Here is a 70,165-nt window from a genome sequence, read left to right on the forward strand (position 1 = left end):
TTCATGTGTTTGGTAAGCACAAGGAGAGTAATAAGTTTCCCAAAGAAAAGGATAAAACGAATCCTCCAATTCCCAAAGATTCAATTACTCACATTTTATTTTATTTTATTTTATTGTATTAATTATGATTTTGACAAAAAAAAAATCAAATTTTTCTTTAAAAAAAAAAAAGAGAAATGTAAACCATGGTGGGATAAGTGGTCCACTAGATAAAACATTGGTTATGGGCGAAGGAGCTAACAGGGAAAAAGCCGGTAATTTAGTTTCCTTGTTGGGGTTGAGCTGTTTTTTAATACTTGGCGCTAACACAGGGAGAGAGAAACAAAGCTCCGAAATTGGAGGGGGCGGGTGGAATTCGTGAGAGAGATCTGTTGTCCGACCTCACCTGGGTACGTTTTCTTTCTTCTTCTTCATCAAACCCTAATTTCTTGCCGTTTTGGTTAGTGATTGATTTTCCAATTAGCTTAATCAATAGACCTCTCTTGTTTTGAGATCCTTGGGGGGGTTCGATTTCGATACTAACACCTTTGTCTTTATGCGGACAAATCATGGACCTTCAACCTGATACAGTCTTGACTTCAATAAAACTCGACGACCACCACCAATTCGTCGGCGCCTCTCTCTTTAATCATTTTCAAGCTACTTAGTATGAGAATTCTTTCTAATTCTTAGTAAAATATAACATCATTTCTTCTTAATTTTTGTGGCCATGGAGTGCCATAATTGGTTTTCATCACTTTGATAACTTAAAGGGATGAGAGTCTGATGTATGGTCAGAATCTGTATTCCTAACTGTGGGGTTTCTGGTATGGTAAACATTTGCCTCTGATATGCTTCCGGAGAGACTAGGAACTGAAGGAACTTGAGCTCGAGAATTGCATGTATGCCCTTTAAAATATCCCACTTTGAGTTGGGAATTTTATTTTTTCCATCTTATTGATGTATTATGGTAATCTAGATTGTATTTTAGTAGTAAGTACAGCTTTATGAGTCTTGAAGTTTTGTTTTTGTTTGTTAATGCAGCACCCACATCCTGCATCATTTCTATTACTCATAACGCCTTTCTTGTTTTCTGTTTATAGATAAATGACAAATGTATCAACCAAACGGTGCTCCTAGTTCAGGCTTAATCCAGAATAATTTGTTAGTCCATGGTCAATATTTAGACTGTGGCACCAATACAATGGACAATGTCAATGGAGCGAAAAGTCCCAGCAACTCTAATCTTGCCTCAAAGCAGCGACTGCGTTGGACACATGAGCTTCATGACCGCTTTGTTGATGCCGTGGCACAACTCGGTGGGCCAGATCGTGAGTCACCTGAACTTTTTATCTGGTTAACAGGGTTTTTATTTTTTTGTTAGTTAAGTTGTGTCTTCATCAAAATTGGGGGTAATATGGTGCAGTTATAGTAACTGAGTGGAAGGTTGTATTTGCAAATGAAACTTTTGTCTCTTATTTTCATACTGGAGTGTATGAATTTGGACTTGACCATATGTGTGTTTCCATAGATTCTTACACTAGGGTGGAATCAAATAATATGTTTGAGAACTTTATTGAGAACAGAAGATATGTTGCAACTTGCAAGATTAAAGATCTACATTTTTGTGCGTTATGTTTCCATGCACAAGAATTCTAAATTTCAATTTGAGATATATTTCGACTTTTGACGTGTGATATGATATGTACTCACCCCAGAGGCGTTTTGTTTTTAATATTTTTCTAGGTGCAACACCCAAAGGTGTTTTGAGAGTGATGGGTGTACAAGGTTTAACCATATACCATGTAAAGAGCCATTTACAGGTATACAAAATTGTTCCTGTCCAAAAATTTTCTTTCCTTTTAATCTGTTTTATTTTTATTTTAGTTTTCCTTTTCGCTTTCCACTTTTGGTGTGAGATGGGGTGATGCAAGATTTCTTCTCTCATTGGTTTTTCCATTAATGTAACTTGTGTGTTGCATTCAGAAATATCGACTTGCAAAGTACGTACCCGACTCCTCATCTGATGGTAGGTGTATGCTTCCACTTTTCTATTTATTCAATTATTGATAAACATCGGCAGGTTGTCTATTGTGATGCATATAAAAGATGTATCGTTATAGGACCCTTCATTATGGTGTATTGATTCTCTTCAAATCTTAATTCAAGGGGGAAAAGCTGACAAGAAAGAACCAGGGGACGTGCTTTCCAATGTGGATGGTTCATCGTAAGTAGAGTTGCCTATTATGCACTAACTATTTCATTTTATTATCAGTAGAAAAACCATGTCAATTCAGATTAGCTCCAAAAGCTATAAGCATGCTTGCAGCACATAACTAAATAGGCATCTGGATTCTTGAATAAATTTCTATATCTTAATTTGTTTCGTTCTGTCTGATAGTCGCAAAGTAAGCATGAGAGTATGTAAATTATATACTAAAGAATTATGATTGTATGAGAAACCTATCACTTTGTTTACTATTTGACGTATCAGTTGACTGATTGATGTATCTACTAAGGAAGTATGCACTCTTTCTTTTTGCAGTGGAATGCAAATTACGGAAGCATTAAAGCTGCAAATGGAGGTGCAGAAGCGACTGCATGAACAATTAGAGGCATGCTTTCTCTACAAATTTAGCTTTCAGTTAATTAGTTAGTTACAATTTACTGCCCTGTGTTCATACTTGTATTTTCGATTTTGACAAACGACCAATGGACTTACCAATTTCATGCAATCCAAATATGTCATTGGCAAACCCATAGCAATCCTGTTAGTTATGGGTCCAGAGAACTGCATTTGGAAGCTTGTAAATGCATTATTTACCCCTTTTGTGGGATGGGTAGTGAGGTTAAAAGACATGTTCCCCCTTTCTGTGTGGCCCACATGATTGAGAAACCCTATATTCATTTTCCTCGTCAGCAAATGACAAAATTACTGTTGTGTGGATTGCATGAACTTGGTAAGTTCAATGGGCAGATTATCGAAATTGGAAACACATGTATGTAATTGTAATATGGTAATTACAGGGTAGTATTGCAATCAACTTATTGGCAAAATTCTTTTGTCAATAAATACCATATTATCGCCCCTTCTTTGGGATGATAAAAATCTCCATGAAGAGCGGGAAATGGGGAAAAAAAATTTGAGATTTTGCATATTCTTGCCTTATTCTTTGTGTGCTACAAAGCCTCATATTACTTTGAATCTTCAGCTTCATGTCTGTCATTGTTTAAGTTTCCAAATTAGCTATTATTAATCTATATGATTCACCTGTCAAGATGTTCTATGACATATCAAATAATTGGCAAGCAAAATAGTGTCAGATCAGAACCTCCCCCACCGACTAACTTTCAGCTCATAGTCAATGCAAAGAGTGGGGGGTGAGGGGAGGGGAGGGGAGGAGAGCCTTGTTGGGTCAGCATTAATGAGCTGTAACTCATGAAGCTGATTGTTTCATAATGCACAACAGGTACAGAGACAGCTACAGTTACGGATAGAAGCACAAGGTAAATACTTGAAGAAAATTATCGAAGAGCAACAACGACTTAGTGGAGTTCTTTCAGAAGCACCTGGCCCTGGGAACTCCACCCGTGCATCAGATGATAATTGCCCAGAATCTGACAAGGTTGACCCAGCAACCCCTGCCCCGACCTCTGAGTGCCCCATCCAAGACAAGGCTATCAAGGAACGCGCACCAGCCAAGAGCCTTTCCGTCGATGAATCTTGCTCATCTCGTCATGATGAACCCTCGACTCCAGATTCTGGTTGTCATGTTATTTCTCCAGCTGAGAGCCCAAAAGCAGAGAGGTCGACGAAGAAGCAAAGGTTTAGCATGGGTGAAGCATTTTCTAATCCAGAAGTGGTGCTTACACATCAAATATTGGAGTCCAGCTTAAACTCTTACCAGCAAGCACACACCATTTTCATGCCCAGGGAGCATTCTAATCCCACATCTGGGATTTCTGTCAGGAATGTTGATTTGGAACAAGTTGCTGGGAGTGATATGTAGTTGGTATATAAAGGACTCCAGGATTTTCTCATGTCTTTAGTCAAGTGAAAGAATGTTGCCAAGGACGGGTGTTATTTAAATAGAGGTTCCTGCTTCAAACAGGCCAATGGAGAACTGTCTTATTCAAATTGAGTTGTGAACATGGGTGGAAATTAATACTCTCCTGCAATATCATTAACCTAGGGCTTGTTCATCACTGTCCCTCATTGCCTGTTCACATCCAGGTTGTCAGTTGGATATTTTCCATTATGGCCAAAATTCTTAAATATGTTCTTTTTATGGCACAATTTCTTTTGGTATTTTCTGTTTCCGTGTATTTCCTGATTGCAGTGAGTCAATGAGTCATGCACCATTAGCTGCCGCTTGTCAGAACAAAAAGTACCGTTAGTTGTTATTCAATATTGCAGCCTGAATCTAAATGTACCGGGCAGCCTGTGCTGGATTGTAAGCTTCAAGGTGGTATTGCAGGACATTTTGATTTCTATGTTTATGTTTTGCTCTTTGGGCATTGAGTTTCCAATTCACCAAAATACACACTTCAAAGCCAAAGAGCCGATGAGTTTTGGAGTTGTACTTGGGGCACCATAAATGCCAAACGTAAATTTAAAATCCCAAAGTTTTTCTAAGAAAATCCATTTTGAGGCAGCTCCACATGATCCCTGGCACAGGGACTATCATTCTGAACACGGTTTACATAAGCACATTATAGTCCGGAAAAACCATTTTAACCATGTTCAGATGTTCTCCTGATGAATCCTGAGAAGAACAAGAGCAAAACAATACCAAATATAATGAACAAAATGAGGACCCAGCTCCCTAAACAAAGAAAGCCTATTAAAGTCGTGCCCATTCTAGACCCACAACTTCACCTGAACTGTGGTTTTCACTTGGCGACTTTTAAAATGCACAAATGTGAGTTTCTCATGAACAATGTAGATCACGAAACCTCATTTGATGCCAAAGTGACACCGTAATTAGAATAAGACTAATCATTTTAAATAAGGAAAGGGAAAACGAACTGCTGATGCAGAAAGTAATATTTGAAGATGGAACAATCATACATCCTAGTTACAAACACCTTGTATGGGGAAGTCATCATGTGTGGTGCCTCCTATGGTTTACTCGCTTCAGGATGCAAAGACGCAATCTTTTGCCAAGGGCCTCTAACTTTTCAAATTTCTCACTTTTGGGCTTTGGAGCAATTGGAACTTTCTCCTTTTTCTTCACCTCTTTCTTCAGGTCCGGTGATTTTTGTCGCTCACATTGAAGGGATGCTGCATACACCTTCTACAATCAAAAGGGCCAACATAAAATCAAGAAAAGCAAAATCAAAATGATGTTGTCAAATCCATTTTGAAGCATCATGCATCCAAATCAGTGAAGGGTTTTTTTTTTTTTTTGGTCAAAGAATCAGTGAAGGGTTAAGGCAGAAAACACCACCAAAAGAGGAAAAAGAAAGGTATCTAAGAGCAATATGAATCTAGCTTCCTGTTTACGCATAACTGTGTGTAATTTCCTGTGTACCCATAAATCGTTACCAAATGGAATAAGATAACAAAAACGATAAAGTTCAAATCAACAAAAAGACTAGTAAAGATAATATTCTTCATGGCATTTTAGTGAGTAGGATCTCTCATCAATATGCAGTACATGTTCAGCAAGATCTTGCATCAGTATGCCCAAGATTGGCATAGAAGAAAAGCAGGGTTTATAGCAATATAGAATACATTGATTGCCAAAACAGGGGCCAAGATTTTAAACCTAAGCAAAAAATGTATCTCTTATATTCGAACTTTTTTTAATAAGTTTGCAGAAGTCAGGTGACTGAAACATGGGTAAAGCTATCGTACGTTAACATTTCTCATACATGTCATATTTCATGTAATATTTACCACTTTGAGGACTCATGTGGTAACTAGAAAAAGTCCTCATCAAGGTAAATAAGGTCCTCGTTAGAGTTCAGTAGGATTCTCATTAGAGTAATTAAGTCATAAAAGCGCTAATTGTAGTATGTTCTCATTTGAGTAATCAAATCCTAAAAGTAGTAATTGTATGTATGTCATATGTTAAAATATTAAAAAAAAAAAAATCTATTAAAAAAAAAATTTGAAGATGAGAGTATATGCACAACATTTTAAATGTATCCAACATATTCAAATAGATTATTATCCAGATCAGCTAGCTATCGGTCTAGTGGTATTTCTCTCACCAACGTTGGATGAGTCCCGAGTTCAAATCACCCCCAAACCCCCAAGGTAAAATATAATAATAAAAATAAATAATTTAATAAAAGAATTATATGTATATATATAGAAGAGAGGGAGATACCTGATGACTATTGTCAACAGCTGTGCAATCAGAAGATTCTTCATCACTGCCTTCTAGTGAAGAGCATCTTCCCCAACTCTCTCTATTTGAGCTTGTATATGAACAGCATTCTTCATTCTGACCATTTGGCCGATCCTGTAAAAAATAAAATAGCAAAATTTCAGAACTGTGCAACATGATAGCCTTTATTGCAAAATTTCAGAACACCTTTGAAACAGGATAACCCTTATGCCTTCTCATAACGGTCATATATCAACAAAAAGACGGTTTAGTGGAATCGCCAACTCCATGGTTTGCTCCGTTATGGTCTGGGGTTTGAACCCATCAAGGCACCTAACTACATTTGCTAGAGTTTCCTGCCTCCTAAAGCCCCTAGTTTTGAGCCCGGGTTTGGGGGATTTCTGGGTATAGAAAAAAATTAGAAAAGATATAATGGTCAAATTTCAGGTCTATTGCCAATACCTGGGACATAGATAGGCATAGGATAGGTAACAGAAATATATATACATAAACTAGGTGGAACTATAATCTAATTTGCCTTCTCTTAAAGACATTACACCATGCAAAATCCTGTAATTTCAAACAGTCTGGATGATAAACAGACAACAGTCCTCAAGAACAAACTAAATCTGCACAAAGAACTATCCTGCCAAATCAAGTCAACCAAAAAAATTGCCCATTCCCGACTTCCTTTTGTGATACTGACCTTAGTTCAAAAGACAAAATGAAAGAAAGAAAAATTAAACTCCCAAATTTTAAGGATGGTACACATTTAAATAACCTGTACATTTGATGTATCGTGACAATTAAGTGTGCCATCTTCATCATGCGCAGAGTCCTGCATTACCAATAAAAAGCAAGTTGCACGATGGTTCAACAAAATGGGTACATGGAGGATAAATAAACCTAGGATAAAGACGCATACAACTATAGTAGCCATTGGTGCGATTTCAGAGAGAAGGTCTCCCACAGATTTTTCGGTTGCAATGGCTGCAGGAGCATAAGAAGAACTTGCAGCATCAGTACCAGCAGAATGAACACCACTGATTATCTTACGTAACAGGCCCTGAAAAATCAAAAGATGGGAGAAAATATTAATTTTTATCCAGGGAAATAATAGCTTAATTACGTCAATCACTATCAAAAAACAAAGCTAAGGTGAACCTGACTTAAAACTTATGACATCATCAAAATATAATTTGAAAGCCAGCCATTTTGGTTAGTAAAATTTTCATTAATCTCATCACTAATGAACAAATGATGATGAGAATGCTAATTGTGCATATGTGTATGGTATCTATGTGTCTATGTTTGTTTTCGGTTGACAATGAAACATCGTACCATCATGAACTAAATGCATGACCCAAATCATCATCATCATCTTCATGGTATGTATGTGGTGCACCTCTCAATTTGAGTTTTAGTGAAAAACTCTTTAGCTACAACGTATCGACTGTGGTACTCATTATTTCAAGGATTCTTTAATAGGATAAGCCCAAGGATCAGAATTCTTAATATCTTTTATGAAAGAGAAATCACCTCATCCAAACCAGCGCCAACCTTCAAATCCTCTAGATCATAATATTTCTCAGGCTTACATGAATGAGAAGAAGATATTTGCGGGGGATGAAGAACATTGTAAAAGAAAATTGAAACTGAATCATAATAAAACTGTGGCCGAGAGGAATTGTGATCACCATCAAAAAATATAATATTTTTGTCCCCCTGCAAAGAATTAGAGATATAGTTATTTCTCAAAACTCCAACTGCAATGTATCATGTTCCAGGAAACTATAAGATCCTTAATTAAGACAATACTGCATAGGACTTGTAGATGAGATCAGAATGGCTGGTTTGGATGAACTTGTCGTCCTTGGCATGTCCAAATAAAGCAGGAATGAATGTTTTGGATGCAACCTGCCAGCATAACACGAATTCTCATATTCAGTTATAGATATGTTCTATATGTATAATGTTACCTATAAACATAGGATGGGTGTTGTTCTTTATATTATTAAGATTAATCTAACAATCAAGATTTATGAATCAAAAGAGAGAGAAGGGATGAGGCTGAAGCTGAGGGTAAACAAAGTCATGAGCACAGAATAACCTGTAAGCAATTAAGATCCATGATATCAAACTTTGCCTTCTTCTCAATTATCCGACGCATGTATTGTACTGCCATCTTAACCTAGTTAAAGAGGACATAGGTCAAGGAACAAATAAAAAATGGAGCGGATATATTAAATGCTTCATCCATGGAAATACTAACAACTTCCAGAGAATTAAAGAAACAACTATGGCATTGATATAAGCATATATAGGGTACGTATATACCAAAAAAAAAAAATCTGTATAAATACAGGAAGGGCTACAAGAGAGGACATCCTCCCATGAAGAAACCTACAAATAATAAACAGTACAACTTTCAGGATCCTTTACAAGAATTGTCCCTGCAAAAACCAGTCCAGCAAACTATTTGGTCTTGAATCTTTGTCGAGTCTGGACTCTGTATCACAAATACAGACTCTGCACACAATAGGCTATGGGATAAACCTACAAATGATGATGAAATTAAATGGCTAAACAATTTCCGACTTGATTAGTATTTGTAATGATCCTTGGAGGACCTAGAATGTAGAAGGTTCTGAACATTCGTTTGCAGGGTGAGGACACTGTCATTTTTCTTAAAAAGATGATGTCCTCCCTTGAATAAAGTTAATATAATTTATTTATTTATTTATTTTTTTGAGAAAGAGATAATTTAGTTGCTAGAAACGTTAAACACTACAAGAGGACAAAAGGGTTACAACAAAAAAATCCAAACAGGAAGAAACAAGAAGGTAAACCAACACCAACTATGTAACAGCAGCATGCGAATCAACCAGATATCTGACAGAAAAATACCCCTAAACTTCTGTGGAGACACATGGCCACAGAGCAAATCCAAACTAAGCTATTTGCCATAAATCCTGAGTCCCTACACCAACAAAATCACATTCTCACACGACCTTGGCCTTCTTTGACTGTTTTTTTATGAATCTCAGAGAAAGGAAAAACCAGCCTTTGGATTTACCCAAATTAGTTTAATCTACCCACATACAACTTAAGCCAAAGATACAAAATGTAGAAAAAGAAGGTCAACCATGTTAAATTTTCCTTGTACAAAATGCACCAATGAGGGGATAAGCAAGATGCCATTATACAGGACTAAAAGAAATCTGATAATCCCCAATTAAGTATGATGCTTGTCTACATGTATATCAATGTGCATGGAGAGAGATAAAGAGAGATAGTACAGTGAATTTAGGAAGCCGGATCTTGTACACATCCACTAGCTCCATCATTAGAACATACAAGTTTGAAAAGGCACTATCCAACACCATTCCAGCAATGGAAGGGTCTTCTGCTCCATAAAGAAGGCTGCATTACAAATATGATATTTAATTATGTCAGGAGTTTCAGGAACATTCTTATGCACAAGCAAGCATAGAAGCCGGTATTTTCTTTTCTGAGAATTAAAAAAGAAAAAATCATGATCATTGGATCACCAATCCAATACTGATTTTTAACACAAAATGAGTGAGTAAACCATTGGAACGTTGAAATTTAACCAGCTGAAGAAGTCCTCAAAAGGAATCTAACGTAGTTATGAGTCAATTTGGTTAGGATTAGGAGTTGCCATCTCATTGATGCAGAATAGCCTAGAGATTATTTTATATCTTTTAAGTATTTAAATTTTAAGTCTGAGGGGCATGCTTAGGCTTGTGACCCAATCTATCTTAGGGTTTCTATGTTGGGGTTAGAACTGGTATTCTATTCTATTGTAGGGTTCTAGAACTATCTTTAGCTTCACTAAATAGATGCATCGTAACTGTCTCCCTGGTCTGTATTTCCCTCATCCCTAGTTTCTTCTATTTCTCCTCCTCAAAAGCCTGTCCTCGGAGAGATATTTTTCAACCATTCCTTCATTTGCCTCTTATTATATGTATGGGATGGGAAATGGAGAGACAGTGCAGGCAAAAGTACCTCCCGAGGTACGAGTAGCTTGGTTTATTTAATACTTGTGATATAATTCAGAGGAGATGGCCTTCTTGGTGTCTCTACCCCAATTGGTGGGTGATGTGCAAAAGGGATGCTGAAAGTTCGGATCACCCACTGCTCTGTTATCCATTTGTTTTATCCTTGTGGAGAATATTGCTTAACAAAACCCAAATGAGCTGGGGCAATCCAACTTCTTCTATTGCCTTCTCATGTGAAAGGTATAAGTTAGTTGATAGAAAAGGAGGGTGTGGTGCTACAGAGATCTGCTACGTTTGCAATTCTTTGGGTGGTGTGGATGGAGAGGAATAGGAGGTTATTTGGGGGAGCAAAGGATGAAGAGATGTATATCTTGTCGGATGAAGTATCTTCAGAAAATCTAAGGATTATTCTTTCCAAGTTTTTTCGTATGATTGGAGTCCTGTTGCGTTTATTTACTCTTTTTAATTATTTGTTTGTTTTAGGTAGTTGTTAGTGACTTAGTGTAGCTTGCAATGTGGATTGCTCTACTTCTTCTGGGGTACAACTTGACCCTTGTATTGTTTAGTTTTGTCATTAGAGTTAGAAATTGATTTTCTGTTCCTTTTAGTGAAAGTATGTCTCCTATCAAAGAAACAAAGTAGTGTCAACAAATATAAAAGATAAAGTACCAAGTGACTGCTCCCATAGATCGCCCCCATAGACCTATACGCGAGATTTGTTTGTTGCTTCTTAGATATGAAACCACGATCTTGAGGTCATCTCTCTAACACAGATGAAAGCAAATTTACAAACTTCACAAAGCAAGAGCAAGTAAAATAATAAAGGCTAATTACAGTTTGCACTCTCCAAGTATATAAGTTGTTCAAAAAGTCCCAAAATCCTCATACTATTTATTCTTTTACTCCATTTGAGGATCTGGAATGTGGCTTTAGAATGTTTTTGGTTAACGTGTCAACTAGAGGGGGCAAACTTTGATGGAATAAACAACAAGGATATTTTGGTATTTGTAACAATAAATCCCTCCGAAACACTAATGGGGTAAAACACTACTTTTCGTTACATTGAGGATAAGAATGGAACTCTTTGAACAACTGGTGCCAATTGTAATCCCAACTAATAATAAATGACGCAATATACCTCATGCCAACCAAGGCTGACATAGTCACCATCAGATAAGCCTGAACCCGAAAAATCAAGAGTGAAAACAGTGATATTTGATGGAAGAAGAATTACAGCGGCTTCATTTGCATCTGCCCTACATCCACTGCATCACAGTTGAGAGTAAGTTGTAAGCTCTTTGTCTAAAAAGGCCCGTCAACATATTTAAACTTTAGGAAAGAAATTCATCTATGAAGCAGTAATGGAAAAGTAATCAACACATATGGAAGTGACGTAGACATTTTTCTTTCTTAAAATAGAACTCTCTGGTCTCTACAATAACCGTTACGTACCTGTTTCCATGGCAGTATACAACACAAGGTAGAGAAGAATCCTCTGGGAAAGGTGAAGGAAGATAATGACTACACTGCAAGGTATGGCCTCTAGCATTCCTAAGCTGCAAGTATAGAGGAACACGTTAACCAAGCAAGCTGAGAAACCAAAATGCATTTGCAGCAAATAAAAACTACAATGTCCTGGTAACTGGTGTCCATACTTGCCTCCAAGTCTTGTCGTCTGTATGCTCTGCCTGCAAGAGTGAAATCCCTTTCCCATAGGTACTGATCTGGGTTATAGTCTGCCCTGTAGCAGATGCACATAAAATCATTGACAGAGGGACAGGAATCATGGTAGCACTGAGGATAAGGGTGGAGATTGTATTGTGCTAGATGACTTAAAGTTTCAAAACTAAATTGGAAATAATCCGGATGAGATAGTATTTGTCTGATTCTGAGCTGGAAATTAAGCTGAGATGCATTAGCATACCTGGGAGGGCGAATCACAAAATTTATGAATTGATCAATCATCTTGCTTTCAGACGTCCCTCAAAGCCACTCCGCCCCATAATAAGACAATACGGGATTTCACTGAAAAAGGCTGAATCTCATGGTGAGCTAAAAGTATGAATAAAAGGCACTATTTAACTTTTCCCCAAAATGAAATCAGACCCAGAAATCAAGATAGTAATAAATTAAGAATATAATTGGCATTCCCATTCCAGATCTTCAATCATCCAACTCTTATGAAATGCTGCTATTCTGATTGTACAATGGCCAGAGAGAAAAGCAAAAAAAAAAAAGAGCCAAAGCTTTTTACCTGGATTGTATGTAGATTTCCCCCGTGGGCAAACCACAACGACCTTCAACTTGACAACTAAATGCAGCTTTCCTTCCACTTTGCACTCTGCACTTTGCAGTGAGACAGAGAGCCAACGACAGAAATCAGAAAATCAAAACTTAAACAAGTATAGCATATTTTGAACTAACGAGATGTTTGTTTTCTTTTACCTGAAATGGAGAATCGGTGGGAATTGAAAATGAAGTTTCTGAAGGTGAGGATGAGATTATTACCTAAATTTTTTTTTTTTTTTTTAGAGAATGCTGACCCATTATAAAATTTAATTATGAGAAAATGCAAAACTCGCTTGTTTGTCATTTAAATTTTAATTCTCAAACATTATGCATCGGAATAGTTCTAATTACGAGAAATGATAAATAACTCGTAATATTAAAAAAAAAAAAATTAGAGCTACCCCTTTACACCTCTAACTTATCTTTTTTTCCCATTTAGTCATTGTAACTCTTATAAGTTGTTATTTAAATTTTTTTTTTTTTTGAAGAATATCATGTCGATATATAATTATATATTAATACTCAGGCCAGAAATGGTCCCCGACCAAAACAACTCAAAATTAAAAACCAGGTTATACTTTTTTGATGCCTAGAGGGTTTGCTCTGCTAGGGTTGGGAGAGTGCCGCCTCCGGCCTCTCTGTACCTTCCTCCATTATCGATGAGTGCTGTTCCGGTACCGCTCTCGGTGTCAGTAATCTCGCTCACGGCTCCTGTCGTGCCCATTGTCAGGTCGTGGTTCGCATCTCGTCCTGTGACAGTTTCTTCTTCTCATATCCTCTCTAACCGGGCCGCCGATCGAAGGGGAAAAGCTATGGCTGCGCTGCTTTCGTGGATCGGGGCTGCTCCGAGAGTAGGCCGTCTTCGGCCAACTCAGGCACGACTCAAGTCGCCGGCGTGCGGCCTTGGTTTGGCGGCGGTGTGGTTGAGTGAGGGGATCTGCCGGGTTTCGACCCAGTTTCCGGGTGCGCTGGATCTGCAATTGGAGAGGAACAGAGATTGGACTCTGAGAGGGATCCGCGCTCCGACTGGTGGTATTGGTGGCGGAGATCGGCGTCGGTGTCTGTTATCTCGCGCACGGCTCCTATCGTGCCCATTGTCAGGTCGTGGTTTGCATCTCGTCCTGTGACAGTTTTTTCTTCTCATATCCTCTCTGACCGGGTCGCCGATCGAAGGGGAAAAGCCATGGCTGCGTTGCTTTCGTGGATCGGGGCTGCTCTGAGAGTCGGCCGTCTTCGGCCAACTCAGGCACGACTCAAGTCGCCGGCGTGCGGCCTTGGTTTGGCGGCGGTGTGGTTGAGTAAGGGGATCTGTCGGGTTTCGACCCAGTTTCCGGGTGCGCTGGATCTGCAATTGGAGAGGAACAGAGATTGGACTCTGAGAGGGATTCGTGCTCCGACTAGTGGTATTGGTGGTGGAGATCGGCGTCGAGTTGGTGGGGCTGGGACGTTCCTTCTCCGACAAAGGGCGGTGGAGCAGAGATCGAGGCCGTGGTCAAGGAAGGGATGGGTGCCAAGAAAGATTTTGGGTGCCCAAAGGAGGTTGCGGGCTTGGGCCTTTGCTCTGTTGGACTGCCCAAGTAGGGCTTTGGGTTGGGTCTTCATTCTTGGGGTTTTGCAACTGGTGTATGAGCCCATTGCTGTTCGGGTTCGCATTTGGGATCCATGAGACTTTTTATGGACCCTAAAGTGTTATGAATTTTGGATATGCTTCTTTTGTTACTTAGGTAGGAGATTGCTCTATATTCGGTGTATTTTTTTGCATGGAGTAGGCAAGGTCGGTCACACTACCGTCGGTTACCTTGATACAAAGTTACCCTCTATTCGACGTATATCTTTGCGTGGAAGTATGGTTAGCCATACTATTGGTACCGTTTTACATAGCCCGGATTATGTCCGGTGCTTCATCAAATGCTTAATTGCATCCCTTAATACCCTTATTAGGTTTTATTTCCGATGCCTTGTTGCATCTAGTATTGTTCTTGTTATTTTATATTTTGATGTAGTTCCTACATCTATAAGTTGTAATTTTTCTTATGATTATTATTTATAAAGTGGTTGACTATTTCTCTCAAAAAAAAAAAAATACTCAGGCAAGAAATGACCATTACATATCCTCCCTCTACCATTTATGGGTAGATAAAGAGTTTGTAGAAAACCACAGTGATACATAGATTAGGTCCGATCATTTGACTGTACCCATGCTCACTTATTTAAGTAAGCCTACAGACTATGAAATAACATAGTAAATAAGTAAGCCTAAAAATAAAACTTATAGTTACTCTAAAAACAAAGGAAATAGAGTTCCCTAAAACAAAGGGAATGAGTGTAACTAGACTAACTAAAGCATAAAAAGGACTAGGGCGGAAACTCCAGCCCAAATTACTTAGCCCAAGAGGGCAGCCCCAAGAAAAGAGGCCCAGCAAAGATTAGCTTGACCCAGCCCAAACTTGATCTTCCACTCCACTAGCCGGATGTACAATTCCGGTGCAGTTCCATCAGTCCCTCCGCCGCGACCCAAAACCATCCCGCCCATGCCGCCGCGACCCTCATCGCCTCGGCTCAAGCCGCCACGGACCCAGCTGCCCCGCCTCAAGCCGCCAACGCCTCAAGCCGCAACGCCGTCCCGATCCCCATGTCGAGTCGCGCCTTCACGAGCCAGTTTCACCACGCCGTCGTGCCCTCCGATCCAACATCTTTCAGCCCCGCCCAGATCTAGAAGACGCGCTTGTACACACAACCACTGCATGGAAGATGGTGTTCGGGACTTGTTACCAAACCCCTCCAGCCCAAAACCCGAGTCAAACCCTCTCCAAGGAGCCCCCAGGCATGTAGAATTCAAATTCCAGTCCGGCAACAGCCCCTAACCGGCGAGGCAGACCAAACACCGCCCATGAGTGCCACCGGACAAGAAGAAAGTTGCAACCTTTAGACGCCGATCGATCCGAGTTTCGCCGAGCAAAACCCTTACTTGAATTTTTTAGTTGTTATTTAATACTCAATTAAGTTTATTGCTAATTTAATGAACTTTTTTTGTTAAATTTATTTATGGATTAAATTTAGTTTACCCCCCTGAGGTTTGGGGGTAATTTCATGTTAGTCCCTGTCCTCTCAATTTAATCAGTTTACCCCTCGAGCTTTTCAATTTCCCTCAACCGTATCCATTCTGTCCAATTTGGAAGTTAAGTTTGACAAAAAAGCCCATTTTAAGGGCTAAAATTGTCATTTCAAGGAAAAAAAACACCATGCCAAAAAAAGAACCATGAATTTTTTTTTTTTTTAATTCTCTCTCATTGAAGAAGAAGAAGAAGAAGAATAAATTTTTTTTTAGATTGTCATTTCAAGGAAAAAAAAACACCATGACAAAATTTTTTTTTTTTTTTTTTTTTGTCATGGTTTTTTTTAATTTTTTTATTTCTCTCTCATTGAAGAAGAAGAATTTTTTTTTTGGTCACGGTTTTTTTTTTTTTAATTCTCTTCTTCTTCTTCTTCAATGAGAGAGAATTAAAAAAAAAAACCATGACTAAAAAAAAAAATTCTTCTTCTTCAATGAGAGAGAAATAAAAAATAAAAAAACCATGACAAAAAAAAAAGAAGAAGAATTTTTTTTTGTCATGGTGTCTTTTTTCATTGAATGACAATTTAAAAAAAAATTATTCTTCTTCTTCTTCTTCAATGAGAGAGAAATAAAAAAAGAAAAAACCATGACAAAAAAAAAAAGAATTTTTTTTTGTCATAGTGTTTTTTTTCCTTGAAATGACAATTTTAGCCCTTAAAGTGGCTTTTTTTTTCAGACTTAACGTCCAAATTGGACGGAATGGACACGGTTGAGGAGAATTGAAAAGCTCGAGGGGTAAACTGATTAAATTGAGAGGACAAGGACTAACATGAAATTACCCCCAAACCTCAGGGGGGTAAACTAAATTTAATCCTTTATTTATTTTTAATTATTTTTGAGACTACTTTGCCCTCATTCTTTTGTAGAGAGAGAAAATGGAAGACAGAGGAGACATAGGAGACTTCGATGGAGGTAGTCGGACTCGGGTCGCTGATCGCTGGATTCTGGTCACCGGTTGCCCGAAACCTCACCGAAGGTCTCCAAAGAAGTCATTGGAGACTTTTATTACTCTCCAATAGAACTCAATAAACTTTTATTGCCCCTCAATAAAATAAACTTTTATTGCCCCTCAAAATTGGGAGAAGGGAGACTAATCTCTCTAAAATTAAATAAATAAAACTTTGATTGAAGAAAGAAATTAGGAGATTACATCAATGCAAAACATTTTATTGGGGCAATAAAACCCAACAATTATCTTCAAAGGCCAAAACCCTGCATTATATTTGCACAGACTTTGCCAAAAAAAAAAATCCAAAAGAAGAGGTAAAAAAAAAAAATGAAGAAACATAGTCTGATCTAGTCCACCAAAAGCCACAGCGCCATCCTCACCACTACAAGCAACTAAACCATGAAACTTGCTGAAATTTTAAAACAAAAGCTAATTGCTCTTAGACAAATCACCAACACCAACCATATATATGTAAAGAAAGCACATACTTGATAATTGAAGAAGAGAAAGAAAAATCTAGCTAGCAAAAAAGGTTGATGTAAAAAGACACAGTTTCCTACACTAAAGCTTTTGTAGGGATTTGTGGCAGTAAAATTGGACTGGATTTATATGTAGAAACATTCCCAATGCAGTAATCCACTAACCCCTAGTCCATTACAAACGGCAATGCATTACAAATTAACCCAAAGTTCATCAGATGAAGAGGTCGAAAACAAGCCAAAAAAAGGGGTTAATTTGTAACAAAACACCCATCTCCGTCTCCCTCTCTATCAATAACCCTTTTTAGGCTTTTTTCTCTATCTCTCTCACTGGGATTCATAAAAAAGATGTATGATAATAAGAGAGAGATGAGATCTGACCTCCATTCTCTTGGAGAAGGGTAAAGGGGAAGGGCAAAATGTAAGGAAGAGCAAATTAAAAAGAGTAGAAGTGGGTAGCTGATGATTCGATTCTCCTTGCCCAGATCCGAGATCGGCAAGAACTTCGGCTCCGGTGACGGGTTTGAGTCTGCGGTGGAGACGAAGCAAAGTAGCCACGTCATGCAGAGAGTGGCGGTGAGAGGGTTTCTGAGGAAGTCGATTGAGGCGGTGGCAAGGATTCAAATTTCGGTTCCGGTACTTCAAATTTAAGGAAATTTCGGAGAAAATTTTAATTTCGGTGAAAATTTCAGTTAAAAATAAAGAAATTACATTAATTGCATTTATAAAATAATATTTTTGAATGAAACTTTTACATCTGATTGGCAGAGGCGGAGCTCACCCATGCCGTGTCGGGGATGGCGTGTTGATGGCAGAGGTCTGTCGACTTTGGCAAGGCGGCGCAGCTGGTGGTCCCGCAGCGGTGGATGTAGCGGGTTTTGGCTAGCCAAGCCTAGCGGTTCGTGTTCTTCCTGTGTCCTGTGATGAGGCTTGGGCTTGGGCCTGGCATGGGCTGTCTTTTTTTATTTTTTCTGTCTTTAGTTTTATTTATCTAAGCTTGTTAGTTTTGTCGCGTCATTGGCGTGTAATAAGTCCCTGCATGTTTTTTGTAGCGCTAGTCGGGCTAAATGCCTGTGTATGCACTCTAAGTGTCTTGTCTGGCCTAGTGAGGTGGCGATCTATGATTAAATGGTCGCAACCTCCTAGTGGCAGAATGAAACTAAGTGTCGCCGGATCTATTTTCTGGCGGCAACATAGTAGGAAAGCTGTGAGTTTGGTAATTATGCTTCGTTGTAATCGAGTTATCTTTCTGATATGTCACCGCTATGTCAAAACAAATGAAGTAGCCAATAGAGTTCTATTTGCTAATTGGTGCTTGTTAGAATACATGTACTTTATAGAGACTCCCGATATCATTTCCGGATGTGTTCTAGATGCTTATTGTAATCAGGGGTTTATGCTCAATGTCCCCCATTGTATTCGGCCGTTTCGTTAATCAGGGCTTGAAGGCAGCAACACCAGCCCTTCTTTCAAAAAAAAAAAAAAAAAACCAAACCTATAATAAACCTATTTACAATGTAATCTCTCTACAATTATACATTTATAATAGAAATTGTGATATTTAATATGGACACTAATAAACTAGACCTAGCCGTCTCTGCTAGGGTTTCTCGGTGTATTCCTACATCGACAAAATCTCAAAAATCTCATCTTTCTCGATCATGTTTCACTCTCCATCCTATGGCAGATGTGATGGAAGGTCTTGCTATGGCGTTGACGTGCTCGGATTCAACCCTGGTTTCGTTGAGGGCGGCAGGGGCTGCCGCTTTTCAGGATGGTAATTGGTATATGGTAGGGCGGTTGTTGGCACCAAAAGCAACGTTGCCGGGATTCAAAGGCACCATATCCACCATCTGGCGTATCAGGGCTGGGCTCACTATTCAGGATGCAGGAGATCGCTTTGTCTTCCAGTTCGAGAGTGAGGTTATACGCAATCGAATTTTGCATGGGGGACCCTGGTTCTATCGAAACACCATGTTGGTGGTGGGAGAGTATGACGACCTCAGTCCGGTGGAGGAGGTGCCTTTGAACATGATGGAAACCTGAGTTGCGGTCAAGGGACTACCTTTCACTCTGAGAAACAAGACGGCGTTGTCCATGGTGGGATCGTCGCTCGGAAGGGTGCTCCGGTTGGATTCGAACGCTCTAAAAAGAAAAGAAGAAGAACAGAGAATCTAGATAGCCTTCAATGTCCGTCGCCGGATTCGTGTCTAGAAGGTCTTTGAATTCTCTCTAGTTGTGAAACCGAAGCTCACTTTTATCTATGAGAAGGTCAAGGGCTTTTTTCGTGACTGCGGGTTATTTGTTCATGATGCCCTAGGTTGTGATAAGCTGCTGATTAAGGAGAAGGAGGAAATTCAGGCTAAGCCACCGATGGCGGCTCTGGCTGGCTTGTCCTTGACGTCGGGGGTAGATGTTAGCCCTAATCCCTTAGATGTTTCTGGTATGGGGTTGGGGATGAAGACTGTGGTTGATCGGAATTGTAACGCTCTGGTTACACTTGAGCAGGCGTCGGGTTTCTCTGATAATACTGCTGGTAGCCATGTCCTGGCGTCAACTCAAGGGGTGTTGAGCTCCAAGATGTTTGGAACTCCCATATTGCTGGACCAGGTTTTGAAAACTGCTGTTCCACTTCCCATCATCCCGACTGAGGTTTACTCGAAGTCATTGGATATGTTTCCTGCCTCGGTAGGGACTGGAAAGGAGGCTGCTGGGGTGGAGTTCTCTTCCCTTCAAGTGGTGCCAGTTGGAAGGAAAAGAAAAGCTGCGATCAGTTTGGATCGCTTTGGTAAGAAGTATTTGGCTTTTCCTGACTCTACGCTTGAAGTGGAGGAGAATGTTTCGTTGGTCCTGCAGCAAAAAAATGGCAAGTTGATGGTTTCGCCAAAGAAGAAGAAGATTGGTCCCAAGGGCAGTAAAAACAGAATTAAGAATGTAGATGAGCAAGAAGTGAAAAAGCTTCGAAGCTATAAGCGTCGTGGAAAATCCTTGATGAATGGTTCAGACCTGCAATCATCTGATGCTACAACTGGTAGTAAGCTTGATGCTGTGCAGATGGAAGAAGGTGAGGCTGTTCAGATGGTGATGCCTTCTGATGCAGAGGGCCAGGTGGAAGGTGATGCATCACCTTCCATAGCTAGTTTAGTTTAATTTATTTTTGGGTCGCAAAAACCAGTGCCTTAGTTGAATCTATTTTATGTCTGCTTCGAGGTTTTCTTGGTTTTTGTTAGAATAATGGTGCGTGAACTTCCTAAAATGTGGGTGTACTGGGGACTTTTCGGGATTTTATTCTTCTAGAATAGGGTTTAGGGAGGTTCTGAGGAACGATTCTTTCTGTCGACCCCAAAGGGGTGTTTCGTTTTTGTACTGCTTGCTGAATTTAATGAAAGGGCTGACCTATTTCGATAAAAAAAAAAACTAATACTTTAGTAGGTTACTAAACTAGTGTTTTAATTATAAATGTGCGATATATTGATAATGTGAATGTTGTTCAAGTAAATCTCTATTTTGTGTCTGGCCCAAACTCAAGTAAATCTCTACCCACCTGTTTGGACGCTGTAGCTTGAAGGTGACTACAAAATATTCTAGGGTTTTAGATCTTGGGCTGTGCCTAGGGGGTTGGGCTTGCAATTTTCTTTTTTAATTTTAATTTTTTCAAATTGGTTCGAGAGACTAAAATGTTTGTGACTCGTCTCCTTATAGAAAAAGACTTAGAAGTTTCTCTTTACTAAGAGTACCTGCACCTCTTGTGCTATTTTGATTTCCCATGGGTGAGGTGTTTGATTTCCCATGGGTGAGGTATCAATAAATGAGTAGACAAGTTTCTTAAAAAAAAAAAAAAGTGAGATTTTTTTCAAAACAAAATAACTCAAATTTGAACAAATTTCTGTTTAAATTTTTCTATCAATCCAAATATCATTCTTTTTTTTTTTTGTTTGGAATAGATCATGATTCTTTGGTCCGAGATAAACATTACATGTGACATGAGCGAGCTTAAAGATTATTATTATTATTTATTTTAATTAATTATTTTTTTTATATGGGAGGGGAATTGATGGGGAATGACCGGAATGTAAAGCCGAAAAGGTTGTTTCTCGTTCAGAAAAAGTCAAACATTTCGTTGACTAAGTTTCACGAAATGATATTTATATAAAAAGAAAAAGAAAAGAAAAAGAAAACGAAGAAAAGGAAGGAGAGCATTGCGGTGAAAATTAAGAAATAGAGTCCGGAGTGGAACTGGCAAGTCTGGTTGCGTGATTGAGCAGAATAGGGAGAGTGGATAAATTGAGCATGGACGACCAACACCAGCTGATGGCGATGCAGATATCACCGGCCGATTCCAATGGTACCACTCCGGCCAAGGAGCAGCAGGCCGCCGGAGTTGGCATTCTTCTCCAGATCATGATGCTCGTCCTCTCTTTTGTCCTAGGTCATGTCCTCCGCCGCCACAAATTCTATTATCTCCCCGAGGCCAGCGCTTCGCTTTTGATAGGTAACTTTCTTCTTCTTCGACGATCCTTCCTTATTCTTTTTTCATCATTTCGTTAACAAAATTATTATCGGCAGGTTTAATTGTTGGTGGACTTGCTAACATCTCTGATACCGAAACTAGCATCAGGTCTTCTTCCATACCCTAAACCAATATACAAACAAGAATTTTACCCCATTTGCTAACATCTCTACTTTGTTTCTCAGGGCCTGGTTCAATTTTCACGAGGAGTTCTTCTTTCTCTTCCTTCTACCTCCCATCATATTATATCCAAAACTTACCTTGTTTTTTCTTGCAACATTTTCGTTTTTTTTTTTTTTTTGTTATATCGGCTGCTGTATGGTTTTCCTTGACACTTTTTGTTCTCACTCAGTCTGGCTTCAGTCTTTCACCTGTAAGTTTCCTACTGCTACATGGTAGCTCTGACATAATTGTTTGCTTTCCTATTGCATTGCAACCCATGTCCTATTAATCTGCTACACTATTTTTGCTTACAGAAACCTTTCTTCTCTAACTTTGGAGCCATTGTCACTTTCGCTATCCTTGGAACCTTTATAGCTTCTGTTGTCACTGGTGTTCTAGTGTAAGTCTTCTGTTTTATCATTCACATCATTCACAGTATAGTATTACGGCATTCCTCACCTCACTATGGTAGACTCATTTGTCCCTCTTCCTTTTCCCGTTGTAGCTACCTTGGCGGTCTGATATACCTCACCTACAGGCTTCCATTTGTGGAGTGCTTGATGTTTGGTGCTCTTATATCAGCGACCGATCCAGTCACTGTCTTGTCCATCTTTCAGGTGATTTTTTGCTCTACCTCATGCTACAATCAGTTCATCACCACATGCTTAATATTTTATGATGTGGATTTCCAATTCAGAGCACCCAACAGGAAACATGAAATATATGGAATCCTTTCTAGAAATAAAAATTGATCAATTCCTACTCTATTAGTATATTGTGTTTATGAGCTCCTTGACAGATCCTAGAGTGTAAATTCATATGTGCCAGGGTACCTTAACATGGCTAAGGGAACACATGTCTTATCGATGTGGTGTTTGGAATTTCTGAATTTCAACTGTTTGTACCTTCTGAATCTGGTCAATGCTTGGCTTTTCTCAAGTATTGAGGCCTCATAATTTAGTGTGCATTGAACATATCAGAGTGTAGGTTTCTTCCCATTCTGATTTTCCACAAGTAAAATGAGTTCTAAAATTTGTGTTGGGAGTGATTGCAGGAACTTGGCACAGATATGAACTTGTATGCTCTGGTGTTTGGGGAATCTGTTTTGAATGATGCGGTCAGTTTCCGTTGCTGTGTATTTATAGCCCATTTTGTTATGACATCATTTGGCTAAAGGTTGACCATTTTTACTGGATGAAATTGATTTCTTATGTCCTGCCAATCAACAGATGGCAATTTCCTTGTACAGGTATGTAGAGGAAATTATTCTTGTACCAACAGTTTATATTTGTTTGAAGTTCAGTTCTAATTCAGTCAGTGTTCTTCTATGTAGGACGATGTCCCTGGTCAGGAGTCATGCATCATCTGGAGAAAACTTCTTCATGGTTATCGTCAGGTTTCTTGAGACCTTTGTCGGTTCAATGTCTGCAGGTCAATGTTTAATATCCTTTTGTATAGTCTAGTATTGTTGTTTCCGAGTCCTAATATTTTTTTGTTACTTTTCATAAAAGAAGCTCATTTTTCTGTTCAATTCAATTGTCAAATTTTGTGATTTCACATGCTGTGATACCTAGACCTTTTACTCCTGTTACACCAGTTCAATGTGAAAGGACATAATACAGGTATGGCTGCTATGGCTATAACACTAGGTTTAATACCTGTAGCCAACACCCTATCTGAGTCCATGTAACATGGATTCTACATGCCTCCAGGAAATACTTTTTGGTGGTCTCCTTGATGCAGAACCAATAGAACAAGAACTGTAGATCTAGGGTTTTAACTCAAGTCAGAACATAAAAGACTACAAAGTGGTTAAGATAGAATAACTAGGATTAAGTAATCCTAATATCCCTAGGCTTAAAAATGATCAGTAATAATATATGGAAATGATCTTTCCAGTACTTGCTGAAACTGAATCAAGCAATGCCAGATCAATGCTTGGGCCTTAACCTTGTTTATCACGTCTCCTAATTGTTTCTGCCATGTAGGTACTCCCTCACTCCTACTTAAACTAGTAAACTGCGACTGCTTTATCAGAGTTGATGCCAGACTAATCTTAATTTAGCATTGTATCTCTTTGGTAATCTGAATGAATTTATCATTTTGAAAATTCATGTTTAGAAACAAAAAGGAAAAGTTATAGAATATAGATGAAAATTAAGCTTCAAGGTGGATACTCATTTGTTTGTGATGGTTGATGGAATCATATATGCTCAGTAGATACTTTTGTGGAAATAGTCTGTAGGTTTGTCATAATTTAGAGAGCAATGCTTGCTTACTCATACGAGAAAGAGTGAAGGTGGTAGAAAGATATTATCAAAATACAATTTACGGATAGTATGGACTATTCAGGTTTAGATATTGGGGTTCATGGGACTAATATATGTAATATGATTTACAAAAGATGGTACACGAGACATTGTGAAGGTTGCAATACCTACTGAAACTGCTAATAAACTTTCATCTAGAATAGTCAAGTCCAAAGGAAATTTGATTGGTGTTGTATTGCCAGATTATATTCAGTGAACAAACAGCCTTCAGTCTGTAATGGTCACCGAGATGTATTGCTCAAACAACATTGACAATTTTTTCCCCCTCCTTTTGCTTTGAAGTTGCCTATGCTCTATTATATAAATGTCTCCTTGAGTCTGTATTTTGTTTCTTAGTTACTAATGCATTGATATTGCTGTGCAGGCATCGGAGTTGGCTTTACTTCTGCTTTGATATCCTTTTGTTTCATTACTTTTATATTATCTTTGTCAATCTCTATCAATCGACTTTTGATAAGCTACTGTGGGTAGATTGTATTTGGGAAACCTTAATTGTGAAAACCTTTTCAAGTATGCAGGGTTGGATATTGACAAGTGAGTGCTACTTTTATACTATTCTTTGCCAACTTTGGTTAATTACTACATATTGTGGCAATAACATTGTTGTTTCGTTATCTTTCCAGTCTTCAGAACTTGGAGTGCTGTCTTTTTGTCCTTTTCCCATATTTCTCGTAAGTGCTCTTCTTGACTTTTTATTTATTTATCTGTGTAGTAGTTTTAATCTATGCTCTTTTATGCAAATTGATGTCAAACTATTGTCTGCCTAGGTACATGCTTGCAGAAGGTCTTGGGCTCTCTGGTATTGTGTCAATATTGTTCACAGGAATGGTAAACTGAAGTATAAATTTTCCTGTTTAGTTACATATCCCGAGTTGAAAGCTCTGTTATGAAAATGCTTCTCATCTTTCAGGTCATGAAGCATTACACGTATTCAAATTTGTCAGAGAACTCTCAACGATTTGTTTCAGCCTTTTTCCATTTGATCTCATCACTAGCAGAGACATTTGTGTAAGGGAGTTCTTTGTTGTCCTCATTACGTGTAAACTAATTAATCTATTCTTGCACATAACACCTCCTGCTTTGTATTGATTGAGATATCTTTTTTTTTTTTTTTTTCTTTGGCAGATTTATATACATGGGCTTTGATATCGCCATGGAAAAGCATAGCTGGTCACATGTTGGATTCATTTTTTTCTCAATTGTATCCTTTCATGAGTTGTCAATGGTTAAAGTTCAGTTATACTCTACCAACTGAAACTTCCTCTTGTTCCTTAACTTAGTGTGTGATTGCTTCAGATATTTATTGGAGTAGCAAGGTATGCCTCAGTAAACCAACCTTTGGTTACAAATTTGTTTAATTACCATCTTTAACTTCCTGGGGTATCTTTTAGTGGCCAGTATAACTATTCCATTTTATATCAACCTTAATATAAGTCAACCATAATATAAGTCGCTTTATATCTTTTAGCGGCTGGTATAACTATTTCCACTTTATATCAACCTTAGTATAAGTCACTGTATTGTTTTGAAATTACTGACGATTGTTTCTCATCATTTTGTGCAGGGCAGTTAATGTTTTTTCTTGTGCATATTTGGTCAACTTATCTCGACCTTCACATAGACAGATACCAGTAAAACATCAAAAAGCACTTTGGTACAGTGGTACGATTACCAGAAATTTGTTGTGGTTTATTTATTTTTATTTTTATACTCTTATAATGAATTACTGGATTGAGTAGGACTTCGAGGGGCCATGGCTTTTGCCCTCGCTCTGCAATCAGTTCATGATCTTCCAGAAGGACATGGTCAGACTATATTCACTGCAACTACTGCGATAGTTGTTCTGACGGTACACAAATTTATTATTTTTCTTAACATATAATGTTCTAAATGTAGGGTGAATTGAATACCTGGTTTCCCGGATACATATACGATCTCTTTCTTATAATCATGATTTCTGAACTGAATCTGTATTCAACACTATGTCAATAATCTCAAACCGTTGAACTTATTTAATGGTAACAAGGATAAGTTGTTTGCTTGATTGTGGAAAAATTGAAACCATTTTAGTCAATTTATTTTCTCTTGTTTGTATGCTATTGTATCCAGACTATTGCACTTCTAGTCATGTGTCTTAAAATGTCTGTTTTTCAAAAGGTAGATAAATATTGTTTGAAACACTAATTGCTCCAAAGTTTTGTTTCTGTATAAAACAGAAAGTCATGTTTTTGAAGAAAAAATGCAAACAATCCTAGCCTCCTTCAGAAATGGAATGCCATTATTTACTTATTTGACACCTGGAATGGAATGAGGAATTACCAATATGATCTATATTTGTAGTGTAATTGTTACATGAATGTGACCTTTTCTGACTAATTCCTTAGGTATTATTAATTGGAGGTTCAACGGGTACAATGCTGGAAGCTTTACAAGTTGTAGGTGATGAGAGTACATTGGGTGAAGTAAGTTCTCGAAATCCGCCAAACAAATGTGTTTATTTACTTGTTCTTTGCTAATCTTCCGGCGATTGAGTGTACTATTGTAATGTTATAAGATCTTATGTGGATCATTCTTATCATCCAAGGATACTGTTCATATGAATACCCCACGCTAGAGTAGGGAGTTAGGACTATGAAGACTGTTTACTACCACTTTGCTTCTCTAATGTCATAAAAGTGCCAAGGGTTTTGGGTCCTTTACTGTCCTGCTGTTCTTTGTCTGTCAAAGGCTCAGTTATGTGCTCAAGACTATCTACATGCACCCAGCTACCACGCTGATGCCGTAGGGCTCTGCCATACAAGGCTGTCCATGAGTTTTGTTCATTTTGCCACTCACGATGGCTTTCTTATTTCATGAACTTTTCCTGTATAGGATTGATTGGTCTCTGGTTCGGTGGTTCCTGATATTTTTTTTTCCTTCTTTTTTTCTACTCATTTCAAAAGATACATACAAACATGTATTGAGCTTCTTGTTCATGCGATAGACATTTTTGGTGAGAATACCACAAATGGTGGTATTCTCTGTTTAGCTATTTGTTGGCTGAGTTTTTAAAAGATGATGCCAGCCCGCCTGACGGAGATGGCAGGTTTGGATATTATTCCGTACAAGTATACTAGTTTCTTAACCTCATGGACACATGTCTATGCTTTACAAGTTCCTCTGAAAATAAGGATAGGACAACCTTGAGGTTCTGTTAAGCTTGTGTTTGTGAAAGTGGGATGCAGAAATAATATTATCTCTAATACCACGTTTAGTTGTGAGATCAGCACATATGTGGTCTCGATTGCTAAGGAGAAGTTTGAAGTGGCTTGTAACATGGATAGCAGTACATGGTTGAATTATGATGCTAATCTGCTTTCATGATTACTGGTGATCTTGCAACTCAACAAAACTGACTATTTTGGATGCGTATATATATTTTCAGAGCTTTGATGGTAACAATGGCTACGTGGCTCCTTCTTATGACGATGACGAGGAAGGATCATCAGGAAACAGGATCAAGATGAAACTGAAGGAATTCCACAAGAGGTAACATTTGGTTGTTAAATTTCTTCATGAATGAACCTGTTTTTCATCTTGATTTACATTCTAAGCAGTAAGTTTTTCATCCTGCAGTGCAGCTTCATTCACAGCTTTGGATCGAAACTATCTCACCCCGTTCTTTACAAGTCAGAATGGCGATGAAGCAGAAGAGTTTGGTAAGATAGACTTGATGTGGATTTCTTATTAACTTTAAGGGTCTGCTGTAAAGTGATCTAACATCGTCCATGACCTGCATTCATTTTTTATTTTAATTTTTTCTTTTCACTGTTTTATGAATCCAGTCTATTTACACTTTTTTTTTTCCCTCAACAGATGAGCCTATGTCTAGCTCTACAAGACCAGTTGGTGGTTTCCACGGTCATGGCTAATATTCACGGTGAAGCAAAATGTTGGAAAATGGACTCAACTTTGTATATAGACTAGCATTATTAAAAAAGGCTTCCCAGGAACGGCACAAATGAGGGAATTGGTTCGCCACTTCGAAAATATAGTTGTGCAACTGTGCGTAACCTCTAGCACAGTGTACTACAGCCAGGCTTCTAATATTATTTTTTTTGCTAGTTTTTGATAATCTTACGTCCATAGAATACTAACTAGCATCTGTACCTAAATTTGCTCACTTAATGCTTATACAAATCTGATCGACCTTTGAAAATTGGGTAAAAATTCTTTCTGCAATAACTGAGGTATTGCTACTTGGACAATTTGATTCCTAACTGAAAAATAGGACCTTAACTTGCAGTTATTCTCTGATGATTCAAGATTTGAAGGAGACGACCAATATCACCTGAAATAAGAAAAGCAAACTACATTACTTTAAGATTGGGTAAAATATGTGCATGGTGTCGTGAGAAATTGGGTGTTGATTCCTTCATGTGCATGTTATTATTATTGTTTTAATTACATCGGAGGGATTGAATTCTTGATTTTTCTGACTCAATTTTTAACACCCTCTGATCGCAAACATTTTTTGAGCAAATTCTTTGGTTAGCTATCTGACTCTTAAATATATAGACACAAATTATGTTCTTTATTATTTTTATTAATTTAAAATGTTTTTTTAAATTATTTTGTGTAATTTATAAATATATTAAAAATATTTTTATTCATTTTAAAATATTTTTATTCATTTAAAAATAATATAACTTGAGAGCTACTTAATATAGAGAGAATTTATGTAGACGTATTTTAAAAATTGGCTTAGCCAAAATGACATTTTAGCTACTTTGGCTAAAATTTGACTTAAAAATGGTTAGCTTAGATAACATGTTTAGAGTATATTTTGTATAATTTTTTTATCTTGGCTCCTTAACTATTTTAGAGAGCATGGTTTAGGGTTTACGGTTTAGGCTCCTTCTGGGCCTTGTGCTAGGGTTTCCCATTCTGTTGGGCTTCTGATTGGTATGTGGGACAGCTGGGCTGTTTAGCTGAATTTTTTTACTTTTAGTTATTTTTATGTAAGAATTTATTCTCCTATGGGGAATGAATTCGTAGGTTCTCTCTGAGATTTGTCGCCAAAATACTCGGAATGTCTTGGCCCTTTGATTTTCTAGGACATTTTAGGGTAGATTTTGGCTGAGCTTCATGGTCTTTAAAAAAGTTGAATTACTTAGGTAGTGACTCTTTTGACAGTCCTACCGGGATGGGTCATTATGTGTAATTTCGCTGATCAATGTAATGAGTTGACAATTCTCTAAAAAAAAAAAAAAAAGCATGGTTGGCTTTTAAATATTGTGGCAACTCCACCAATCTCTTAAATGACTCTCTATTATAGCTTTTGACTATTTAACTCTTAAATATAGAGAACGAGATAAACTTGTCTATGTTTTTTATTAATTTAAAACATTCCCTCTAAGTTATTTTGTGTAATTTTTAAAATACGATTAAACTATTTTTTTTTCTTATTTAAAAAAAAAAAAGCTAGGTGAACTACTTTTTTGGATACCACATGCATCTCACCTTATGTGACAGCTGATGTTTTAGGAAGCGTACCTCGTTCGGGGGTTTGTCGTTCCCTATATCTACTCCGATCAATGGAGTTACTTGCAGGTTTCAGCCTACCTCTTGCAATCATTCAATTCTCCAGTTGCAATGACTTCTTTTGTTTGGTATTCGGTAGTATTGAGTTTGGGACCCTGGCTTAAGGTATATATTTGACATAGATTGTCTACCAATATGGCATGTTCTGACATGCTTGGTTGGCTTCGATTTTTTGGCGGAAGATTGCCCTCTACTTTGTGGATTGGATTTGTATGGGCAGTCATATAACTAACTACAAAATTCACTATGGTTGCAATTTGTAGTGTAAAAACTGATGCGTAAAATCCACGTATTTCAAAAGTCACTAGTCAAAATAACTATTTAACTAAAATTTAATTAAAGGATAACTAACCTTACTAAAAGTTCTCTTACAATGTTTTTAAAAGATAAACTCTTGGAGAATCTTTCAAATATTAGTAACTAGCCTCTCCTCTGCTGTTTTGAGAGTCGGTAACTCCTCTCCAATTTCTCCACCCTCTAGACGGTGCGTTTCCACCCTTCTGTGGTGAGGTTTCTTGAGCCTTGGCCTAAGTTTTAATTCTTTTAATGTCTCTTTTTCATCCTATCTCTCCTTGTGCTTGCCCAATTTCTCATCAGATTTCCAAGTCTGCTATCAAACCTCCCATCCTCCTCCATATCAGACACCTCACCTCACCTCTCATCTTCATTCAATTTTTCTCTTTTTCCACAACCTCATCTTCACATTCAACTCTTGGAGTATTGACATGAATTTGTTCACTTAACTTCACACCTAAAGATTGCAGCAGTACTGGCAAGCCACCGAAACTTGTGGATATCGCTGGACCAGTGGTGTTGTGATGCTTGGTGGTCCCCACCTCCACCACTACCTTTACTAAGTTCTTTGTTTGTTCTTCCAGTGCATGCAATTTCGGTGTGGAGAATGATGGTGGAGAGTTATTTAGCCTTTGGAAGTCAAGCTTCTGTCAGAGCTCATCTGGTCATGGTGGTACTCACGGCGGCCAGCTTCGGTACAACACCGAAGATTTTGGTTTTAGATCTAGGATTTTCTGGTATTTTGGGCCTTTGGCCTCCGGAATTGATGTTTAGTTATAAGTTTGTCTATTGGCTCTTTGGGCCTAGGACTCCTATTTTCTCTGTATTACCTTTGTAATATGTGTTTCATCTAATGAATGAGTTATTTGACAAAAAAAAAAAAAAAAATCTTGAGAGGAGTGACTATTTCTCCTATTTTCTCTTTTCGATAAAAATCATTTTAATTCATATTGAACTGTTACGGGGGCCTATTTTTTGAAAAATTGAACCGTTACGACTTACCCAAAACAGCCAACGGCTAGTTATTCCCAAATTCGCACCTGATAGCCTTGGGGAAAGTTTCCATCCCTTCCAAAATTCGCACCTGGTAGCCTGGCGCTCTGTCTGCCTCTGATTCTCTCTTAACCAATAACCAGGATTTGAGAGGAGCCCATTAGAAGGTGTCAGGGTAGACCCTAATTGCTCGACCACATGCAGTATTCAAATTAGGATCGACCTGAGGTACGTAGGTGTGGAAATTAGGATCGACCTGACCTGAGGTAGGTGTGGATTCTGAGATTCTTATATATGTAATTTCAAATAACTGTGCATCTATCGCGGAATATGGATCAATTGATGGTGGAAAAGTTGGCATCGGGCACGGGTGAGGGCGCAGCAGCCCCTCATCCTCAGCGGCGGCCAAGGGTGAGGGAGGTGAGCTCTAGGTTCATGTCTCCTGTGGCCGGTGATCCCTTTCCTACCAGATCACCTCTTCCTAAACATCAACAGGGACAGGGTGTCTCAACTCCAAGCCCGTACCTTGCAGAAAGACAGAGGTCATCCTCCGTGAATAGGCCACGGAGGCACTTGGACTTGGAGCCATTCCGCTGCTCTGACGAGAACAGGCCCGCCCGCCCCGAGTCTCCTCTGCCACCAGATCAGGCAAGGAAACAGCGTCCTGTCCCTGTCCCTGTCCCTTTTAAAGAGAACGGAGGAGGAGGAGGCAAACCCCAACAGCATCATCTTCCTAAAACTTGCCCTGGGAGAGTAAGCAATAATGCTTTTACTACACCCTCACGACCTGACACACCCATGGTGACTGCTAGTCTCGATAGGACAAGAATCAGACAGCGGTCTTCCAATTCCAATGTCAGTAGTGCCACAGCAGCTACTAAGCTCTTGCAATCTACCACTGAGGCCACCTCCAGTGACACTAATCACACTCAAATCACCAGAAGGTGTCTTCCTGATGTTCGCTCCTCCATGCCCGAGGCCGATATGTTGTTGCCGACTGTTTCCAGTAGACAGACGACCGAAAAAAGTTGTAACAGGCCTAATGCAACTGTCAATGGCAGCGATTTTTCAAAATTTTCTGCTTCCCCTTGCTCCCGTTCTCTCAACTTGCCACCGTCAAGCTCCGAGCACTTACTCTTCCAGTCAATCAAAGGCAGTGACAAATTAGAATCTGCTTTCTCCAAGCCATATGCAAATGCAGTGAAGATTGGCGGCCTCTGTCTGCCCCCAGTCCCACCATGTGCTAGTGCAAAGCCAGGTTCAGAAATAAGGAAAGGAAAGAAAGTTTCTAGTCTCCGAGAAGATGCTCATTCCTTGAGATTGCTGCAAAACCGCTATTTGCAGTGGAGATATGCCAATGCAACAGCACAGGCTTCCATGCTAGCTCAGCAGAGAGAGTCTGAGGTAAGTAGCTGATCGCCTCTTTTCTTTTGAGCGATCAAGATTGAGATATCTTCGTGTTTATTTTGTTTCTGATAGTGGTGCTCAGTTGTTCTAGTAGAATCTGATTCTATGTGAGATTGCCAATTGGATCCAATATGGATACAACAAAATAGCTTAGATACCCCTTCTCATGCATTTCTCTCATCACTATTTCCTTTACAACTTCGTTACATTCCAAGAGATTTTATCCATTGCATATGAATGTTCCTTATGTGAATATATATTTACTTTATTACACTTCTAATACAACTAGTTAGGCTAATTTTTTTTTTTTTTTTTTTGCTTCACTACCTTGCAGAGAACACATTATTCTCTTGCATTAAAGATAACAGAACTATATGATTCTGTGAAGAGAAAACGGATAGACCTTGGTGTTTTGCAAAGAACAAAGACTTTATCGACAATTCTTGAAGCTCAAGTAAGGCTATTGGCTTTAGATGGTTTTGATTGTTTTGATGACTTTACGCAGCATGTTATCTTGCCTATGCTTGATCAAATAATTTGTTCTTGTATAAGCATATTGTTATCTGCATCATTCATGACAATTTTGCCTTTTATTTTGATATAAAATCAGTATCTGCTAAGCAACTTAAGTAACTTCAGGTCTTATCTCAACTAACATTGCTGTAAAGTTTGGGTTGAGCAGCAGATCATAAAAACCAGTTTGGACGATAGTAGTTCCAAAAGCACAATAGTTCCACAAAGTAAAGGGTTTAAAAAACATTTGAGCAGTATAAAACTTATTTTTTTTGTGTGGGAAGGTTTCTATGACTGAAAGGTAGATTCTTAATTCAAAGGATAAGCACCCCCAATAGTTGAACTTGTTTATCTTTTTTAATGTTAAGAAACATATCCTAATTGAGATTAGAAGCTCATCTATAATGTAATGTTATGGGGTTTCTACCATTCCCGGTTACCCTGCAACTTTAGTTGTGAAAAATATAGTACATGTGATATCAGATTGCTAATGCCAGATAATGCAGTCCACTGGCAGTAGCAGTAATACAGCTATTACATAGAGATGCTCAAAATATTTATCATAAACTTTCTTTGGCTCATTCCCTACAACCTTGATCTCCTTTTTCATTTGGGTGGTGTGTGTGTCTCTCTGCTTCTTTGTCAAGTCGCATGGTAGGGCTAAGATAGTGAGATGTTTCTTTCTATTTGCATGTTTCTTCCTGTGCAACATGGGACTGCAAGAGAGGGCAGTATTATCTTGGTATGCATTGAGGGCAGTGCCCTTTTCTCTTCTTTTTTCCCCAACAAAACTCACTTCCACTGTAGTGTTGAGATACCATTTCCTGTTCTAGTTTACCACACAAGGTACCTGAAGCATGCTGTTCAGTATTAAGAAATAGAAGTAGCCTACATTTTAATGTACATATTCTAGTGCACTTAATGATGTTTGTAACTTATATATTGTACTGGACATTATTATAGATTCCATATTTGGATCAGTGGTTTTCTCTTCAAGAGGATTATTCAATTTCTCTGGCAGAAGCAACTCAAGCTTTGTTGAATGCATCACTCCGGCTTCCAATCAGCTCCAATGTTAAGGTATAATTTCCTTGTTTAGTTATAGCTGTTCAACTTATGTTTCTTATATTTTGTTCTCTCACACCAATGATTGCACTGACACAATAGATACTTTGTAGGCTAATAAACAAGAGGTAGAAGAGGCACTGAACTCAGCAATGGAAGTGATGGAGAAAATAGTTTTCCATGTTCAGCAATCTATGCCGAAGGTAAAACAACTCCCACATTATTTTCCTACACACAGAAAAAGTGCAGGACTGTATATTGACACTGTGGAAGTGTTCATAACAACTCCCATTCTAACTTAATTTTAATTAAGTAATTTTTTTGAACTGCACTGAGTTGGGTACTTGATAACATATATGTAGTATGTTGATTTAGAGTAAATTCACTAAATTAATTTATGATAAGAGAACAAGTTTTTCAAAGATAGTTGATTAAATGAAATGAGAATAAGGTTCGGTTCATAAAGTGCAGAATCAAGTTCTCTTCAGTACAATGTTCGTGGATAAATACTAAAGCTCATTGTTTATGTGGTTTTCCATATCACTTTTTCAGACATAAATTTATGACAAAAACTTTTCTCATTCAGGCAGAGGAAACAGACCATTTGATTTCGGATCTAGCAAGAGTGATTGGTGGAGAAAGAGCTTTCGTTGAAGAATGTGGAAATCTGTTGTCCAAGACATATACAACACAGGTTTGCCACACCTCATTACTGCTTATTATGTCAGCCTTGTATATTTATTAGGCTATGATTTTGTGAAGTTTCACCACTGGTTATGCTAATGTCTATGAGTTTCTGTTTAACTGCGACTGCATCATTGCCAGTTTACCTCATTACTGCTTATTATGTCAGCCTTGTATATTTATTAGGCCATGATTTTGTGAAGTTTATGCTAATGCTAGTCTATGAGTTTCTGTTTAACTGCGACTGCATCATTGCCAGTTTACCTCATTATGAGAATATAGTACTTATAAAATATGCTTGGCTTTCAGGTGGAAGAGTGTAGCTTAAGGGGCCATATTATCCAGTTGAAACAACACTATTGAGTTGCTGTCAGAGTGAGAAATGAATCCAGAGTGTAACAACATTGCAACTGGGTGAGCAATGAATAAGTTGTTGCTTAAGGGGCCATATAATTCAGTTGAAACAACACTGTTGAGTTGCTGACAGAGTGAGCAATGAATCCAGAGTGTAACAGGTGGAAGAGTGTAGCTTAAGGGGCCATATTATCCAGTTGAAACAACACTATTGAGTTGCTGTCAGAGTGAGAAATGAATCCAGAGTGTAACAACATTGCAACTGGGTGAGCAATGAATAAGTTGTTGCTTAAGGGGCCATATAATTCAGTTGAAACAACACTGTTGAGTTGCTGTCAGAGTGAGCAATGAATCCAGAGTGTAACAAGTAACAACATTGCAACTGGGTGAGCAATGAATAAGTTGTTGCAGCATGTCATTTGTGCTAGCTAGGTGAATAGTGTGATTTAGCAATATACATACGTGATTTTTCAACAAAACCAGTGAAGTCCTTAATTCTACTTCTCTTTGCAAGGAGAGTAATTCTATTTCTTTTATTCTTTTATTTTTTTTATTACTGTACTTTGTAAGGGCTACATTAGGGTTTTTACTTTTTAGCCACTGTTTCTATGAAATGCAAGGCATAAAAAGCAAAGATTCTTTTTTTTTTTTGTTGGTCAAGAAAACGCAAAGATACTAGTTCTAATCCCTTTAGACTCTAGAGAATTTGAGAAATAAGGATTTTATTATTATTGTCACTTTACATAAAAAATGTTTAGCGAAGTTATCAAATTCAGCACGAACAAGAGCAATAGGCTCTCCCAAAAAAAAGAGAAAAAAGTAATGAGCCTAAAAAGGTAAAACTAAAGAAACCAAAACTAAACTAATAAAAAAAAAAATTTGATTATGAATAGGGTGCGGCTATTGCCACCCTACTAATTACTTTGTTCACCCTACATTCTCTTCTCACTCTACACATATATTTTTTTTAATTTCATGTTTACTTGTTCACCCATTTGTAGTACCCAAAATACCATTTTCCAATGTAGGGTTTAACTCGAATTTTTTTTCTATTTGGCTTCCCCCGCGTCTCTCTCAATTGTTTTTGGCTTCCTCCTCGTCTCTCTCAGTCAATCAATCTCATGAAGTCTTAATCAATCAGTCTCACTAGGTTTAACGATGAATGAAGTTTAAGTACGTATTATCTATTATGTAAGGGTATTTGAAAAACTAATTGTAATTTTCAATAAGACATTGTCCCTTGTTGTAATTTCATATAAGGATATATTAGTATTTTAATAAGAGAGTTTCTACTGGGACCTCCAAATCTGCTCACTTGACCTCACTCTATTATGAATTATTAAATGACATATATAACCTACTATAAAATGACTATTAAGGACAATAATTATATCAAAAAATATTATATTTGTTCAAGTAAAACCCTAATTTGTGTTTGGCCCAAACTCTAGGTTACTTGACCTAGTGGTAATAGGGTTTAATTAGAAGAATCTAGAGATTATCTTTCCTTGTATGATTCAGACTCTATGCTTTGTAATCCTCTATATAAAGAGACCCCTATTATCAATGAGAATACACAGCGATTTTCTCTTAATTTCTTATTCCCTAAAACACATTATCAGCACGAGTCCTAACCCTAGCCCTAGCCCCGCAGCTCCTATGCGCCCCTGCGCTCGCTGCTCCCCGCGTGCGCGCCCTGCATCTGCTGCCCCCGCAGCCCTACGCTCGCTCGCTGCCTCTGCAGCGCCCACAAGCCCTGCTTGCCTTCTGCCCCCCTAAACACTTGCGACCCTGCGACCCCCGCGACCTCGCGACCCCGTGACCCCCGCGACCTCCCGACCCCGCGACCCCCGCGAACTCTACGACCCCCGCGACCCTCACGACCCCGCGAACCCTGCGACCCCCTGCGACCTCACGACCCCGCTGAAAGTCTGCTTGCTTGCACTAAGACTGAAGCTCGTCTCCAATCCTACGACAAGGACCAATTACGTTCTGCAATCCTAAGAGGTATGTTTTACTAAAAGTTTCCGTTTTTGAAGTTTTCATTCTTTTCTTCTTTTTCTCGGGGACTTCCAACATCCCTTCTTCTACCCCCCCCCCCCCTTTCTTCTTCATAGGGGAGACCAATAGTCGAACTGTGGGGGTTCGTGCTCACTACAATCTTGGAGCTTATAGAGTCTTCCAAACTTAGAGTTTGTTGAGAAGAAAACGATCGACCACATACATCATTGTTTCGATCTAATCCAAAACCCCTATTGGAATCAGATTTTCTTGGAAGCGACTACGCTCAGAAAATCCCTAATTTCTTGGAAGCAATTACGCTCAGAAATTTAATAGTTTTTCGTGGTAGCTTTTTTCGCTTTGAAACTAACCCTAATCTTGTGTTGTTTTTTCAGGATGAGTAACTTGAACAAGTTGAACTTTGTTCCACTGGAGACAACTGGCGCTGGATACCATAGATGGGTCCGAGATGTGCGCCAACATCTTAAGGCTGATGGACTTCTGGGAGCCATCCAAGAGCCTAGTCAAAACGTGCTCTCCGTCTAGCAAGCTACTGCTTTTGAAGCAAATCAAGCTAAAGCCATCATTCTCATGACAAGGCACATGAATGACGCGCTCCAAAGTGAATACCTCAATGAGGAGGACCCAAGAAAGCTATGGGTAGAACTTGAGCAGCGATTTGGCAACGTTCGTGACTCCCTGCTTCCTGATTTAGAAGTGCTATGTCATAGCCTCCGCTTTTGTGATTTCAAGTCTGTGCTTGATTATAACTCGGAAGCCCTTCGTATCATGTCTCTGATGAAGTTTTGTGGCCAAGCCATAATTGATACGATGTTGATTGAGAAGACTCTCTCTACCTTCCCCGTCTCTGCCCTGATGATTTCAAAGAATTATCGGATTGATGTGAATGCATGACGTATCACAAGGTTTCATGAGCTCATTGGCGCCATGAACGTAGCTGAAAAGCACGACAATATTCTTGTGAAGAACTATAATGCTAGGCCCGTGGGAACTAAGTCTATTCTGGAGTCTAACTATAGTCGCGTCCCTAAGGGAGGACGCAAGGAGCGAAATCCTAAGAGTAGAGACAATTATGGCCGTTCTAGTCCATAGTCTCGCCTTAAAGAGGAAGGAAATCGCCTAGAGAGGCGTGCACGGAACCGTGGAGGTCAACGTGTGAAGAGAGAGAGAGGCGGAGCCTCCGACCATGGTGGTAACGCCACCAGGAGCAATGGTCGTCCAAATCGCGCCCCAAAGGCGCCTCGATCAAGGGAGTCTGACCATAATGATGTTTGTTTTCGATGTGGATCAACTGAACATTGGGCCAAAGCATGTAAAGCACCCTAGAATGTTGCAAACGCATACAAGACGTATCGTGAAGCAAGGGAAGCAAATTACATGGAACAAGAAGATCAAGATGGCGATCTTGATCTAAGGGTGGAAGACTAAAAGGATCAAGACCCAGAAACTGACAATTTTGATTAAGTCTTTTTATTTTCCAAGAGATGTAGGCAATTGCCATATTATTATGTAGTAGATGCCAATGGTATTAGTCTTTCTTCAAAGTAGGCGTACTCAATGTAAGTGTGATGTCTAGGAAGGTTTTGAGATAAGTGGTACTTAAACGAGCTTTACTCCACCAACATCTCTCTACTCACCTGGTTACATTTATATTGGAATTACCAAAAGGAGTTAGATGACTACCATTGTTTTGCATTAGCTAGTTTATTAGATTAGATTTTCTTTGGTCAAAGAAACAATGATGTAATTCCGTTTGGCTTATTAATAAAAGTTGAGTTCTTTTCTTTATGATTCCTTTTTAATTATGAGCTTTTCTTTTAGGAATGGATGAACTTCAATGTCTTGCGGATAGTGCGACTGCGCACACCATTCTACGACATAGGCAATTATTCTTAGAGATGTTGCCTACATATTCCTCTGTGACTACGATGGCTGGGCCATCAGGTTTAGTTCAAGGACATGGAATGACCCAATTCCTATTGCCAAATGGCACCTTGATTAAAGTCACTGAAGCTCTCTACGCTCCTAAGGCAAATCGAACCTTATTGAGCTTTAAAGATATAAGAGCCAACGGATTCCATGCGGAAACGCATAATGAGAACGAAAAAGAGTTCTTTTGCATTACCTCTAATGATTGCGGATGAAAGCGCATATTGGAGAAGCTTATGTGTCAATCTAGTGGACTTTATGTCACTACAATTCGACCTATTGAATCCAATAATGTCATAAGAGAAGATCTCTTGGATTCAGACACATATTGGCTTTGGCATGACTGACTAGGACATCTTGGTCGTGATATGATGCTCCATATACTAAAGACTTCACACGGACATCCATTCTTCAGAGTGAGAAGAAGCAAGAATCGAAAATTGATTCCTGGACTTAGCAAGACCGTAACAATTGCAGCATCTGGCGCTGCAGCAGTCTTGGGGCTCTATAGGGCAGCCAAAGTCCCATGTGATGGCTCCACCAAAGGCGCCAACCATGAGCATGACGCCATGGTTGTTACTCCCAATGGCCATGACGCCTTAATAACCAATTCCTATGGCCCCAACACCATGATGGGAGATATAGTCACACACTTTGCTTCTAATAGCGCTACAGATGCTCAGGCCCAACCAAAATCCTCATTGGTTGCTTCTAAGGCCCCTCGCTCCTTTTGCAAAGCCTGTTCCTTCGGGAAATTAGGACCGAGACCATCCTACGTAAAAGATCCTAAAATACTCATTCCGTTCTTACAAAGAATCCAATGGGATATCTGTGGACCAATTCAACCATCATGCGGACCTTTTAAATACTTTATGGTATTGGTTGATGCGTCGACACGCTGATCACATGTCGCGTTATTGTCCACCCGAAATGCTGCTTATGCTAAACTCCTTGTCCAGATTATCCGTCTACGGGCTCACTACCCTAACCATCCCATTAAGTCAATTAGACTTGATAATGCTGGGGAGTTTACATCAAAAACGTTCGATGACTATTGCATGTCACTGGGGGTTGATGTAGAACATCCAGTTCCCCATGTTCATACCCAAAATGGTCTCGCAGAAGCCGCTATCAAACGACTACAACTGATAGCGCAGACATTGGTTATGCACACCAATCTCCCTGTTTCCGCTATCAAACGACTACAACTGATAGCGCGGACATTGGTTATGCGCACCAATCTCCCTGTTTCTGCTTGGGGATATGCAATATTGCATGCAACGACGCTAATTCGTCTACGACCCACTGCAACCCAATCTTACTCTGCGTTACAGCTAGTGACTGGGTACGAGCCTGATATCTCGCACTTATGCATTTTTGGGTGTGCCTATTACGCCGCCACAGGCGGTGGCGCACTGCTGCTGGCCAAAACTCATTATTTCCCAAAACTCCCAACATCAAAAAGTTTCATTTAAGCATGCTTGTGAATTTTCATAACTAGCTCGAAGTCAGAAAACAAGCATAAAAGGTCGAAAACTACCTCACAAGCCGTGGATTACTGTTCAATCCGAGTTGAACCAAGTTTCACATGAATCGATCCAAACAACCACCAAGGATCGATCAAGGAGGTTGTTGCGAGCTCCCCAAGCTTTGTTTGAAGCCCCGCCGACGTCGGAGATCGGAGAACCGATCGGGTCCGATTCTCCAAAAAGTCGTCGCCTTGCTGCACTTCCTCCGCCGAGAATCGCCGCAAGAGGCTGCCAGAGAGACGACCGCACAAGGGAGGCGAATCGTTCTATGCATATTTCAAGGCTGGAGGTCGCCGGAAAATGGAGTTCCGACCGGGTCGGAATACCGGGTTCGGGTCGGGTCGATCGCGGGTGAGGAGAGAGAACGGAGCGTTTCTGATTTTTTTTCCGGAATGGTGAAAGTAAAATGGAAATAGTAAATTTCCAAAAGTGGAAACTCTTATTTATAGAACTTTCCCAAAACTTCCGCATACCATAACTTTCTCATACGAACTCCGATTGATGCGTTCCACATGTCCACGAACTCATATCGACACGCTCTACAACTTTCGTGAAGGAAGTTTTCGGAGAATCCCAATGTATAAAAATTCAACATTTGCACCCACCTAAAACCATACTTTTCAAATAATTAATTCGTCCGAAACACTTCTGCTCGGTCCACGAGCCAAGAAACCGTCCTATAACCACAATTTAGATTCCGGAAAATCCTCGGAAAATAATAACGAATTTCCGGGGTACTACAAGAAACTCCATCATCATTGATGATGTATTCGCGTATTCAGTAACGCGTGAGATTATTGAGATCGATGACATCGAACCACGCTCCGTTGATGAATGCCAACGTAGAGCTGACTGGCCAAAATGGAAATATGCGATCCAGGCAGAACTTGATTCTCTAGCGAAAAGAAAGGTATTTGGCAAAGTCATACCAATACCGCCCAACACCAAACCAGTTGGTCACAAATGGGTATTCGTTAGAAAGCGTAATGAGAGAAATGAGATTGTAAGATACAAAGCTCGCCTTGTGGCGCAAGGTTTCTCACAAAGCCCTGGAATCGACTATGAGGAGACCTATTCTCCCGTAATGGACGTCATAACGTTCCGCTACCTTGTCAGTTTGGTAGTTTCCGAAAAACTGAACATGCAACTTATGGATGTGGTTACTGCATATCTATATGGGGATCTAGATACATAGATATATATGAAGATTCCAGATGGAATTCAGTTACCCAAATCAAGTGGCTCTAAACCAAGGAGCGCGTTTGCTATAAGGTTGAAACGCTCACTATATGGATTGAAACAATCCGAACGGATGTGGTATAACCGTCTAAGTGACTACTTGATTGGTAAGGGATATGTCAACAATGAACTATGCCCATGTGTGTTCATAAAAAGGACAAGTTCTGGATTTGCAATAGTAGCGGTTTATGTCGATGACATGAACATAATTGGCACCCTTAAAGAGTTAAGGGAAACCGCTGAACACTTGAAATCCGAGTTTGAGATGAAAGATCTTGGGAAAACACGGTTTTGCCTCGGTTTGGAACTTGAGCACCTTAATGATGGTATCCTGATTCATCCATCAGCTTATACCCAAAAGATGCTTAGGCGGTTCAACTCTGACAAGATTAAGCCTTCAAGCACCCCAATGGTCGTTCCTAGTCTTGATCCAAAGAAGGATCCATTTCGTCCAAAAGATGACGATGAAGAAGTGCTAGAGGCAGAAGTGCCCTACCTAAGTGCAATAGGCGCATTATTGTACTTAACACAATGCACAAGACTAGACATCTCTTTCGCTGTGAACTTGTTAGCTAGATATAGCTCTACGTCAACACGACGCCATTGGACTGGTGTTAAAGATATCTTTCGAAACCTAAGTGGTACGATTGATATGAGCTTGTTCTATCCCTATAGAGAGATGATGGTTTCGGACCCATCAACTGCCAGGGACGCCACATATAATAGACTGCGTTCCCTCTCCCCATCCCAAAACGATATAAGTGTTTTGAAGGTTTTGCTGATGCTGGGCACCTCTCTGACCCGCATAAAGGTCGCTCCCAAACTGGCTATGTATTCACCATGGGAAAGACCGCGATATCTTGGAGGTCTACAAAGCAGACATTAGTCGCTACCTCTTCAAATCATGCAGAGATTATTGCTCTTCACGAAGTAGTTCGTGAATGTATATGGCTTCGATCCATAGTTACGCATGTTTGAAGCAATTGTGGTTTGAAGTCTACCACAGATGAGCCAACGAGCATTTATGAGGATAATGCTGCTTGCATTGAACAAATGAAGCAAGGCTACATCAAAGGCGACAACACCAAGCATATATCACCCAAATTCTTCTACAATCAGCAACAACAGAAGCTCCTCAAGATCAAAGTGAACCAGTTTCGATCTGAGGACAATGAGGCAGACTTGTTTACTAAGTCATTGCCCAAATCCACGTTCGAGAAACATGTGGCAAGAATTGGCTTGCGGAATTATCTGAACTCCCATGATCGTAGTTATCAGGGGGAGGCGCAGACATCAGGGGGAGATGTCTACATGTTCACCTCGAAACGTGAAGGGTGTGTTGTGCTATTTTTCCCCTTCGACCGAGGTTATTTTTATCCTACTGGGTTTTTGTTACTCGGCAAGGTTTTTAGCGAGGCAACGAGAGAAGCACCGCGTTTGGGCAACACAAGGGGGAGTGTTCAAGTAAAACCCTAATTTGTGTTTGGCCCAAACTCTAGGTTACTTGACCTAGTGGTAATAGGGTTTAATTAGAAGAATCTAGAGATTATCTTTCCTTGTATGATTCAGACTCTATGCTTTGTAATCTTCTATATAAAGAGGCCCCTATTATCAATGAGAATACACAGCGATTTTCTCTTAATTTCTAATTCCCTAAAACAATATTTATTTTATGTAGACTTTCTAATTCAATAATATTAGATTGTATTTCTTATTATTTTCCTTATCTATTTTCATTTTCCAATTTCACTACATACTCATTAAAGCATTCATATATATTTAATAAGAACTAAAAATATGATTAAGATCATGTGACATAAAAATGTATGATATATATGTTGAACGCATATTGGTGAGGGAAAACAAAATAAATCCTCTTATGATTTATGACCTAAATCTAAGTCAATCAATTATATTTGAAAAAAAAAAACTAGCAATTAAAAAAAAAAACTAAAAATATTTAAATAATTAAACATGTGGTACAAAAAATACAGAAAAAAAAAATATTAAAAAAATGATTTTTTTTTTTTTAGAATAAAAACAAATAATTTCTTCATTTTTTTTGCACAGCTAAAAAAAAAAAACAGAATAGTTCATGGCATTTTCTTATTGATTAGACATTAATTTTTGAAACTCAAGTTTGATTAAGAAATGTATATTTAGTTAAGATTTATAGAGTGATTAAATCATTGAAATTACTAAATTTTTTATTTTAAAGATAATAATTTATTTGCAAATTATATGAGTGAGGTTATTTGAGGAAGTTTAGTGAGGTTTAATGAGTAAATTTAGTATTTGAAAATTTGATAAGAGGTGTAAAAAGCATAGAGGTCAAGTGAGTAAATTTGGAGGTTCCAATAGAAAAACTCTTTTAATAAATCAGAAATTTATAAGGTGAACAAAGTAGTTAGTAGGGTGGCAATAGCCGCACCCTTATGAATAATGAGGCCATTTTTTTTTTCTCAGCCTCAGTTTTTTTTTTTTTTTTGATGACATAAAAACACAACATAAAAACTAAAACACAAAACCACGACTAACTCCCCCTCCTAGTTGATCCCAATGGAACGCTGGGGACACAGAAAGGGGAAGGCAAAAGAACCAAACAGATGGATTCTGAAATTGATGAGCTAAGGATGCTAGATGATTAGCAACAAAGTTGGCTTCTCGATATATATGCCGGAAGAAAATTGAATTAAACTGCTACGCTAGATGCTTAATATCTTGAACCAGAACTTTAATTCTCCAAGGAATAACAGTTTTGCCTTGAATGCAGTCGATCAGGAGCTTCGAATCCCCCTCAACAGAGATATTAGGATAATGATGAAGTAAAGCAGTATGTAAACCATCTCTGAGAGCAGTTGCCTCTGCAATGAGAACACTAGAATGACCTAATCTTTTGTTAGCTGCAACCAAAGGATTTCCATCCGAATTTCGAATAACAAAACCAATAGTATCTGAGCCATTCCCAACCCCAACGAAACCATCAAAAATAAATTTCACTTGCTCTGAATTAAGAGGTTGCCATTTTCAAGGCTGCATTCTTCACACTCGTAACCTTCAATTAAAAATACGTTTCTTAGAACAGGGGCCCATGAGAAGGACAATATATGCGGCACGTGAGATACTCAATACTCTCTCAGCTCCTCGGCTATGGTCCATAGAACACTGGGTCTCAGCTCTCTCAGACGAGAACCACAGCTCTGGGCCTCGGCAGTATGAATGCACTTACCCTCTGTAACCATAACCATAATATTTGTATCAATAGCCACCATCATTTCTCAGCGTCGGCGAAGCGCAATTGGCCCAAATTGTTTTCAATTCATCCCAGAAACCTTCGTACAAGTACTAGGCCTTCGTCTCTGGTAATCGAGACGGTGGAAGGCCAAGTTGCCGCTGATTCTGAGCAAACTCCTTCATCTGTTGCTCGTCGTCTCATTCTGCTTCGTCATGCCAAGAGTTCCTGGGAAGACCCCTCGCTGAAAGGTATTTCAATCTTTTTCTCTTTTTCTTTTATAATTTGTTTACAGATTTAAATTCAGTATGTATTTTGGCGTGCTTATAGATCATGATCGACCCCTGAATGCAAAAGGACAAGCCGATGCTGTCGAAATCTCTCACAAGCTTCAACAGTTGGGCTGGATTCCTCAGCTTATTTTATCCAGGTACATGTACAACTGACTCGCTCACAATTTGCATTTGATATTGGCCTTTCTAAAATTGGTTTGAACTTCTAAGCTGCCGTGTTTGGGCTGCAGCAATGCAGTGCGAACCAGGGAGACTCTTACCATAATGCAGCAACAAGTGAGGGGCTTCTTGGAAGCTGAGGTCCATTACTTTTCCAGCTTTTATTCCATTGCGGCCATGGATGGGCAGACTGCTGAGCACCTTCAACATATTATCTGTAACTATTCAAGGGATGACATACTCACCGTCATGTAACCTCAGCTCACTCTTTACTCTTTCCTTTTGGGCATTTTTTTTTTCCTCAAGGAACTACCAATGAGGTTTGTTGCTTTGTTTCTGCCAATACACATAAAAAAACCACCTAGTTTTCAAACCGATTTATGGGTTTGGGTAAAGATTTGCAAAGTTATTGACCACAGTGAGGATTTTTGACTACTAGCATTTGTTTTGTTGGCTCTTGTCACAAGCCTAAAGATCTAGGCAAAAGTAGATTGCTTCTTATATGAATTCCACTAATATTATTGATCCAAAAGAATCAAACATCTGAAATACTTACTTCTAAAATATTATTTATCATCTGTCTATAGGAAATGTACCATGTCAATGACTTAGCCCTCACAGGAGTTTCTAACCTTGCGGGATCATGGTCCGCAGGGGAAGAAATTTTCCGCCTGGTACTGGAGGGGAAAGATGCCCAATGTGACCTTAAATTAAAATTTTTAGAATATGTATTTCAAAGAAACCAAGATTATTACTACCTCTTAAGCAACACACTGATGATACTAGTTACAGCTCACTTCTCATAACCTCATTTGTCTATTAATTTTTTTTTTTAATTGGCACTCCCAAAAAGTCATTATGCACTCAAAGATCACCAAGTTTGGAATGATACTCACAAAATGAATGTAGAGACAGCAAAATGACGTTCTGGGAGTGCCAATACCATTTCCCTTTTGGAAAAAAGAGAAAACATATGTTAACAAATGTTGCAACATACAGGTGTATGGGACATAATAGGGGTTGGGAGGAGGCAGCATCAATGTTGACAGGTGCCTCCATAGAACTGAAGACTTGCAACGCTGCTTTGCTTGAAGCTACCGGGAAATCTTGGGATGAGGTTAGTCTTCTTTCATTCCACTATTATTTTTTAACTGCTGTACTTCCCTTCTATATGCTATATGTCAACTTAATGTGCATGTTTAACATATTATTCTGTGGAGATTATAACTTTGGCATTGCACCACACGTGGCCAAACTAAGGTAGAGCAAGAGGGTTTTCTTAGTTGCCCTTCCCCCATCCATAATTTCTTGAAGAAGAAAACGTTACGAGAGGTAATCAGCAAGTGAGAGGAAGCAGATCTTTTTGGCTCTATTTGGTTCATGACTGAAAAAATATTTTTCAAACTTATCCTCCATTTTTAAAAGCTGGTTTTGAATTCAGGGTTTCTAAAAATTTTGAAATTGTTTGTAATGACAATTGGTTTTATTGTCTGCGGTCTCCAAAATACATTTCCAGAATTTCTTCATGTTACAATTCAACCAATTGGTCATACCCTCAGAAATTTTTTGGTATTGAATATGATAATTGGTCGATTTCCCTCAGAAACAAGACAGCTACAATTCAACCAATTGGTCATGTGAATATTGGCGCCTCCTGTTACCTCGCTTGCAGCTAGCATTCATACCTACCAAAGACTTTTGAGTGAGTTCTTAAGCTGAGTCTTTGGACATTGACACTTGCCCAGAAATAATGACCCAAACCTTGAACATACACTTGTGTCCTAGTATAATCTCTCCTTCGCAGTTAGCACTTATGCCTAATAGAGACTCTTGAGAGAGTTCTTAAGTTGAGTCTTTGGACACTTGATTATATTAAAAAGAAGTCTAAGATCATTACCTCCAACCTGAAGTTAAGGACTTTCCCATGCTACTTTTCTATTTTCTCCTATAGTGAATCATGCGACAAGCAAAGATTGACAGGTATTATACACTCATGTAATTCTCTAAATCTTGTTTGAGTGTGTTCTGATTATACGTCTCCAGTCAGATTTCATTGAATAGAGTGTTTCCTGCGACTGTTTTGGTCATAGTATTTGGAGCAAAATCAAATATATATATTTTTTTTCAAAGGAATTTTTTTTCACACTGAAAATCGTGCCTTCTTATTGCAGGCATTTGCTCTGGCAGGACTAGGGGGGTGGAAACTGCAGGGCATTGTGAAACCAAGTTAGCCTATAAAAGCCACAACTTTTAAGTTTTAACACATTCATACTAGTAGAAACTTTGCAAGGTGGGCAGGAGCCGGGAAGCACAGTTGCCATCTGATACAGCATAGGAAGTTACCCACGGTTGCTTTTCAGTGGCCGAAGTTGCATCTTCTTTAATTGTTACACTTGTTAGAGATAAAAGTTTTGCATTTGCACTGATAGGTAAATGTAGGTCTCTTATTGTTCAATTTAAGGGATATACGTGAGATTCCTCTATGCAATCTCATTTCAACGATCCGAGCTGTTGATGTTTTAGGTCATTATATGCAAAAAGTTAATCGAATTATAAAATCTTAAAATTATCATGAATTATCCTGATATTAATTATTCTTGAATGGAAAGTCAATTATTTATTTGGAAATCAAAGTTTGCATTTCAGACCTCTAAGAAACATCCTCTAGTAGGGAAGATGACGAGCACTCACGCGCACATCAAAATGTACCTGTAATGGGACGTGTTCGGATTGAAATAACAGGAGGCCTTGAAAACCAAAACACTAGGTCGGTTAGCTAGCTGGGCCTTACAAATCAGTACCCATTGTTTAAGGCCCAATTCTAAATCCTTGATGGCTGTGACGCTCTGGCCCTCTACTCCTTCTTGTTAGGGAATTCAACTCCGGCTGCCCAGCAAAGCGCTGCTGTGTTAAAATGCTGGTTACGTCCGCCCGAACACTCCTCAGAAGGCGGCTATGCTCTATTGAGTTGTTAAAAGATTATACGTCAAGGAGAAGTGGTATTAGCTTTAGTAGTAGTACCTGGGCGGCAGCTAATGTTGAAGAAGATGCTGCTGCTGCTGCTGCTGCTTCTTGTTCCTCGTCTGAGTCGGTGTCGGTCGCCTCCCCCTCAGTCAGGAATAATATGCTCCGACGACGACGTTTCGGTATTCGGAGGAACAACGAGAGCCGGAGCACAAGGGATACGGATGCCGTAGAGCTGGCATTGGACTCAGTGGTGAAGATCTTTACTGTGGCGAGCAGCCCTAACTACTTCCTGCCCTGGCAGAACAAGTCCCAACGAGAGACCATGGGTTCCGGTACTCTCTCATTTCGTTTTTCACTTACCAATTTTTCACATTCTGCATATTCATACTACTCTACTCTTCTGTCATACGCTAAAGGAACCAAAAATGAAATTATTGTAGCAGCTCAACCAGGCAAAGGAGTTATTGTCAACAAAAACAATCCTCATTTCGGATCCCAACTTGTTCCAAACCTTTGAATTCCGTCTTGGATTTTAGATTTTATTTTTTGGATTAACTCCATCAAATTATTTTACTTGCACAATTCACTCTTACTTAGATATATTTTTTTATCCAGGATTTGTAATCGCCGGCAAGAAAATTCTTACAAACGCTCATGTAGTTGCTGATCATACATTTGTTCTAGTAAGAAAGCATGGCTCTCCTACCAAGTATAAAGCGCAAGTTGAAGCTGTTGGTCATGAATGTGATTTAGCCATTTTGAGTGTTGAAACTGAAAAGTTCTGGGAGGGTATGAATTCCCTTGAGCTAGGGGATATTCCTTTTCTGCAAGAAGCTGTTGCTGTTGTTGGATATCCTCAAGGTAACAATAAAATTTACTATTACCACTCTGTTTATTTTATATCAGATCCAATAATAGATCAGTGAAGAGAAACAAAGAAGTTAAATTAATTGCAGAATTCATTTCAATGTTTAGAACCATATCATATCAGAACAGAACAGATCTGATCAACAAACAATGTTTCATAATCTAGTCCTCATTTTCTCTATGCTGCAGACTTATCCATTCATGTCTCTCATATGTACAATTTACTTCAATCCATCCTCTGGGTTATCTTCACCAAGTCCATGAATTGCCAGTTAACGCTACCTTATGCACATCTATGAAGGAATGTTATATTCCACCATAGGTTATCAAATGGATTTATGAGAAACTAATCGTCTGATAATATCGGTACTTTTATTTCTGTTGTGTGCGATCATGTATAATCATCAGTTATCAATAGGTGTGGAACTATTCTTCTGATAATATCCTTAGTACAGTTTTGTTAGCTTTATTTCCCTACTAGAGTGAATGTCCCTAGAATGTCTGCATAACTTTTCTCAGTTTGAAACTGTTATGCAAGAATTTTTTTTTAGTTTTGGCCGTGATGAACCAATGAAATACCAATGGTTTGATACATGTTAAATTCTCCATCATTTTTTTATAGATAGACGAATTGGTTCAATAACCAAAACTTCTCTTTTGATCAATTCTGTAAGCGTTGAATTTTTCTGAATCATCAGAATACTAAGACTCATTTTTCCCCTTTGACGTTTTTTATGTTTTTATTTTTGGTGTGGGTCTTTAGGAGGAGAGTTCAAACTCCCTCCTATTCTTGATGCCTGTCATGATAGTAGAATAACATGCGACAAAGAAGTGTTCTGGTCTCTAGTAACAAATACTTTCAGCCCCATATTTTAAAAATGGTTGTGTATGATTCAGATTGGTTCAATGGTTGCACAGTGGCCTACTATGCAGGTTATGACACCCCTTTCCAACGTGAACAACCAAACTTTTTTTGGAACGTCTAATGAAAATTATGGAAGTCTCCTGAACATTAGATCGGACTCATAGGCACTGATAGAAAAAATTCCATAAAATATGAGAAGTTCTAGAATATTGACTTTAACTTATATAAAGCGGAGGAAATATGAAATAAGACTCTTTGACCGAGCTACTTGATGGTAAATTGAAACGGATATTTCTAAATTCTTCAATTTTGTATTTTCTTGTTACTTCGAAGAAAAGATTGATTTTTCATTGATGTCACAGCTGTTTTTTTTTTTTTTTTCATTGTACATATGCTTGGATAGCGCTTTTGCTTCTCTCAATACTACCTTGAACATTGCTTCTTTACTTCATTGTCCTTGTGTAAAGCCTTCTATCTAGGTAATTAGTGCACATAAGGTCCAGACGGTGGAATTTTTCGTTCACTGAATTAATAGGGAAAGCCTGGGGCATACAGGAAATGTTTGTTAAAAAAAATAAAAATTAATCAATGCTTTGGTTTTGGCCACAGGTGGGGACAATATCTCTGTTACTAAAGGTGTTGTTTCCAGGGTTGAACCTACACAATATGTTCATGGTGCAACCCAGCTTATGGCAATACAGATTGATGCAGCAATAAATCCCGGAAATAGTGGTGGCCCAGCAATCATGGGAAATAAAGTTGCTGGTGTTGCTTTCCAAAACCTTTCTGGTGCAGAGAATATTGGGTGAGTCATATTCTGGTTCAGATTGCCAATTATAGTTTTCATAGCATTATAGGACAGTTTTCTTTTACAATCATTACCTTTTAGCCATACATGTTGATTATTCTGTTTACACCTAAAAACATATATTATACTTTGGACCACGTGAGTGACATGACATGGTCTTTGTCTTAAATCTGAAAATTAATGCAAACCTCTGTAACATTATTTCACTTGTCTATTTAATTTTCTGATTTCAACCAAAGGCATAAATTCATCACCAAGCATCTTTTAGTCCAAGTTTAAGCATTTGCTTCCTTGAACCTCGATCTTGTGTCAGGGTATTGTTCATTTTTGGCTAACATGTCATTGTCTTCATCTGTTGGAATTTCCAGTTATATAATTCCTGTTCCTGTAATAAAGCATTTTATTGCCGGAGTTGAAGAAAGAGGTAAATATGTTGGATTCTGCTCTCTAGGTTTGTCATGCCAGCCTACTGAAAATGTTCAACTCCGGAACCACTTTCAAATGCGTCCTGAAATGACTGGGGTACTAGTGAGCAAAATCAACCCTCTTTCGGATGCCCACAAAGTCTTAAAGAAAGATGATGTTGTTCTTTTCTTTGATGGAGTTCCTGTAGCAAATGATGGAACAGGTTGTCACTTTTACTATCCGTAACTGCAATAACTTTTTCTTTTCTTTTGTGTGGTTCTGGTTCATACTGTACCAAAAGTAATGTCTTATCGACTCATTTCAATGAAATTGTAAAAATATCTAGTGAAACCAACAACAGAAAGTTGAAACCGTCAACACAAACGCTGCCAATGTTGTGCATCATTTGGATTGTCTGATGTGTTATTTCCAACCAAACTGTTCTCTGAGTTACCAAGCCACTCTTACGAGGAGTTTGGTAATGCTGTGGTATTTCAGAATCAACTAATAAAAGACTTATACAGATGTACTATTAAACAAGAAAATGTAATTGAAAAGCATTTTCAAATAGGGACATATTATCAGGTTTACTTAGGTGTTAAGAAGACAACATATGAGTATCAGCAGGTGGTGTCCCTAGGGAGATATCTCCAACAAGGTCATTAGGTTGGGCCAGGCTTTACTATAAAAGTTGAAAAATATTTGGTGGTTAATGTAAAATATCATGATCGTATCAACACATTGTCCATTTAGCAATGGTAGAGGATTTTTTTGTTTGTTTCCAGTTATATGTTTTTCCTCTTATGTTTTTAATCTGTGGTATGATTTCAACACAATGCAGTTCACTTCAGGAACAGAGAGCGGATAACATTTGATCATTTGGTGTCCATGAAGAAACCCAATGAAACAGCTGTAGTTAGAGTTTTGAGGGATGGCGAAGAATATGAATTCAGTATCACCCTTCAACCTGTAAGTCATGGTACTATTTTTGCATGCTTACTTGATTTAGTGGGTTTTCTGTCATGAAGAATAAGTATAAGCTAGGCGTCCTTTGGAGTTGCATAAGATTATTATTATTATTATTTTTATTTTTATATTATTGTATTTTCTGTCTTGCAATTCAAATAGAGTAAAACAAGTTGTTTAGGAAAAAAAAAAAAAACTTTACTGAAACAACAAGTCGAGAAATTTATGTACCATATCATTAATCCATTAGCTGTTAGCCTGCCCATGGTGAGAGTGGATAATGATTAGTTGGTGCTATAAGTGCAACAAAGATGGAAAGTTGGTTGTTCGCTTGCTTGTAAACTCTTGTTTGAGATATGCGGTGTTTGCAGTGTTTATAGTTTGGCATGCCTACGTTATATATTTCTGGTTGAACTTTATGGTGGTTGGAAAGGGATTGTAAGGAATTGAAGTGTGGTGTAAGGACGTGGGGATCTGCGGAACAATATCAGGATGGTGTTCCATATATCACAATTTTACTAATAAATTGCTTAGATATTTATACATGTGACGTTTGCTAGATTATTTCTTGTTTAATTGTACCTTAGAGATTTAGATGTCCTGAAATTTTGGTCTTTGTTACCTTGTCGCACTTGTGGTATCCAGCTTCTTGTCTACATTGTCACTCTTTGCCATGTTTCAAATGAAGTTTCTTGTTTGTACCATTAAAGGAGAGAAAAGCACAAGAAGATTAGTAATATTTGAGACTAGCCAGTTTCAGAAAAGAAAAAAGATTTGTAAACTCACTAAAGTAGTAAATGCAACCATATGGATTGTGTTATGCTGTCATTATGCATTTTGGATTTAGCTTTTATACTTGTAAATGCTTGAACTGCCATCTTCTTGCATGGGTAATGAAGATGACATATAAATAGATGAGTGGTTGTTTGATCAGTAATGAAGATCTTCTTTCCCATGCAATTTATAGTTACCTTCTTATTGTTTTATTTATTAGATGTTCAATTATGCAGTTACAACCGTTAGTTCCAGTTCATCAGTTCGATAAACTTCCTAGTTATTACATTTTTGCTGGTTTGGTCTTTGTTCCGCTCACTCAACCTTACCTTCATGAGTATGGAGAAGATTGGTATAATACTTCACCTCGTAAATTATGCGAAATCGCATTGAGGGAACCACCTAAAAGAGCTGGTGAACAGATTGTCATCCTTTCTCAGGTCTGCTATCCTTTTTGTTATTATTATTATTTTTTTGAAGTACTACTTTTGAATGTTCATTGTACTATTAAATGAAATTCACAACTTATGTAAAGTTGTGAATTTCATTTAAGTTATCTAACCCAAAATGCATTTTCTTTTGAGTTAGGCAATGTCCTTTTTATAATGAATTTTGTCCTTTCCAATTTCTGACCTGGGTAATTTATCTATTTTAATAAAGTCAAGCCTCTTTTGGATTTGGATCCAGTTCCCAGATAGACATTTTTGTTATCAGGATCGATAGTCTTACTCACCTAAGGGACAATTTCAAGGGATTGTGAGGGACAAGTGGATCTTAGCCACATGTATTAAATTTAAATGTTGAAATTCTAACAACTTAAAACTATGCATATATTCTCAACCGTCAGATGCACTTGTCCCTTACAGTCCCTAAAAAATTGTTTCTCAAGTGAGCAGCTCTGTCAGGATCGATCCAACAACATAAGAACTCAAAATATTAGTATTTTAGCAACAATGTAACGGCTGCTCCTCCTCAAAATACATAATTGGCATTTTAAAATACCATAACTTTTGTAAAATACTGTTACTTTAATTTTTTTTTGATTATGTTATCATAATTTTGACTTTGGTAAAAGAACGATTAAGTTTGTTCTACATGTCCACTTTATAAAATGTGGATGTTAACATGGATACATTAGAATACATGACTATCTATTGTTACTTGGTACACTTAAATGCAGATGTTTGTATTCATAATTTATCTTTGTGTGACCGTACACACATGAATATAGATCTGTCATGCTTGTTTCAAGGAAAACACCTAATTATAACAAAAAAGAAATTGACACGAAATGACTAATTACCATTGTTCTGATGAATTGCAGCTGTATGTCCTTTATTATGAGTTGCACCACCTTTGGTTTATCAGAACTGTAACCTTCTACTATGCTAGTCCAAATGCAGAAGTCTTTTTCAATTGGCTAGGTGGTGAAATTTGAATTATAGTTTTAATTGGTTTAGGTACTCATGGATGATATCAATGCTGGATATGAACGTCTTGCAGAGCTGCAGGTATGAGCTAATCTCTCAGTTACTGCAACAACTGTTATATCACTTAGTTTTAGGGTTCATTAGTATTATTAATGTTTCTTGAGGTTAATGCATAACACAGAAGTTGAGACTCTTACACATGCACTTGTTTATGTGTGGTGGAATATATTGTGGCAGGTTAAGAAGGTTAACGGGATAGAAGTTGAAAATTTGAAACATTTATGCCAACTTGTTGAAAACTGTAGTGAAGAGAGCGTGCGTTTTGATTTGGATGATGATAGAGTTGTTGTGTTGAACTATCATTTAGCAAAAGTTGCGACTTCAAAAATTCTAAATTGCCACAGGATACCCTCTACAATGTCTAATGATCTTTTAGAGAAATAAAATAACTTGCAAACACAGTTGATTTGCCAAAGCTGCGATTTACCCACACCTCTCTCCTAAATTGAAGGGCAAGGATCTACCTCATAATATCTTGTTCGCAACGGACAAGGGTTGAAAAATATTTTTATCTATTTCTTGTTCTGGGTAGGACCTGTGATACTTTTTATTTTATTTTTCTCATTATTACTGGCGTTTATATTCATGTGACATACTAATATGTAGTTTTTGTTTTTTTTGATCAAATATGTGGTTTTTGTTGTGCAAATATATCCCTTAACTTGGCAATGAAATTATAGTAACCCCGAACTCAAAATGGATAGTATGGTAATGCGTACAACATTGAGGCCTTTTGGCCTTGGGGATCTTGCACTTGCTCTTCAAAAATGGCGTAAAATGTCCAACTTTTATAATCGCTAAGCCTCATACACGATCGGCAACTGCCCGTGTGGATGGTGAAGCCTTTTAATTGTTACTCACTTCGTTAATTATTTATTTAGTATTTGTGTTTCTCTGTTTTTTTTTTTTTTCAAAAATAGTACCAGTCTCATACACGTGTAATGCATGCATAGCTTAAAATCTCCTAGATTTGGATATTATATGCTATTTATCGACCTCAAAATAGTTGATTTAGATATAAAGTAGATTTTCTATAGCTGAGACCAATGTTAGATATAAAGTGGATTTTCTATAGCTGAGACCAATGTATTAAAAGGCGCGCCTTAAGGCTTAGAAAGCGTGAGGCGTATGGGAAATTGTCTCTGTTTTGCAGCTGAGGTGCAGAGGCGCAGAAGGCGGCGAAATCGGGCCTTAAGGCCTCGTGAGCGAACGCCTGAGAATTTTTTTCTTCTTCTTAAAACATGATCAAATTCAAAAACTAATTGTATAGAATCGTAGAGCATGATGAGAGGAGTTAGTTTCATACCACATGCAGCTCAATCGATGGTCGGAGTCGCCGGAATTTGCTGTGAAACCGCCAGAGTGTTCAAGCTTCTCAGCGTTGATTTGCTCTCCAAACTTGACGATTAGATGAACGAAGACCGGAGATGGGACGGTAACACCGAGACGAAGAGATTGGTGCTGGTGCGCTGGCGGGAAGGCGAAGTTTTGGCCGGAGCTCCTTCGCGGGTTTCCAGGTCGCGATCCGGGTCACGTGTTTTAGGATTTCTGGAACGATTTGGATCGTTTGATTCGATCTCCACCCTTATATACCCACTCTTGATTGAATTTCGACTACTCCGATCAAGCGATGACTAATTTTGTCGGCTCAGATTGCACCGTGGCATTTTCTTCTTATTTTAAATGAATTTCCATAATTCGCTAACTTCAGAAATTCATAATAAATACTTCGGGTGTCCGAAAAATTGACCGAAAATTTCCACAAACTCGTTGCGTTGCGTACTTTATTATCGGACTCTTAATTTGAAGAATCCACTTCGTGGTAATTTTCGTAAATTATTCCCGAGCCTTAAAATAATTACCGAGATCAATAAACTAAATCTCGACTAATTACACATCCACTACTTAAATATCTTCCAGGGCTCATAGTTATGTGCAATTGGAATTTGAATTTGGATTTGTAATGCAATGTTTGATTCTCTACCCTGCAATATTATGAAATAGGGTTCCTTTTGATTCACTTTTTTTCCTTCCTTTCACTCCTTAATCATATGAAACAGGGTTCCTAATTGAAAAGCTTCGGTACAGATTTGGGTTTCTTTCTTTAGCCGAATGATCACATGAACTTTCTCTCATTTAGGTTTTTGTTGAATTATATGGTTTTAGTACTTGCTTATTATGAATGGATGACAATTTATAATGTTTTTTTGGTTACAATACATGTTCTATATAAGACTAATGATTACATAAATACAAGGCTTTTATATGTAAGGCGTAAGCACTGTTTCACTTGAAATGGATGTTGAAGTGCAACAGTGCTTAACCTAGCGGGAAACTACGTCCACTTGAAGTGTTGCACTATATGAGTTTGGGCCTTGCGGCCCAACAAGATTACAAAGTATGTAATGGGGTGGTTATCTAAGTGGGAGGAGAGATCCCTTTTATAGGCAAGAGAACCCCTTTCATTTACGTTTTCTTCCATGTGGGACAAAGAGTCCCATTTGTAGTCTTCAAAGCATGTTGTGAAGGCAAGTTGGCAAGGCTGAGAAGGTTGCTTTCCGGAGAGGTCTTGGCCTCCTCTGACCACCACGGGGTAGGTTGGATGTCGGGCTACAGGATGTATGTCTCGGTTGGGCCCCAACATAGCTTGTGGACCCCCTAAGAGGGTGTTATTTATGCTTGGTGATGTAGCAAATCCTCCATACTATTGGAGGTATGTACAAGTCCCCAAGTAAGAGGAGCTTGTTGGTTGGGGAGTTATAAACATGATGTCATCAAGCATAAGTGACGTTCGAGCGGTGCCGAGCCCCTACAAGTCCCCGAACTCCGTAAGCAAGAAGGGACTCTTCAACTTGTAAAACAAATGGCTAATTACTGTTTAGTACCCTGTGCTTTTGGTTTAACATCAATTCAGTCCTCCGACTTCCAATTTCATCAAAAACACCCCCACACTATTATTTCTCCATCCAATAGGTCCATCCGTGATAAATCAGTCAATTTCAGCCATTTAGGTGCTGACGTGGCGATCCAACTCAGCCCGGGTGGGGCCCACACGGAAGTGAAATTCCCAAACTGACTCTAGCCAACCAAATATGAAAAAATCCAAAATAAATTCCAATCTTTGAGGTTGGGGAGACTCGAACCCACACCAACACCTTTCATTTGCAAAAGCCCAACCACCAGACCACTTGCATGGTATTGCAATATTACAAACGAAAATAATATATGTATAATAGTTGAAAAAACTCTACTTCTCTCCTCCTCTCCTTTTCTTCTTCCTCTGTGCATTCCCAGTTTGTCGGGCTTGCTTTGGTTCCTTCTTTCATGTCGTCGTTGCTTCCCAACCTTTGTCAAATACCCAATACGACGCCATATTTGTCCAATGTCTGGTCACGGCGGAGTTTCGATCGATCGGGCTCGGGGCGAGAACCGGTTCTACAACCCGCCCCCGATTCGAGAGCGACAACACCAGCAACAGCTTCAGCGGCAGCAGAAGCTTGAACAGGAGAAACAGCAGCATCAGAGGCAGCCGGTGTCGGTGGTGGAGTCCGACGACTGTGCTATGTCGCATAGTTCCGGGTCGGGTCGGGTCGGGAAGCGCTCAGCGAGGCCGCGAATTTAGATCGGTTCCTTGAGTTCACAACGCCCCTGGCTCGAGCTTATTTTTGGCCCAAGGTATTGGAAAATCATAAATACTTTTGGAAGAAAAATCCTTGTCTTTGAGGCGGTTTTGGTTTTGTTAGAAAACGACAGTTGAATTAGACTAGAACATTCTCCAGATAATGGAAATTTTAGGAAAAGTAGATATATAATTATGTGGCATTGCTGAGAATTTTGAGTTTCTGAGGGAACTAGAGCCTCTGCCCAACGCTGCACACTAGACGCAGAAGCAACGACAACATGAAAGAAGGAACCAAAGCAAGCCCGGCAAACTGGGAATGCACAGAGGAAGAAGAAGAGGAGAGGAGGAGAGAAGTAGAGTTTTTAAAACTATTATACATATATTATTTTCGTTTGTAATATTGCAATACCATGCAAGTGGTCTGGTGGTTGGGCTTTTACAAATGAAAGGTGTTGGTGTGGGTTCGAGTCTCCCCAACCTCAAAGATTGGAATTTATTTTGGATTTTTTCATATTTGGTTGGCCAGGGTCAGTTTGGGAATTTCACTTCAGTGTGAGCCCCACCTGGGCTGAGTTGGATCGCCACGTCAGCACCTAAACGGCTGAAATTGACTGATTTATCACGGATTGACCTATTGGATGGAGAAATAATAGTGTGGGGGTGTTTTTGATGAAATTGGAAGTCGGGGGACTGAATTGATGTTGGACCAAAAGCACAGGGTACTAAACAATAATTAGCCCTAAAACAAATATAGGAACATGTGCACATAGAATGCCTGTTGTATTGGGCAACGTATGTGAGTTGCATTGATATGCATTGGCATATACGAATGTACGAGGTGCATGATACATATTGATGTATATATGTGACTAGCGCTGAGTATGATATGTTGGTATGCATATACCTCACAGGCACAAGTATCGGAAGCACAAGACTCGCCTAACCAGTGCAGAGTAAAGAAAGAGCTCCCAGCTAGGCGTCCCGATATCCCTTGGGATGATATCGGGAACCCCAAACGTCCCACACCGAAGGAAATGAAACCAAGCTCCCACAAATCTGCTACATTAAGGTCATCTCCAACAACCCAAAGAGGTAACTGTTTACTATCGCTTTCCGTTATCATTATCTTATAACGATACTGACTTAGGCATCGGAGCGTTGAAGGCCGGTACACCCGGTCTTCCCTCTGAACTTTGTTTGTTTTACAGATAAGCGAGACCGATAGCTATAGTAGCAGACCAAGATACCCCGTGATTTAGTTGGATCAGACCCTTCCCGAGACAACTGAAACATTTGGCTCTAGGAGGAGGGCGCTTCTTGCTCCTTACTGGCAGAACAACACTGCTAATGGCTACCAGCACCCCCGATACCAACAATGACGATCCGCCCCACGAGGCAGCGACCCGCGAGGTCCAGCGCACGCTTGAATTATTAAGCCCGAGTACCGAGGCGTGCTCAGTTATGACGACCGACGCAACCACCGCACTCGAGATAGCAATGCGCGACTTGATGGAGACACGTGCACAAGCCGAGGCCGAGCGCACGGCGGCTGCGGTGGCTCGCCGAGAGATTGAGAACATGACAAACTAGAATCGCATCCTCCGAGAGGCACTCCAGCGGCGAGTAGCGAACAATGAGGCATTGGACAGGGCTCGTCAGCAGGAAACCCCGATACCGACCATTGGTGGTGTCCCGACACCCGGGGCCGTCTTCACCACGGACCTGAGCACGGGCCTCGCAGGCACATTCGTACCACCAAGAGCAGAAAGTTTTGGAAGCCCCACGGGCCCCACTCCCGGGAGCACCAGCGCAGGACCACAAGTGATTTACCTAAACTCCCTTATTTTCCCCAATCAGCCCGAGACAACACCGCCACCACAGCCCGTACCCGATATGGTGGGAGTATCGAGCACAAACACTGCTACAATCGCCAATACACCTCCAACCGACCCCAACACCCGGTTGTTACTCCAAATGAGCGAAACCATCGCCGCCCTGCAGGTGCGGATTGAGAGTGCCGAGATCAGGTCCGGTTGGCAATCGATCACAGCAGGCTTCCAGGGAAAGATAGGACCATTCACTCCTCGGATATAAGCCGAGAAACGCCCACAAGAGGCAAAACCCTTCAAGATTGAGAAATATAATGGAACCCGAGACCCATACCACCACTTGGAAGTCTTCCAATCCCTCATACATGGAACTTGATACACGGATGCGATGGCATGCCATGCGTTCGAGGAAACCCTGACAGAGGAAGCCTTGCGCTGGTTCCTCAACCTTCCCGCTAATTCCATCGACATCTTCCAGGAGCTCGATTGGGGACAAATTCCTCCGCCAGTTCATTCTGTGCGGCAGTGGCTATCGCACGACGCCTGACCTATTTAGGCTCGAGCAAAGGCCAAATGAGCGATTGCGAGACTTTGTCCGCCGATGGCAAAAGGAAGCTACATAGTACCGCTCACTTGACCCAGCCCTAGCGGTGTCAGCATTCAAACAAGCCCTCCAGCCGGGATACTTCCTCCTGCAAATCAACACCAACCCTCTTGCGACATATGATGATCTACTCGACGCCGCCACCCTTTCGCGTAGACTGAGTACGACACCTTTGGGCGCGACAACAACACCAATACACACCCAGTCAATGTACCTCAACTCAACAACCCCATCGGGACCACCGACAACAGGAACAAGGACACCAGCAGAGACAAGCTTGTCCAACAAAATGACAGAACCCCACGAGAGTGACCAGGTTACAACGATAAAAGGGACAAATAGTACGGGAAGAGCCCCGAGAAGCCAAAGTACAGCTCATCATGCGCCATATGGCGGTACCCGATACAAGGAAAACCAGAAATACGAGGCACCCTGATACGAGATTTACACCACACTCACCGGTTCATACGATGAAATTTGGAATAACCATAAGGACATCATCCTACGCCCGCCGTGGCACAAACCTGGTCAAGCCAAACCACGAGACAATGGCAAATACTGTACATACCATAAGGAAGCCGGCCACCCCACCAACATTTGCTGGGCGCTGAAAAATGCTATCAAGCACCTCATTCAAAGCAGCCAGCTCTCGCAATATCGTACTCCCGCAACGGGAGCCAACGCCATTGAAGTCTACGGACAGATTCTAACGATACATGGAGGCGCCCCAAGAGCACCCGAGACTCTTCACGCTCAAAAGCGACAGTGCCCTCGAGGACAGGAGGTGTTGGGACTCAGTCATGGCTGCCACACCCCACAGGTGGAATGGGACTCAATTGCTTTTAACCGCGATGAGGACACAATACAGAAACATCGTAACGACCTCTTCCTGATCACTATGATCATTGACCACTATCGATGCCACCGGGTCCTGGTCGATAGCGGCGCGGCAGTCAGTGTTATGTTAAGAAGTTGTTACGAAGGTCTGAACCGAGACAAGAAGAAACTCACCCAAGATCACGAGCCCCTAATCAGCTTTTCCGGGGAAATCACACAGCCCTTGGGATCCGACAACTTACTGATAACACTTGGCGGAGGCAGCACCATCGCCACCATGACAGCGCACTTTATCATCGTCGACTGTCCCTCTTCCTACAACGTCATCTTAGGGAGAGACACTATTTGAGGACTCCAATGCTTCGTCGCAGGGCACATGTTAATGATGAAGATGTTGGTATGCACATACCTCCTAGGCACAAGTATCGGAAGCACAAGACTCGTATCGCCAATATAAGAAGTAAGTGAAGCCCCCAGCTGGCGATCCCGGTACCCTAAGGGGCGATATCGGGATCCAGAGCGTCCCATACCGAAAGAAACAGAGCCAGACTCCCACAAATCTACTACAATAAGGGCATCTCCAACAACCCAAAGAGGTAACTGTTTACTATCACTTTCCATTATCATTATCTTATAACGATACTGACTTAGGCATCAGAGAGTTGAAGGCCGGCACACCCGGTCTTCCCTCTGACCTTCGTCTGTTTTGCAGATAAGTGAGACCGATAGCGATAGTAGCAGACTGATACATCCCGTGTTTAGCTGGATAAGACCCATTTCGAGACAGCTGAAACATTTGGCGCTAGAAGGACCCCCCTCGCTCCTTGCTGGCAGAACAACACAGCCCCAATAGCCACCAGCACTCCTGATACGAACAATGACGATCCGCCTCACGAGGCAGTGACCCGCGAGGTCCAGAGTACTCTCGAGTTCCAAAGCTCGAACACCGAGACTCGCTTAGTCATGACCATTGACCCAACCACAGCACTAGAAATAGCAATGCGCGACCTAATGGAGACACGTGCGCAAGCTGAGGCCGAGCGAGCGGCAGCAGCAGCAGATCACCGAGAGGTCAAAAACATGACAAACCAGAATCGCATCCTCAGAGAGGCAATCCAGCGGCGAGTCACGAATAACGAAACATTATACAGGGCCCATCAGCAGGAGACCCCGATACCAACTATTGGCGGTGTCCCGACACCCGGAGCAGTCCTCACTACGGACTCGAGCACCGGTCTCGCTGGCACTCTCTTGCCCCCGAACGTAGCCTCGGGAAACCCAACGGCCCCCACTCCAGCCAGCACCAGTACGGGACCTCAGGTGATCTACATGAACTCCCCCTCTTCCCGGGTCAACTCGGCACTGCACCGGCGCCCCAGCCGGCACCCGACATGGTTGGCACATCGGGCATTAACACAACTGCTACCACCAATATGCCCCTTCCCGACCCTAACACTCGGTTGTTATTACAGATGAGTGAGACCATCGCCTCCCTACAGGCGCGGATTGAAAGCGCCGAGAGCAGAACAGGCCGGCAACCGATCACGACTGGCTTCCAGGGCAAGATGGGACCATTCATCTCCCGAATACAGGTTGAGAAGCGCCCACTGGAGGCCAAGCCCTTCAAATTGAGAAATATAATGGCACCCGAGACCCGTACCATTACTTGGAAGTTTTTAAATCCCTCTTACATGGAACCCGATACTCGGACGCGATGGCATGCCACGCGTTCGTGACCTTGACGGACGAGGCCTTGCGATGGTTTCTCAATCTCCCCCCAACTCCATCGATAACTTCCAAGAGCTCAGGGACAAATTCCTCCGCAAATTCATTATGTGCGGTAGCGGCTATCGCAAGACACCTGACTTATTCCGGCTCAAACAGCAGCCAAATGAGCGATTACGAGACTTCATCTGCCGCTGGCAGAAACAGGCCACACAATGCCTCTCCCTCGACCCGACCCTAGCGGCATCGACATTCAAGCAGGCACTCCAGCCAGGATACTTTCTATTGCAAATTAACACCAAATCCCCCTATGACATATGACCACCTCCTCGACGCTGCTATCGCTTTTGCACAAGCCGAATACAATACCTTTGGCCGCGATACCAATGCCAATGCGCATCCAGTCACTATATCTCAAGTGAACAACCCCGTCGGGACCTCCGATAGCAGGAACAAAGACACCAATCGAGACAAACCTGCCCAGTAGAATGACAGAACCCCACGAGAGCGGCAAGGTTACAGCGATAGGAGGGACAAGCAGTACAGAAAGAGCCCCAAGAAACTGAAGTACAATTCGTCAGGTAGTCGGTATTGTGATGCGCCATATGGCAGTACACGACACAGGGTTAACCAAAGATTCGAAGCACCCCGATACAAGATCTACACCACGCTCACCGCTTCATATGAAAAAATCTGGAATAATCACAAGGACATCATCCCGCGCCCACCGCGACGCAAACCTGGCCAGGCAAAAGCACGAGATAACGACAAATATTGTACATATCATGAGGAATCTGGCCACCCCACCAATATCTGCTGGGCATTGAAAAATGGCTATCGAGCACCTCATTCAGAGCGGCCAACTCTCGCAGTATCGCACTCCCACTACGGGCGCTAACGCCATTGAAGTCTACGGACAGATCCTAACGATACACGACGGCGCCCCAAGAGCACCCGAGACTCATCATGCACAGAAATGCCAATGCCCTCGGGGCCAAGAGATATTGGGACTCAGCCACGGCTTCCACACCCCACAGGTAGAATGGAACTCGATAGACTTTAATCGCAGCGAGGACACCATAAAGAAGCACCATAATGACCCCTTCTTGATCACCATGGTCATCGACCACTATCGATGCCATCGGGTCCTGATCGATAGCGGTGCGGCGGTCAGTGTCATGTTCGGCAGCTGCTATAAAGGCCTCAACCAAGACAAGAAGAAACTGAGTCAAGACCACGAGCCCTTGATCAGCTTTGCAGGAGAAATGACATAACCCTTGGGATCCGACAACCTGCGGATCACACTTGGAGGAGGCAACACTATCGCCACTATGACAACACATTTTATCGTTGTCGATTACCCTTCCTCCTACAACGTCATCCTAGGGCGAGATGCCATCTGGGGCCTCTAATGTTTTGTGGCAGGACACATGCTAATGATGAAAATACCCACCCTGGGCGGCATCCTCACCATTCGAGAAGATCAGGAGCTAGCGAGATAGTGCAACTCCCTGATTGTCGCATGGGGACATGGCAGGCGAGAGGTTCTTCTAACCACAGACCTGCCTTCTCCCTCTGACAAACCCGACGATCCAAGGGAAGATCTCGAGATACCAGCCACCCGCGACACACACAGCAAAAGGAAGGAAGATAAATGCAAGCTCCAGCACTCGAGACCGGATGCTTTGGAAGATCTGATATCGGTCTCCATATCCGATACACACCCAGAAAGAAAAGTCAAGATCGGGTCCAAAACAAATCCACAGTTCCAAGCAGAGTTAATCGCCTTCCTCAAGACCCGAGAAGAGGTGTTTGCATGGTCGTATGCCGACATGCCTGGGATATCGCCTGAACTGCTGACCCACAAACTCACCATTTCACCTGATGTTCCCCCAATCAGACAGAAAAGAAGGGCCTTCAAGGAAGAAAAGTACAAGGCCATCCAGGTCGAAGTCAAGAAACTCCAAGATATCGGGTTTGTCAGGGAAGTCTCATACCCGACATGGCTCTCCAATGTTGTGATGGTAAAGATGCCCAACGGCAAATGGCGCATGTGCGTCGATTACACCAACTTGAACAAGGCCTGCCCAAAGGACAGTTTTCCCCTGCCACAAATCGATCAGCTAGTTGACTCCACTGCAGGCCACAAGCTCCTTAGCTTCATGGACGCCTTCTCGGGTTACAACTAGATCGCCATGGAACCTTCCGATCAAGAGCATACTTCTTTCACCACCGACAAGGGTCTATACTGTTACAAGGTAATGCCATTTGGTCTTAAGAACGCTGGGGCCACATACCAGAGACTGGTCAACCCCATGTTCGCAGATCATATCGGGAAAATAATTGAGGTCTACGTCGACGACATGGTCTTCAAGAGCGTCACCATCGAGGACCACATCAAGAACTTGGGCATCGTCTTCGACATCCTACTTAAATATGGCATGCGACTCAACCCAGACAAGTGCGTGTTTGGCGTACTTGGTGGCAAGTTCCTGGGCTTTGTAGTTAACGAGAAAGGCATCGAAGCAAATCCTGAGAAGGTTCAGGCAATCCTCGATATGGCACCACCAAAGACAAGGAACGAGGCACAATCCCTCACTGGGAAAGTTGTCGCTCTCGCCCGGTTCATATCACGCTTAATAGACAAATGCGCTCCTTTCTTCAAGCTCCTTAAGACTCACCACACTGAGGCAATAAATTGGGGGCCCGAGCACGACAAGGCTTTTCAAGGCCTCCGAGACTACCTGGCATCAGTACCCACTCTTTCCAAACCTATCCCAGGAGAAGTCTTGTACATCTACCTCGTGGTATCAGTCACCGCGATCAGCGCTGCCCTGGTCAGACGCGAGAATAGTGATGAACTGCCAGTCTACTACACCGGCAAGGGGTTTAACGATGCCGAGTCCAGGTACTCCGTTATTGAGAAATTCGCCCTCGCACTCCTCATAGCCGCTTGGCAATTAAGACAATATTTCCAAGCACACACCATACATGTTTTGACCAACCAGCCTTTGAAACAAGTCCTCCAGAAATCGGAATCCTCGGGCAGGTTGGTAAAATGGTCCATCGAACTCGGCGAGTTCGACATTCACTATACGCCACTTACGGCTATAAAAGGGCAGGCTGCTGCAGATTTCATCGCAGAATTCATACCCCGAGAAGATGTCGAGTCCTCGGACGAGACTATATCGGAACCCAATCCCACTCCAACGTGGACTCTTCATGTCGACGGATCCTCCAACAGTAAGCTTAGTGACGCCGACATAGTCTTGACTGACTCAGAGGGAAACACATACGAGTATGCACTGCAATTCAAGTTCAAGGCCTCAAACAACACAGCAGTATGAAGCGCTGATAGCTGGCATCCAGCTAGCCAAAGAATTAGGAGTCACCAGCCTGACAATCTTCAGCGATTCCCAACTCGTAGTAAACCAAGTCGGCGGCGATTACCAGGCCAAAGAACCACATCTATCTCCCTACCAAACCCTCGCCAAGGCTCTACTCTAGCGATGTCTCACCAGCCATACAATCACCCTGATCCCCCGGACACAGAACAACAAAGCAGACGCTGTTGCCAGGCTGGCAACATCACCCCCAAACACCGATATGGGAGGCCTCAAGCTGGAAATCTTGGATAAGCCAAGTATCGATAAAGCATTCTCAGAAATATTCTTGACCGAGAGCGAGCGCCCACCTTCATGGATGGACCCATTCATTGACTACCTCTACAAGGGTATCGAGCCCCAGGACAAGACTATCGCCACCAGGCTTCGCAGAAGAGCAGCGCTATACATGGTTCGAGAAGGCAAATTGTACAGGAAAGGAAGGTCCTTCCCCCTGTTGAAGTGTATCTCCCTCGAGGAGGGGCAGCGAATTCTGCTATCGCTGCATAGCGGAGTTTGTGGCAATCACACGGGCGCAAGAAATCTGGCGTTCAAAGCATTGCGTACAGGGTACTATTGGCCCACAATCGAGCAAGACGCAAAGCGTATCGCTAGCGCCTGCCTTAAGTGCCACCAGTTTGCTAACTCCCCTCTTGCATCATCGGTACCGCTCTTGATCATCATTGCCCCTTGGGCATACTACCAATGGGGCCTCAATGTCATTGGCAAATTCCCCACAGCACCCGGCCAGCTAAAGTTTGCCATTGTCCCGTTGGACTACAACACCAAGTGGGTCGAAGCCTAGGCTTTAGCCACGATCACAGGGTCCATGGTTATCATCTTCCTGTGGAAGAACATCTATTGCCGATTCGGAATCTCTGAGACAATCATCACCGATAATGGTGCCCAATTTGATAACGATACGCTAAGGGACTTCGTCGGCCAGTATGGCACGCAGATCCGATACTCCCCCGCTCACCCACAGACTAACGGTCAAGTCGAAGCTGTCAACAAGATAATCAAACAGAACTTGAAGAAGAGGCTGGACGATGCCAACGGTTTATGGGCAGAAAAATTACCCGAAGTCCTGTGGGCGATCAGGACGACCCCAACAGAGGCTAACAGCGAGTCCCCTTTATGCTTATCCTTCGGGACCGAGGCCGTGATCCCTGTCGAGAAGGAGGTTCGCAGCGAGAGGGTCGCCTGCTTCGACTCACTCACCAACTTGGAAGGGTTGAACCTCGACTCTGACCTCTTGGAGGAGCGCTGCGAGCGAGCCCATCTCCGCAATATCAACAAGCAGCGTATCGCTCGCTACTATAACGCTAGGGTCATGCCTCGCCTCCTCTCCGTCGGGGACTGGGTGATGAAGGAGAAAATGCCAACCCCAACAGGGCTCAAAGCCACTTGGGAAGGGCCATATGAAATCACTGAGGCCGTCGGACCCGCTACCTTCTAGTTGAGGGGGGCAGATGGCATCACTCTCCCACATCCATGGAATGCCCAGCACCTCCGCTACTATCCTAAGTAGGGCGAGGCACCCAGGCTGCGCAGTCCCCACCGCGCTATCGCCTCTCCACATACTTGTAAGCACCGATACTATCTCCTCTTTATCTTTTTTTAATCGAATGTATTTTGCACCTGCCCTCGCGCAGTATTGAATGACATGATATTACCAATGCGTTAAATGCTCTCGCAATGAATGAAATGCTCCTACTCGCCATACCCACCAACTGCACTAAACGAATACCAACGTGTATCGCCATCCGACCCACAAACGGTCGAACATTCTATTCCTATCATTATCGCCACGGGCCCTATGCTGGCCGCCCTATTGACCACACGCAACAGGCATGGGCACGCTGTATAGCAATCCCAACTTATTGCCTACGTGTTGTCACTAATATAAATGCGATATCGCTCACGGCCGGTTTCGCTGATACGGCACAACGCTGTCCCTCGCAAACCCTTGCGTTGCCAATTGCGATCAAATGAACGAATGAATGAATGAATGCTCCATGAATAAATGAATGAATGCTACACGATTCTCCATGAATAAATGAATGAATGCTACGCGATACATCTCCATGAATGAATGAATGAATGAATGAATGCTACGCGATACTCCGCCATGAATGAATGAATGAATGCTACGCGATGCTCCGCCATGAATGAATGAATGAATGCTACGCGATACATCTCAAATGAATGAATGAATGTTAATACACGCTACACGACACATGTTTTTGAATGCGATACATCTCCATGACCAATATTCAACGAATGCTAATACGTGATACATCATGCCAAACGTTACATTGCACGAACGTTAACGATACGCAATACTTCGCCATGCAGTAAATGAATGAACAATATGCAATACTTCGCCATGAAGCAAATGAATGAATGATAGGCGATACATCGCCACGAACGAATGAATGTCAACGCTATGCGACACATCGCAATTCATGAATGCTCCTATCTACGCACTGCTGCGATATGTGATACAACCACTACACATGGGCGTAGCGATACGCACTAACATCCAAAGAACGCCTTGCAGGCACTCCATCGCCATGAAAGGCGACACAACAGACAACAAGAGGTGAGTACAGAAATAAAAGTGATAGCATAATGAACGCCAACACTCGTTACCCTAGAATGGCAAAGGCATTTTATTACAAAGGCTTTGCGGCCAATAGCAATACACCAAATTTTCATCTATACAAATGCGATATACACCATGAATACTAATACAATCGCGATACACGCCATAGCACACGAATGCGATACCCATATAACTATCCTCGCCCATACCCCAGAGTCCGGTGCAGGTTGGCTCCAACCAAGTCTGATTCTTTGGAATATGAGGAGCCCCAGAAGATCATTGAATTGGAGGATTGATAGGCTGGCCGAGCTCTGGTGGGAAAGACTGGGGAGCGTCACCACTTCACCACTCTCCGCCCTATCACCACCCGATCTCCATCGTTGTAGCCCACCGCACCTCCAGCGATCGTAGTCCTTGGGTTTCTCACTTGGACGGGGCTTTAGTTCCGCAGGAGCACAGATTGCTCAATCCCTAAACGGGTGATGAACCGAGCCCTTGTGAGATTAGGCTATAAAGCTTATAACCCAAGATGAGATTAAGCTATAAAGCCCAAAAATCTGGAAACGCATACCGCCCAAAGGAAGAAACAATTTCAGAAGCAGAAGCACAATGATAAATAAGCAAAACACCATATTGCAAAATATGATCAACATATCTCCTCCCCTCTGCCTATTTATAATGGAAAGCCACCGCCATTAATTGCTCCCGGATACCCAATCGCCATGCCTCCTTAATGACCTGCAATAATGACAAGGCGACCAATCGCCAAAGCAATAAATACGTTCAACGCACGGGGTACTATCGCCCAACAATGTCTATTCCCCATAAATTTTTCGTGTCCCAATGCCAATCGGACATTCCAAAAAACCAGACCACTCGGTCAATGTCTCAACAAAATCCAAAGCATTTACAAGAAAAAACAAGCCTATCGCTAGCACAAAAAATG

At 40.6% G+C, this 70,165-nt stretch overlaps 6 protein-coding genes across 12 annotated transcripts; 5 read left to right on the forward strand and 1 right to left on the reverse strand.

Moving 5' to 3' along the window:
- The first annotated feature begins 228 nt into the window (after positions 1-228).
- LOC133730073 (myb family transcription factor PHL7) lies at positions 229-4,471 on the forward strand. Its single transcript, XM_062157746.1, has 7 exons — positions 229-389; positions 1,083-1,310; positions 1,726-1,802; positions 1,966-2,008; positions 2,149-2,206; positions 2,525-2,594; positions 3,450-4,471. The coding sequence occupies exons 2-7, from the start codon at positions 1,094-1,096 to the stop codon at positions 3,987-3,989; spliced, it is 1,005 nt and encodes a 334-aa protein (XP_062013730.1). The 5' UTR covers positions 229-389; positions 1,083-1,093; the 3' UTR covers positions 3,990-4,471.
- Positions 4,472-4,781: 310 nt separating this feature from the next.
- LOC133730072 (uncharacterized) lies at positions 4,782-12,896 on the reverse strand. Of its 6 annotated transcripts, none has more exons than XM_062157741.1 (15): positions 12,785-12,896; positions 12,594-12,680; positions 12,264-12,364; positions 11,999-12,080; positions 11,792-11,895; positions 11,478-11,604; positions 11,009-11,103; positions 9,617-9,740; positions 8,428-8,508; positions 8,136-8,234; positions 7,857-8,042; positions 7,243-7,383; positions 7,099-7,155; positions 6,318-6,452; positions 4,925-5,276 (listed from the first exon to the last, which is right to left on the reverse strand). In XM_062157741.1, the coding sequence occupies exons 3-15, from the start codon at positions 12,302-12,304 to the stop codon at positions 5,085-5,087; spliced, it is 1,464 nt and encodes a 487-aa protein (XP_062013725.1). In that variant the 5' UTR covers positions 12,305-12,364; positions 12,594-12,680; positions 12,785-12,896; the 3' UTR covers positions 4,925-5,084. The 6 variants fall into 6 exon arrangements, with proteins under 6 accessions (XP_062013728.1, XP_062013725.1, XP_062013727.1 ...); XM_062157743.1 differs by having other exon boundaries at positions 12,264-12,374; XM_062157744.1 differs by lacking the exon at positions 12,785-12,896 and having other exon boundaries at positions 4,782-5,273; positions 12,594-12,776.
- Positions 12,897-21,340: 8,444 nt separating this feature from the next.
- LOC133730074 (sodium/hydrogen exchanger 6-like) lies at positions 21,341-28,371 on the forward strand. The gene is made up of 22 exons (XM_062157747.1): positions 21,341-21,663; positions 21,738-21,789; positions 21,867-21,926; positions 22,030-22,054; positions 22,158-22,243; positions 22,349-22,460; positions 22,898-22,960; positions 23,073-23,092; positions 23,177-23,274; positions 24,538-24,566; positions 24,676-24,707; positions 24,797-24,844; positions 24,941-25,001; positions 25,084-25,181; positions 25,299-25,374; positions 25,470-25,489; positions 25,738-25,835; positions 25,913-26,022; positions 26,558-26,635; positions 27,598-27,701; positions 27,789-27,871; positions 28,029-28,371. Exons 1-22 carry the CDS (start codon positions 21,462-21,464, stop codon positions 28,082-28,084), a joined length of 1,611 nt encoding a protein of 536 aa, XP_062013731.1. The 5' UTR covers positions 21,341-21,461; the 3' UTR covers positions 28,085-28,371.
- Positions 28,372-31,074: 2,703 nt separating this feature from the next.
- LOC133733680 (protein ENDOSPERM DEFECTIVE 1-like) lies at positions 31,075-35,643 on the forward strand. Of its 2 annotated transcripts, XM_062161325.1 has the most exons (6): positions 31,076-32,447; positions 32,785-32,904; positions 33,927-34,043; positions 34,142-34,231; positions 34,615-34,722; positions 35,022-35,643. In XM_062161325.1, exons 1-6 carry the CDS (start codon positions 31,374-31,376, stop codon positions 35,073-35,075), a joined length of 1,563 nt encoding a protein of 520 aa, XP_062017309.1. In that variant the 5' UTR covers positions 31,076-31,373; the 3' UTR covers positions 35,076-35,643. The 2 variants fall into 2 exon arrangements, with proteins under 2 accessions (XP_062017310.1, XP_062017309.1); XM_062161326.1 differs by lacking the exon at positions 32,785-32,904 and having other exon boundaries at positions 31,075-32,447.
- A 9,020-nt stretch (positions 35,644-44,663) lies between these two features.
- On the forward strand, positions 44,664-47,971 carry LOC133730076 (uncharacterized protein At3g52155, chloroplastic). The gene is made up of 6 exons (XM_062157749.1): positions 44,664-44,668; positions 44,953-45,268; positions 45,348-45,447; positions 45,541-45,720; positions 46,469-46,586; positions 47,641-47,971. Exons 2-6 carry the CDS (start codon positions 45,001-45,003, stop codon positions 47,698-47,700), a joined length of 726 nt encoding a protein of 241 aa, XP_062013733.1. The 5' UTR covers positions 44,664-44,668; positions 44,953-45,000; the 3' UTR covers positions 47,701-47,971.
- A 124-nt stretch (positions 47,972-48,095) lies between these two features.
- LOC133730075 (protease Do-like 10, mitochondrial) lies at positions 48,096-55,212 on the forward strand. The gene is made up of 8 exons (XM_062157748.1): positions 48,096-48,768; positions 49,052-49,297; positions 50,778-50,973; positions 51,345-51,604; positions 52,223-52,350; positions 53,358-53,561; positions 54,582-54,632; positions 54,789-55,212. Exons 1-8 carry the CDS (start codon positions 48,384-48,386, stop codon positions 54,993-54,995), a joined length of 1,677 nt encoding a protein of 558 aa, XP_062013732.1. The 5' UTR covers positions 48,096-48,383; the 3' UTR covers positions 54,996-55,212.
- Positions 55,213-70,165: the final 14,953 nt, after the last annotated feature.

This window comes from Rosa rugosa, chromosome 2, assembly GCF_958449725.1.
Source record: "Rosa rugosa chromosome 2, drRosRugo1.1, whole genome shotgun sequence".
Taxonomy (NCBI): Eukaryota; Viridiplantae; Streptophyta; class Magnoliopsida; order Rosales; family Rosaceae; genus Rosa; species Rosa rugosa.

Bases quoted from the DNA above. Each gene is read 5' to 3' on its own strand.
- LOC133730076 (XM_062157749.1), top strand. From the start codon at position 45,001: ATGAATGCACTTACCCTCTGTAACCATAACCATAATATTTGTATCAAT. The intron at 45,448-45,540 runs GTACATGTACAA...TTTGGGCTGCAG, and splicing joins CCTCAGCTTATTTTATCCAG to CAATGCAGTGCGAACCAGGG. The intron at 46,587-47,640 runs GTTAGTCTTCTT...TTCTTATTGCAG, and splicing joins CCGGGAAATCTTGGGATGAG to GCATTTGCTCTGGCAGGACT.
- LOC133733680 (XM_062161325.1), top strand. From the start codon at position 31,374: ATGGATCAATTGATGGTGGAAAAGTTGGCATCGGGCACGGGTGAGGGC. The intron at 32,448-32,784 runs GTAAGTAGCTGA...ACTACCTTGCAG, and splicing joins CTCAGCAGAGAGAGTCTGAG to AGAACACATTATTCTCTTGC. The intron at 34,232-34,614 runs GTAAAACAACTC...TTTCTCATTCAG, and splicing joins TTCAGCAATCTATGCCGAAG to GCAGAGGAAACAGACCATTT.
- LOC133730073 (XM_062157746.1), top strand. From the start codon at position 1,094: ATGTATCAACCAAACGGTGCTCCTAGTTCAGGCTTAATCCAGAATAAT. The intron at 2,009-2,148 runs GTAGGTGTATGC...TCTTAATTCAAG, and splicing joins ACCCGACTCCTCATCTGATG to GGGGAAAAGCTGACAAGAAA. The intron at 2,595-3,449 runs GCATGCTTTCTC...AATGCACAACAG, and splicing joins GACTGCATGAACAATTAGAG to GTACAGAGACAGCTACAGTT.
- LOC133730075 (XM_062157748.1), top strand. From the start codon at position 48,384: ATGCTGGTTACGTCCGCCCGAACACTCCTCAGAAGGCGGCTATGCTCT. The intron at 48,769-49,051 runs GTACTCTCTCAT...TTTTTTATCCAG, and splicing joins ACGAGAGACCATGGGTTCCG to GATTTGTAATCGCCGGCAAG. The intron at 51,605-52,222 runs GTTGTCACTTTT...AACACAATGCAG, and splicing joins TGTAGCAAATGATGGAACAG to TTCACTTCAGGAACAGAGAG.
- LOC133730072 (XM_062157741.1), bottom strand. From the start codon at position 12,304: ATGATTGATCAATTCATAAATTTTGTGATTCGCCCTCCCAG. The intron at 11,104-11,477 runs GTATATTGCGTC...CATCTGTGTTAG, and splicing joins TCAGCCTTGGTTGGCATGAG to AGAGATGACCTCAAGATCGT. The intron at 8,509-9,616 runs GTACTATCTCTC...CTCTTTAACTAG, and splicing joins TCCGGCTTCCTAAATTCACT to GTTAAGATGGCAGTACAATA.
- LOC133730074 (XM_062157747.1), top strand. From the start codon at position 21,462: ATGGACGACCAACACCAGCTGATGGCGATGCAGATATCACCGGCCGAT. The intron at 21,790-21,866 runs GTCTTCTTCCAT...TTTGTTTCTCAG, and splicing joins GATACCGAAACTAGCATCAG to GGCCTGGTTCAATTTTCACG. The intron at 27,872-28,028 runs GTAAGATAGACT...TTCCCTCAACAG, and splicing joins CGATGAAGCAGAAGAGTTTG to ATGAGCCTATGTCTAGCTCT.